The following is a 72,089-nucleotide window of genomic DNA, read 5'->3' as shown; positions in this document are numbered from 1 at the left end:
GTTTGTGTCTAGAAATCTGCTGTTATTGTAATGGATTTGCCTTTTTATGTGACTAGTCTTTTCTCTTTTGCAGCTATCAGTAATCTTTGTTTGTTCTCTTTATTAAGTGTTTTGGTTATGATATGTCTGGGGGTGTTCCTCTTTTGGTCCTGACAGTGTGATATTCTGTAAGCCTTCTGAACCTGGATGAGTCTTTCTTGCTTGAAGTTAGGGAATTTTTCAGCTATTATTATATTGAATAGGTTGCCTATGACTTTAGTTTGTATCTCTTTTTCTTCTTCTTCTATACCCATGATTCATAAGTTTGGTCTTTTCATGGTGTCCCAGATGTCTTGCCTGTTCCATTCATATTTGATTAGAGTTTTTTGTGATCTTTTACTATTTGATCTAATTCCTTTTAGTATTTGATCTAATTTTGTTCCTGAGGACTCTATGTTCAATTTGCTCCACTCTGTTCATCAAGCTTTTCATCGAGATTTTTATTTGGGATATTGAGTCATTTATGTCAGATTGATTATTTTTCAGGAATTCCATATCTTTATTGATTTCCTCTTTCATATTCTGTATAGTCTTCTTAATTTCATTCATTTGTTCATTTGTATTCTCTTTGAGCTCATTTAATTATTTATTCACATATTTTTTGAAATCAGACACTAACTTTTGTGTCTCTTCTTTGAGCTCTTTAATCACTCTTAATATTATTTTTTGGAGTCAATATTTGATGTTTCTTCCTTAACACTGGTATTTAAATAGTTAGTGTTGAATGGATTCCCATCAAAATCCCAATGACATTCTTCACAGAGATTTAAAAATCTACCCTGAAGCTCACTTGGAAACATAAAAGACTGTGAGTAGCCAAGGCAATGCTGCACAAAAAGATCAATGTTTGAGGTATCACAGTACCCAACTTCAAACTATACTACAGAGCCATAGCAATAAAAACAGAATGCTACAAACACAAAAACAGATATGAAGACCAGTGGAACAGAATAGAGGACCTGGATATGAATCCACACAACTATACTCCCCTAATATTCAACAAAGGTGCCAAAAATATACAATGGAGAAAAGACAACCTCTTTAACAAATGTTGCCGGGAAAACTGGTTATCAGCCTGCAGAAAACTGAAACTAGATAGATGCCTGTCACCCTGTACTAGTATCAACTCAAAGTGGATTAAAATCCTTAATCAGACCTGAAACCTTGAAACTAATACAAGAAAGAGCAGTGAATACACTGGAGGAAATAAGCATAGGCAAGGACTTCTACAGTGAACTCAAGTAGCTCAGAAACTGAGAGAAAGGATTGACAAATGAGACTACATGAAATTAAAGAGCTTCTGCAGAAAAAAATGGTCTTAAATTGAAGTGGCCACCCACAGAATGGGAGAAAATCTTTGCTAGCTATACATCAGACAAGGGACTGATAACCAGAATATACAGGGAGTTCAAAATACTCAACTCCCTAAAAAAATCAATAACCCAATAAAGAAATGGACAACTGAATTAAACAGAACTTTATTAAAGGATAAAGTCCAAGTGATTAAAAAACACATGAAAAAATGCTCAGCATCCCTGGCCATGAAGGAAATGCAAACCAAAACCACCCTAAATTACACCACACTCCTGTAAGAATAGCTACCATCAAGAACACCACCACCAACAAATGTTGACAATGATGTGGGGAAAATGGAACCTTCATACACTCTTGGTGAGAATGTAAGCTAGTACAACCATGATGGAAAACAATATGCAGTCTCCTTAAAAAACTATTAATAGATTTACTATGCAATCCAGAAATACCACTCCTAGGGATATACCTGAAGGAATGTGACACAGGTTACTACAAAGGCACCTGACCATCCATGTTTACCACAGCACTATTCACAATACCAAGCTATGGAAACAGACACTATTGAATGGATTAAGAAAATGTGGATTTATACACAGTAGAATTTTCGTCAGCCACAGAGAATAATGAAATTTTGTCATTTGCAGGTAGTTGGATGGAAGTGGAGAACATCTTAAGTGAAATTATTTGGGCTCAGAAGGCAAAAGATCAAATGTTCTCCCTCATATGTGGATTATAGACTTAAAACAAATACAATAATATTATTGGACATGTGTCACACTAAGGGGAGACCATGCACTGGAGGGATAGGTCAGGGAGGGAAACCAAAAACTTCAATGTAGTTAGTGTGATCATTGTATAGGAATGAATACAGTAGTCTTAAACTGGTCACTATGGGAAGGGCACTACGGAGTAGTTAAGAAGTCTGGTAGAGATGAATCCATTTGTAGTACATACATGCATTGAAACAATACAAGGAATCTCCCTATATAGTTATCTTTATCTCAAACTAGTAAAATCACCATGTTTTTATTCTTTTATATTTTTCTCCTACAAAATCTGAGAAGGGAGGGGGTAGGGGATGGTGGTGCAAATAATGTATATACATGTAAGTAAATGCAAAAATGTTACCTGTTGAAAACTGTTCCAGAAATCAGGGCAGGGGGGATGAAAGAGAGCAGTGGAGTGGGTAAATTCAAGTATGATACATTTGATGTTGTAGGAACTTTCACAAATACTCTAATGAACATCTCCCCCCCCAGCACAACAATAATAAAAATAATCCTTATGGGTGGAATTGGCTTTTGAGGGACAGCAATTGTCTTCTTGTTTCATATTTCTGCATTGAGTGATTTATGCATTTGGAGTTGTTTTTGGTTCAGGGTTTCAATCCTTTGTGCTCTGTGGTTTGGGTTTTGAGCTTTTTCTCCTGGGGTTTTAGCAGCTTTCCTCTGAGAGAGGCACTCTGGAAACCTTACACCACATGCAGGGACAAGTCTCTTGTTTTGGTGCAGTTTACTGATTTCCTCCCTTCAGTGGAGGAGAAGGGATTCCCCCTCTTTGAGGAAGGAATGGGGACTTTCCTCAGGTTGATGTGGTGGTTTGAGCTGGGTCTCTGTGAACCTTGGATATTTTCCCAGAACATAGCTTTTCATGTAGCTAGACATGAGATGTGATTGACATGACACCAATGAGATGGTTTCCTGTCAGTTTCCAAGGGCTAAATGGGATAGGACCTCTGTAATGGGCCAAAGTGTGTAAAGCACAGGGTTTCCAGGACTGAGGCAGGGTGCTTTTTATTGTTTGAGGGTACTATGGAAAAATTTGGCCCTAGAAATTACAGAAGGGGCTCTTGTCACTGTCTGAGGGCAGCATAGATGACTTAGCAAAGTGTGTATATTTTAAGTGAATTACTGAGCTGAACAGAGAGTAAAAAAGATAATCAGGAGTCAAATACAGAATATAAGCAGGAATCCAAAGTATTCAGTAAGCACAGAATATGTGGTATATTAGAATTATGAGTTGATTGTAACCCTGAAGATCCATTTTAAATATCTTATAGAGATTATAGAAAGTGTATAAAACCTAACCACCATAAATTACAATAGTTGCTGGTAGGAAACTAGGAATTGAAGGAACTTCCAAGTGAATTTGAGAAAAGAAAATAGTGCACATAGTAAGATATTAAAATCATTTCCTTTAAAATCAAGGCAAGGAATCATTCTTTCTTTGTAGTCTGCATTGTACTAGAATACTCAATAAAGAAGAAAATCAAGAGAAAGAAGTCCAGACTCTAATTATTAACAGAGAGAGAATGCTATACTTATAAATGCTATATTCGTTCATATGAAAACCACAAGAATGTTTATTAAATTGGAAGAATGGGTGACATTTTACCAAAATTTCCATGTACAGAAGAAATAGAAATTTAATTTCAGTTATTGTTTAAAATAGGAAGAAGAAATGTAAAGTATCTAAGAATAAGTCTAACAAAAGAAATACGAAGCCTTTATGTAGAAGGATAAAAATAGTTCTTTAAATGTAATAATTAATAACAAAATAAATAGTACTTCAATCTAAAATACTTATAGTACAGAATAGTAAGTAAAGTGTTAAGATTGTCTAAACACATTGATGCAGATAAAAATATAACATGGTAGAATTTGCATATCATGAAACAAAACTTATTAAAAACTGTAGTCAATTAATTAGACAGCCTTATACTCACTCACATAAAGTGAGTCATATAAGTGACTAGAAAAAAAGGAACTGGTATTGAAATGTATATATGTGGCTGGGGTTTTAAGGATATTTATAAGGTTTCATGTCTTATGTTGGGTGATAGGTATATCATATTCATTTGTATTGTTACTTTTAAAACATATACTTTCATTATATTAATTGTAAATATTTTTTTCTTTTTTATTTTACTAGTATATGTTAATTGGACAAAGAGGTGTTTCACTGTAGTATTTCATATATGCATGTATTTTATCAGATTACCTCTCTGTTGTTATTTCTTTTCCCCAAATCCCCCCCTCACTATTTTAACAGTTTTTAGTTGATTTCATTATGCCATCTTTATAAAAATATACAATGTACCTCAATATTATTCACCTCCAATAATTCTTCCCCTTTTCTTCATCCTAATTGTCTCTCTCCAAAATAGTCTCATGATATATTAGGTCTAGTTTCACCATCTGAGAGAATAGGGTGATATTTGTCTTTTTGAATCTGGCTTATTTCCCTTAACACATGATCTTCTGTTCCATCCATTTTCCTGCAAATGATATAAATTCTTAATTCTTTATGGCTGCATAATACTCCCTCATATGTACACATCACATTTTCTTATCCATTCATCAGTTGAAGTGAATCTACACTGATTCCATAACTTGGCTATTGTGAAGAGCATTGCAGTATACATAAGCATGCAAGTGTCTCTATTGTCTTCTGACTTACACCTTTGAGTATATCCCAAAGAGTGGTTTGTCAGATCATATGGCACTTCTGTTTTTAGTTCTTTTAGGAGTCTTCAGACTTTATTCCATAGCAGCTGCAGCAATTTACATTCCCACAAATGGTGTATAAGGACTCTTTTCTCCAGATCCTCATGAGCATTTGTTGTTGGTTAGGTCCTTGATGATAGCCATTTTAACTGTGATGAGATGAAATCTCAATGTCATTTTGATTTGCATTTCTTTGTGGCTAGGGATGTTGAACATTCTTCCATGTATTTACTGTCCATTTTTACTTTTTCTTTTGAGAATTGTATGTTCATATCATTTGCCCATTTATTAATTTGGTTTTTTGGAGTTTAGTTTTTTGTACCCTGTATGACCTGGTTATTAATTCCTTGATAGATGAATAGCTGGTGAATTTTTCCCATTCTGTGAGCTGCACCCTCATTCTATTGTTTACTTTGCTGTGAAGCTTTTTAATTTGATGCCATTTATTTGTCAATCCTTAGCTGAGCTGTTGGAGTCCTTTTAAGGAAGTTATTGCATATGCCTATGTCTTCTATTGTTTTGTCCATGTTATCCTGTAAAACTTTCAAATTTTAAGTTCCTTAATCCACTTTGAGTTTATTTTAGTACAGGGCAAGAGACGGGGATCTAATTTCAGTCTTCTACATGTGGATATCTAGTTTTCCCAACATCATTTATTGAAGAGGTTGTCTTTTCTCCAATGTATGTTTTTGGCACCTTTGTCAAAAAATCAGATGGTTTTAACTGTATAAGCTTACTTCTGGATCTTGTATTTAGTTCCATCATTCTTCATGTCTGTTTTGTGCTTGTATAAGTTGCTTTTGTTATTACTGTTCTGTGATAGAGCTTGAAGGCAGATACTGTTACCTCTAGGATTGCTCATTTTGCTCAAGATTGCTTTAACTGTTCAGAGCCTTTTTTGAACTTCCACATGATTTTAAATGTTGATCTATTTCTATGGAGAATAGCATTGGAATTTTGATAAGGATTACATTAAATTTATAGGTTCCTTTCAGTAGTGTGGCCATTTTCATAATAGTGATTCTGTTTAGCCATGAACACAGAAGATTTTTCTCACCTTTAGTGTCTTCTTTGCTTTTTTCATCAATGTTTCATAGTAGAGATCTTTTACTTCCTTAGTTAAATTTATTCCTAGGGTTAATTTTTTTAGGTTATTGTGAATGGGATTGTTTTCCAGATTTCTTTCCCAGCCTGTTTGTAGAATACCTACTGGTTTTTTGTCTAGATTCTGTATCCTGCTAACTTTGTTAAAGTATTTGTGAATTAAGAGTTTTTTAAAAGATTAATAAACCATGAAAACACCCATATTTAGAAAGGAAATGCAAATCTAATCATCATTGAGATTTCTATCTCTCCTGACTCAGAATGATAATCATTAGTAAAACAAATAACAAATGCTAGAAATGATACAAACAAAATTGGACCCCAATATGCTGATGGTGGGAATGTGAGTTAGTACAATTACTATGGAAATCAGTATGTAGTTTCCTCAGAAAACTAAAAATAGAACTACTGTATGATCCTACTACATCACTCTTGAGCATACATCTGAAGGAATATCAGTCAGCCTACAATGCTGATACCTGCTCACATATGATTACTATTCACAATAGCTAAACTATGGAGTCAGTCTAGGTGACCAACAACAGATAAATGAATAAAGAAAGTGAAATATGTAAACACAATAGATGCATACATACACAATACAATTTTAAAAATATGAAACTATATCAGTTATAAGAAGATGGATAGAATTAGTCTTACATTTAGACCTTTGATGTTTTTTGAATTTATTAAAAACCATTCACAGTATGAGAAAGAGGGATCTAGTGTAAGTCTTCTACTTGTGAAATGCAGCAGACTCAGGAAGTCCGATACCACAGGTTTTCTCTCATATTTTCAATCTATATGTAAGAAAAGGACTTGAATATTAAAGAGAGGCTGTGGGAGTTGGACCAGTGGAAATTTACCAGAAGGAAAATATAATCAAAACACATTGTATACACTTCTTAAAACATTATGAAACTAATTTATAAAAAGTTGCAAGAAAGTTAGTAAAGGGAGTGGGAGAAGAGGAATAAGAAAGCAATAGAGGGGTTGATTATGATAAAAGTACATTATACATATGTATAGAAATAACACAAAGATTCAGTTTGTAAAACTAATATAAGATAATAAAAATAGTTTTAAAAATTAAATAAAATCCAGAAAATGCATTATCAAAAAAGTTTTTTTTTTCCTGTGGAGTTTTAATGGTCTTTAAGCTTTAGGATCATATTATCTGCAAACATGGGTAACTTGACTTCTTCCTTACCTATATGATATATTTATATCTTTCTCTTGACTTCTTGCTCTGGCTAGGAATTCTAGTACTTCTTTCACAAGAGTGGGGAGAGTGAATACCATTGTCTCATTTTTGACTTTAGAGGAAGTGATTTTAGCTTATCCCCATGTAGTATGATGTTGGTCATACATTTGTCTGTATAGCCAACAAATATATTAAGTTAAGGTACATTCCTTCTATTCCTAGTTTCTTCAGGCTAAGAGGAAAGTTAATAGCCATCAGTGCATATATTAAAATCACAGAAAGAGCTCAATAATTAACCTAGTGTACATCTAAATTCCTAGAAAAACAAGAACAAGCTTAACCTAAAACAAGCAGAAGGAGAGAAATAATAAAGGCCAAAATCAATGAAATAGAGCCCCCCAAAAAGAAGCATACAAAGAATCAATGAAACAATAAGCTGTTCTTTGAAAAAACCAAAAAATTGACAAACCTCTGACAAATCTGACTAAAATGAGGAAGAAAAAGACCAAAATTAATAAAAACAGAAATGAAAAAAGGGAAATAGCAACAAATAGCAAGGAAATCCAAGGAATCATCAGGGACTGCTTTGAAAACATATATTAAAATGCATTGGAAAATATAGAAATGGACAAATTTCTAGATACTTACAATCATCCAATATTAAACTAATTGCATATTAATTATCCAAGCAGATCTATAACAAGCAATGAAATTAAAGCAGCAATAGTTACCCAAAAAAGAAAAGTCCAGGACCTGCTGAATTCTCTGCTGAATTCTATCAAACCTTTAAAGAAGAAATAATACTAACATTCCTTAACCTTTTCCATGAGATAGTAAGGGAAGGAGCACTGCATAACTCATTTTATGATGCCAGTATTACACTCATCCAAAAACCAGACAAGGACACATCAAAGAGAGAGAGAGAGAGAGAGAGAGAGAGAGAGAGAGAGAGAGAGAGAGAGAACAACAGGCCAACCTCTTAGTGAACATAGATGCAAAAATCCTTAGTAAAATGATGGCAAATGAATTTTAATAGCATATCAGAAAGATCATACACTATGACCGAGTCGGTTTCATCCCAGGGATGCAGGGATAGTCCTACATACTCAAATCATAATATAGCGTATTAACAGAAGCAAAGACAAAAACCACTTGATCATTTCAATAGATGCAGTAAAAGCCTTCTATATAGTTTAACACCATCTTATGGTAAAAGCTTATATGAAACTAGGAATAGAATGAATGTACCTCAACATAATGACTCATTTAGGAAATTGGTCTGTGTTTCATAGGATTTCCTTCTACCTCTCATCATTTTCATTTTAAAGCTATATTCATTTTTCTTATAAGGCACTATTATGCACTATAGGAAAGAAGCATATAACTTTGATTCTAAATTGTGCTCATTAGTATAATGCTTATGGTGTACAATGTTTAACACTAGGAAATAAGTCTCTGTTTCTTAGCACTTTTCTCTATTACAGCTTTCTTATTAAGGAAACATAGAACTTTTCTCATTATGTATTATAATGCTGTAAAGGAAATAAACCTATACATGCCATTATAAAACCTGCTCAGTTATAGCTGTTTATGGTGTCTAAGAGTTTTTGGGTAGAGTTTTTTGGGTCTTTCAGGTGTAGGATCATATCATCTGCAAATAAGGATATTTTGACAGTTTCTTTACCTGTTTGTATTCATTTTATTTCTTCTTCTTGCCTAATTGCTATGGCTAGAAATTCCAGTACTATGTTGAATAGGAGTGGGAATAGTAGGCACACTTGTCTTGTTCCTGATTTTAGGGGAAATGTTTTTAGTTTAGTCTGTATTTCTTAGGACTTCTTCCTATCTATCACCATTTTCTTTTTAAAGAAGCAGATCGTTGTTCATAATGCAACATGCTCTATGGGAAAAAAAAAACTGTAACTGCCATTCTAAAACCAGTTTAGTAGAAAGTTGTCAAGGCTGCAAAATGTTCCACTGTAGGGTTAATTCTGTACTTAGTAGGGTTTCCTACAATCTATTACTGTTTTAATTTTTTAAAAAATTAAACTTTGCTTGTAATGCATTCCTATGCTCTATAGGATATAATTTCCATCTAGTATATAATTACCATTTTTAAACCAGCTGAGATAGAAGGTTAACCTTGCTGCACTATGTTCCAATGTTTGAAATATTTTGTGATTGGTAGGATTTCCTTCTATCTATTGCCATTTTCATTTTAATGAAACATTCAACTTTCCTCATAATGCATTATTTCCAAAATTCAAACATGTGCAGCATGAAAAACATTCCAACTAAGCATGTTTTAGAATGGAAGCCATGTTTCTTTCTTATAAAGCATAATAATGCATTGCAAACAATTTTTATAGACCATAATAATGCCAAATATCAACTCACACATGCACAGTCTGATCCTGAGGACTTTGCCTCAGTTCCTTGGAGCTTTCTATAAGGCCAGATACTAACTCACACAGGCAAGGTCCCACTGCTGTCTCCGACAATGCTCTATAGGAAAGAATAATGAAACTGCCATTATAAAACATGCTTATTTAAGAAATTGACCATGTTGCACATGATCCATCATATGAACTATTTTTGATTCATAAGGTTTCCTTCTAACCATCTTCTTTTTCATTTTAAAGAAACATTCAAATTTACTCATGATGCATTATTAGGCTCCATATCAACAAATCGTGTACTGCCATTTCCATTCCTGCTTAGTTAGAAGTTTGACAAGGCTGCATAATGTTCTAGTCTTGGAAATACATCTGTACTTTTATAGGTTTCTTTCTATCTATCAATGTTTTCACTTGAAAGAAACATTAGCTATGCTTATAATGCATTATGAAGTTCTATTGGAAAGAAGCACAAAACTGCCATTCTAAAACCTGAGTAGTTAGAAGTTTGATCATGCTGCACAATATTCCAGTCTATGATATCCTGGGATTTACTTATATCACCATTTACATTTTAAAGAAATATTAAACATTGCACATAAAGCATTATTTTGTTCCATAGAAAAGAGCATGCAACTCACTTTCTAAAACCTGATTAGTTAGAAAATTGACTCTTCTGCACAATATTCCACTGTACGAAATAAATTTTTGTTTCATAAGATTTCTTTCCATCTACCACCATTATCATTTTAAAGAAACATAAAACTTGGCTTATAATACCTTTTAGTGTCCTTTGGGAAAGAAGCATGGAATTGCCATTCTAAAACCAACTAAGATAGAAGGTTGACTTTTCTGCAAAATATTCCTTCTTTATAACAGAACTTTCATTTCAAAGAAAAATTCATCATTGCTTATAATGAATTATTGTGCTTTGTAGGAAAGAAGCCTGCAGCTTCCATTTTAAAACTATGCTTGGTTAAGTGGTCTACTTTCTAATGAAGCTGGGTTTTAAATGACAATTACACTTCTCCTTCCTACAAGCAAAAATAATTCATTATTTTAAAGCTCCATATTTCCTTAAACTAAAAATTGTGAAATATAGAAGAAGTCCTATTAAACAAAAACTTATTTCTTAAAAGAGAAAGAATACAGCACAGACAACCTTCTAGCTTGTTTTAGAATGGCAGTTTCATTTTTTTCTGTACAGCATAATATTGCAATATAAGCCTTATTTCCTAGCATGAAGTATTTTGCATCAGGGAAAATCTTTTTTTTTTCATTTTTCTTTTATTATTCATATGTGCATACAAGGCTTGGTTCATTAGGGAAAATCTTCTAATTATGCAAATTGTAGAACACAAGTGACATGTTTGTTTCCTTTAGAGCATAATGTCTCAGTATGTGAAGAGGTAAATGTTCTTTAGGATGAAAATAGTGATAGGTACAAGGAAATCTCATGAAACACTAACTTATTTCCTACAGTAGAACAATGTGCAGGAAGGGTAACCTTCTAGTCTATTATCGTCTTCTTATTGTGATTTCCATAGGTTTAAAAAATATATATTCATTATTGTATAGAAAGTACATCTATCATATTCACTTTCTTTATTTTCTTCTTTTATTCTCCCCCTTATGTTAGTACTTTTCCCTTAGTGTGACCTGTTTATCTTTCTTTTCCTTTGTTGTTTCAGTGTCTGTTCCTTTGTCAGTGGAATTTTTGCCTTAGTATCATATATATAAATATAAATATAGATATAGATATAGATATTTACGAAATGATTAAGTTTATCCTGTGTTAACAGCTTTCAGTGTGTTTCTTTGTGTCTTTTTCCTATACAGATGTGATGTGTTTCATTTTTATTTGCTATTTTTCTTTCCTTCTGTTCCTAAACTCTTTGTCTCCTCCATGAGTTCCAATTTTGGATACATGCTGTGTGAGTATTTCTACGTATATGTAATATTGCTTGTATTTGTCTTGGGTCTGTACTCTGAATATGATATAAAAGATGTGACTTTTGGCTTTCTGAATCTTGCTAACTTCGCTTAAGATGATGTTCTCCAATTCCACCCACTTACCTGCAAATGATAAAATTTTGTTCTTCTTTGTGGCCGAATAAAATTCCATTTTATATAAACACTACATTTTCTCAATCGATTCATCAGTTGTGGGGCATTGTGGCTGTATCCACAGCTTGGCTATTGTGAATAATGCTGCAATAAACATGGGTGCACCATTATTATGATGTATAGGAAAGAAGGATGAAACTGTACTCTAAAGCCTGCCTAGTGAGGAAGTTGCCAATGTTGCATAATGTTCCACTGTAAGAAATTAGATTGCATTTCACAGGTTTCCTTCAGTATATTACTATTTTGATTTTAAAGATATATTCAACCTTGCTCATAATGCATTTATATGCTCTGTAGGAAAGAAGCATGCAGCTTCCAGTCTAAAATATGCTCAATTGGAAGGGTGATCATTCTGCACAATGTTCCACTCTAGGAAATGAGAATGTGTTTCTCAGGATGTCTATCACTGTTGTCTCTTAAAGAAACATACAATCTTTCTCATAATGCACCATTATGCCCTATGAAAAAAAAGGATGTAGCTGCTATTCTAAAGAAAATTTGAAAAGAAGCCTGTCCATGCTACAAAATGTTCCACTCAAGGACATATGTCTGTGATTAGTAGAATTTCCATCTATCTAAAACTGTTTTCATTTTAAATGCCTATTTAATTTTCCTCATAATTCTTTATTATGTTCTGAAGGAAAGAAGCATGTAATTGCAATTCTAAGACATGCTTAGTTAGAAGATTGACCATGCTATTCAATATATCACTCTTGGAAATAAGGTTCTCTTCCATTGGCTACCCTTCTAGCTATCACTATTTACATTTTAAAGAAGTATTCATCTTTTCTTTCAATGTGTTGATATGTTGTATAGGAAAACAGCCTTTAACTGCCATTGTAAGCCAGCTAACTTAAAAGGTTGACCATGTTGTACCACGTAATTTATGAAATATGTCCGTGTCATAGGACTTCCTTCTGTTTATCATCTTTTTCATTTTCAAGAAACATTCATCTTGCTCATATTTTCTAAAGGCAAGAAGCATATAACTTCCACTGTAAATCATGCTCAGTTGGAATATTGCTCTGATACATAATATTCCACACTAGGAAAAAAGTCTGTGTTTCTTAGGACTTCTCTATGTTTATCATTTTCTTTTTAAAGAAATATAGAACTGTGCTCATATTTCAATATAATTCCCTTTCTGAAAAAGTCTCTAGTTGCCGTCCTAAAACATGCTGAGTTAGAAGGTTGCAGTTCCTGCACAATATTTCACTCTAGGAAAAAGCATGTAATTGCCATTCTAAAGCCAACCTCTTTAGAAGTTTGATCACTCTGGAAAATTTTCTACTTTCAAAATTGAGTCTGTGTTTCATTGGTTTACTCTCCATCTATCACTTTTGTCAATTTGAAACCATATTCATTTTGTCTCATAGTACATGATTTTGGTCCATGGGAAAGAAATATGTTGATTTTAAACCAACTTAGTTAGAATGTTCACTCTCCTGCACTATGTTCCACTTTAGGAATTTAGCCTCTCCATCTTTCACCATTTCCAATTTGAAGGCACATTCACTTTAGCTCAATACACTTTTATGCTCTATCTTTAAAAAGAGCATTTAACTGCCATTGCAAAACCAATTTATCTAGTTTTACCATACTGAACAGTGTTCTACTGTAGGAATTGAGGCAGTGTTTCAACAGTTTTCTCTCTGTCTGTCATGATTTTAAATTTGAAGACACATTCATTTTGACTTTTAATATACTGTTATGCTGTAAGACAAAGAAATATTTAACTTCCATTTTAAAACAAACTTAGCTAGAAGATTGACCATCCTGCCCACAGTTCCACTCTTGGAATTAAGTCTGTGTTTCTTAGGATTTCTTTCCATCTATTACTGTTGTTTTGTAATTGAAGCCATTATAATCTTTGCTTAATATACCCTACTATGTTCTATGACAAAAATGCATGTAGATGCTATTGCAGAAAAACGTATTTAGAAGGTTGATAATCCAGCACAATGTTGCACTCTATGAAGGAAGATTTTTCATAAGTTTTTTTCTATTTATCACTGTTTCTCTTTTAAACCTCATTTATTTTGTCTCATTGTGCTCTGTGGCAAAAAATACAAATCCAAAATAGTTAGAAACTTGACCATTTTGTACAATGTTTTACTCTAGGAATTTTCTGTGTTTCATAGGATTTCTCTCTATCTACTACTGTTTTCAATTTGAAGCAACATTCATTTTGGCTCATAATATATTTTTATGCTTAATGGCAAAAAAGCAGGTAATTGACATTGAGGAACTCACATAGTAGTCTAATACTTCTCAAAATGTTTATCTCTAGGAATGGATCTGTGTTTCATAGGATATCTCTCCATCTATCACCATTTTGAATTATAGCCAATTCACTTTTCTCATCATGAACTATTTTGCCTATGGCAAAATAGTTAAAAGGTTGACCATCCTGAAAATTGTTCCACTTAGGTTGCAATTCTGTGTTTCATAGGATTTGTCTCCATCTATTGATGACTACAATTTAAATACACATACATTTTTGGTCATAATGCATAAAATTGATCTGGGGCAAGAAGCGTGTAATTGCCATTATAAAACTATCTTAGTTAGAATGTTGACTTGCTTCACAATGTTCCTTCTTGGAAATAATTCTATGTTTCATAGGACTTCTCTCTATCTATCATTTTGCCATAGAGCATTATAGTAAATTATGAGCCAAAATGAATGTGGCTTCAAATTGAAATCAGTGATTATGGAGTGAAATCCTGTCAAACATTGACTCAATTGTTAGAGTAGAATATTGTGCAGGATGACCAACTTTCTAACACAGTTGGTTTTGTAGTGGCAATTACATACTTCTTTGCCATAGAGCACTGTAGTGTATTATGAGCCAATATGAATATAGCTTCAAATTGAGAATGGTGTAGATGAAGAGAAATCCTATGAAACCCAGACACAAAACTAGAGTAAGACATTTTGTGTGGTAGTCATTCTTCCAATTAAGTTGGTTTTACTACCAGTAACATGTTTGTTTCTCTTAGTGCACAATAGTATATTATGAGCTAAAATGGACTTGGCTTCAAAATGAAATCTGATAGATGAACAGACATCTTATGAAAGACAGACTGACTTCTTAGACTGCAGTATTGTGCAGAATGGTCAACTATCAAGGAAGGTTTGTTTTACAACATCAGTTACATCCTTATTTCCCATAGAAAATAAAACTGTACTATGAGCCTAAATGAATGTGAGTTCATATTGAAAACGGTGATAGATGGAGAGAAATACTATGAAACACAGACTTAAATCCTTAAGGGGAAAATTGTACAGGATGGACACCATATGTGTAAGCTGATTTTACAATGCAATTACATGTTTCTTGACCATAGAGCTTAATAGTGTATTATGAGGAAAAATGAAAATGGAGTCAAATTAAAATGGTGATGGAAAGAAATCCAATGCAACACAGATTCAATTCCTAGAGAGAAACTATGTGAAAGCTTGTCAATATTCTTACAAAGTCACTTTTAGACTAGCAATAACATGCTTCTTGTACATAGAGCTTAATAGTGTATTATGAGGTAAAACTAATGTGCCATCAAATACAAAACTGTTGTGGAGAGAAATCCCATGAAAAACAGACTCAATTCCTAGAGTAGTAGAACTCTCACCCTTCTAAGTTGTGTTTATGGAAGTTATAATCTTCTTTTCCCTAGAGCATAATAGTATATTATGTGCCAAAATGAATATGGTTTTAAATTGGAAATGGTGATAGATGGAGAGAAATCCTGAGAAACACAGACTCAATTTCTAGGACAGAATATTCTGTAGGACATTCAACCTTCTAACTAAGTTGGTTTTACAATAGCTGATATATGATTATTTGCTATAAAGCAAAATAGTGTATTATGAAACATAATGGGTGTGACTTCAAATTGAAAATGGTGGTAGATGGAGAGATATAGTATGAAACACAGATTCAATTCCTAGTGTGGAAAACTGTACTATATGGTCAACATTATAACTAAGTTGGTTTTACAGTGTCAGTTATATGCATCCTTGCCATAAATCATAATAGCATATTACAAGGAAAATTAATGTGGTTTCAAATTGAAAACTGATAAGTGGAGAGAAATCCTATGAAAAGCACATTCAATACTAGTTTGGAAGATCCAGCATGTCAATTAAGCTTCTAACTAAGTTGATTTTACAATGGCAATTACATTCTCATTTTTCATAGACCATATAGTGTATAATGAGCCAAAATGAATGTGGCTTCAAATTGGAAGCAAGGATAGATGGAGAGAAATCCTATGAAACAAAGATTCAATTCATCATATGAGCACTGTGAAGGACACTCAACCTTCTGACGATGTTTGTTTTATAGTTGCAGTTACATGCTTCTTTGATGTAGAGCATAATAGTGTAATATGAGCCAAAATGAATGTTCCTGCAAATTGAAAATGTTGATATATGTACAGACATCTAATGAAACATGGACATAATGGAGAGATTGGAAAAGTTTGTCAGATGGACAACCTTCTAAATTAATTTTAAAATTACAGGATATGCTTCTTTGCCAAAGACATGATAGTGTTAAAATGAATATGCCTTCAAATTTAAAGTGGTGATAGATGGAGGTAAATCCTATGAAACTCAGATTCAATTCCTATAGTTGAACATTGTGTAGGATGGTCAGCATTGTAACAAAGATACTTTTATAATGGCAGTTATGTGATTTGCTATAGAGCATGATAGAGCATTGTGAGCCAAAATGAATGTGGCTTCAAATTAAAAGCAGTGATAGATGGAGAGAAATCATGGGAAGCAACTATTCAATACCTAAAATGGAACATTAACAGTGAGATCCAACTTCAAACTCAATTGCTTTTAGCATAGTTCAATGCTTTGCCATAGAGCACAGCATGAACTATGAGCAAAAATGAATGTAGCTTCAAATGGGAAATGTTGACAGATGCTGTGAAACCAGACACAACTCCATGAGAGAGTAGCATTGTGCAGGATGGTCAACTTTCTAACTAAGTTGTTTTTATAACAGAGATTACATGCTTCTTTGGCATACAGCATAATAGTGTATTAAGAGACAAAAATGAATGTGATTGATAATGAATATGGTCATGTGTACAACAAATTCCTATGGAACAGAGAACGAACTCCTAGACTGGAATTTTTCAGGTGGTCAACCTTTTAATTTGGTTGATTCCACAATGGCAGTTACATGCTTCTTTGCCATAGAGCAGAATAGTGTCTTATAGACCAAATATAATGTAGTCTGAAATTGAAAAAGATGAGTAATGCTATGAAACACAATTCAATTCCATAGTGGATTGACAGTTAAATGCTTCTTTTCCATAGACTACAATTGTGTATTATAAGCCCAAATGTATGTGATTTAAAATTGAATATGCTGATAGATGAAGATAAATACTGTGAAAGAAGAATACTTCCTAGACTGGAACATTGTGCAGGACTGTTAACCTTCTGACAAAGCAGTTGCAGTTTCTTTGCTAAAGAGAAAAATAGTGTATTATGAGCCAAAATGAACGTTGATTCAAATAGAAAACATTGATACATGCAGAAATTCTGTGAAAAGAGACCAATTCCCTGAGTGGAACACTGTGCACGGTGGTCAACATTCTAAGTTGCCTTTACAATGGCAGTTACATGCTTCTTTGTGTAGCACATAATTGGACATTTAGAGCCAATGTGTGGGTTCAAATTGAAAATGGCAATTGATGAAGAGAAATGCTATCAAACACAGACACAATACCCAAGGCAGAATATGGTGCAAAACACACTACTTTTCTAGTTGTTTTACAATATCAGCTACATGAATCTTTGCCATAGTGCATAATAGTACAATATTAGCCAAAATACATGTGGCTTCCATTGAAAACTGTGATAGTGGAAGAGAACTCCTATTAAACACAGTATCAATTACTACATTGGGTCGTTGAGGAAGACAGGCAATATCCTAAGTTGGTTTTACAATGGCAATTGCAGGCATCTTTGACATAGGACATAATAGTATATTATGAGCCAAAATAAACATTTATTCAAATAAAAAATGTTGATAGACAGAATGAATCCTGTGAAATGAGACTAAATTCCTAAGGTGGAACACTGTGCAGTATGGTCAACCTTCCATTTAAGTTGCTATTACAAGGGCAGTTACATGCTACTTGGATATACAAAATTATTTAGAGTCAAAGTGAATGTGGCTGCAAATTAGGAATAGTAATAGATGGAGAGAAATCTCATGAAATGTAGACTATATTTCTATAGCTGAATACTGTGCAAGATAATCAATCTTCTAACTAAGTTGGTTTTAAAATTGCAATTACATACTTCTTACTCATAGGCATAATAGAGCATTAAGAACCAATATGAATATGGCTACAAATCAAAACAGTGATAGAGATCCTATGAAATACAGACTTGATAGTTGGAGTTGAACCTTGTGCAGGATGGTCAACCTTCTAAATGAAGTGGGTTTTGAATGGCAGTTTTATCATTTGTAGCCATGGAGCATTAGGCATCAAACTGAATGTAGCTGTGAGGTATACATGGTGATAGATGGAGAGATATCATATGAAACACCATCTTTATTACTAGAATTGAACCTGGGAAGGATGGAGAACCTCCTAAGTTAGTTTTAGAATGGCAATGATATGCTTCTTAGCCCTAGAGCTTAAAAGAATATTATGACCCAATATGAATGTGGCTGGAAATTGAAAATGGTGACAAATGGAGAGAAATCCTATGAAACACCAACTTTTTTCCTACAGTTTAACCTTTTGCAGGATGGTCACTTTCTAAATATGTTGGTTTTAAAATTGGAGTTACATGCTTTTTTGCCATAGAGCATAATAAATATTATGAACCAAAATGAATGAAAATTGAAAATGGTTATGTACAGAGGGAAATCCAATGAAACACAAACTTAATTCCTAGACTTGAACAATGTGCAGGATCATGAATCTTCAATGTAAGTTGGTTTTAGAATGGCAGTTACATGCTTCTTAGAAAAACAGCATAACAGGGCATTAGAAATGAAAGTTATTGTGGCTCTAAATTGAAAATAGTGATAGATAGAAAGAAACCCTATCACACACAGACCTAACTCCTAGAGATGAATTTTATGACAGTCAACTTCTAAATTGCTTTCAGAATGACACTTATATATATGATTCCTATCTGTAGAGAATAATAGAGCATTATGAGCCAAAATGAATGTGGCAGCAAAATGAAAATGGTGAAAGATAGAGCAAAATTATATGAAACACAGACCTAATTCCTAATTTGAAAACATGTTCAAGATGGTAAACTTTCTAACTTAGTTGGCTTTACAAAGGCAGTTATATGTTTCTTAGCCATAGAGCATGATGACCCAAAATGAATATGCCTACAAATAGAAAGTGGTTATAGATGGAGAAAAATCCTATGTATCACAGATTGAATCCTAGAGTTCAACCTAGGATAATATTCAAAAAATTTGGTTTTAGAATGGTACTGACAAGTTTCTTAGCCATGGAGCATCATGAGCCAAACGAATGTGGCTGCATATTGAAAATGATGATAGGTAGAGAGAAATCTTATGAAAAATAGACCTAGTTCCCAGAGTTGAATCATGTGCAGGATGGTCAATTTTCTGAGTTGGTTTTAGAATGACAATTACATTCTTATAAGACATAAAGCATAACAGAGCAGTATGAGCCAAAATGAATGTGGATGCAAATTGAAAACAGTGACAGATTGAGAGAAATCCTAAGAAACAGAATCATAATTACTAGAGTTGAATCTTGTGCAATAGCACATACATCTAACAATTTGGCTTTAGGATGGAGGTACATGTGTCTTAGTTATAGAGCATAGTAGACCATTATGAGCCAAAACAATGTGGCAGAAAAGTTGAAGGTGGTTATAGATAGAAAGAAATCCTATGAAACACAGATCTAATCCCTAAAGTTTAATGTGTAGCAGTACTGTCAACCTCTCATCTGTTGGTTTTAGAATGACTGTTACTTGCTTCTTAATAGAGCATAAAAAAGCATTATGATCAAATGAATTTGGCTACAAATTTAAAATGTTGATAGATGAAGAAAAATCCTATGAAAAACAGAACTTATTCTTACAATTGAAATTTGTGCAAAACTGTCAAACTTCTGACTATGTTGGTTTTTGGATGGCAATACATGCTTCTTAGACACAGAGAAAAATAAATCATTATGAGCTAAATTGAAAACCTTCACAGATGGAGAGAACTCTTACCACACACAGACTTAATTCCTATAACTGAGCCTTGTGCAGGATGATCAACCTTTAACTAAGTTGGTTTTATTTTTTTTTATTATTCATATGTGCATACAAGGCTTGGTTCATTTCTCCCACCTGCCCCCACCCCCTCCCTTACCACCCACTCTGCCCCCTCCCTCTCCCCCCCTCAATACACAATGCCCTATTTCTAATTTTGTTGTAGAGAGAGTATAAGCAATAATAGGAAGAAACAAGGGTTTTTGCTGGTTGAGGTAAGGATAGCTATACAGGGCATTGACTCACATTGATTTCCTGTGTGTGGGTTTTACCTTCTAGGTTAATTCTTTTTGATCTAACCTTTTCTCTAATACTTGTTCCCCTTTTCCTATTGGCCTCAGTTGCTTTAAGGTATCTGCTTTAGTTTCTCTGCGTTAAGGGCAACAAATGCTAGCTAGTTTTTTAGGTGTCTTACCTATCCTCACCCCTCCCTTGTGTGCTCTTGCTTTTATCATGTGCTCATAGTCCAATCCCCTTGTTGTGTTTGCCCTTGATCTAATGTCCACATATGAGGGAGAACATACGATTTTAGAATGGTAGTTAAATGGGTGTTAGTCATAAAGAATAATTGAGCATTATAGCCAGCAGACCAAATTCCTAGAATTTACCATTGTGCAGGACAAACTTATAACTAAATTTGTTTTAAGATGGCAATTTCATGTTTCTGAAGCATAGAGAATAATTGAGCATTATGAATCATAAGGATTGTTGGTTGGAATAAAAACAATGATAGATGGAGAGAAAACAGAAATAAAAGACAGACATAATTCCAAGAATTGAAACTTGCACAAGAATGTCAAAGTTCTAACTAAGTTGTTTTTAAGATGGCGGTACATGCTTTTTAGCCATAGATGATAAAACTATTTCTTACCCAAAACGAATGTGGCTGCTAATTGAAAACTTTGATAAATGGATAGAAATCCTATCACACACCAATGTACTTCCTACAGTTAACCTGATGAAGGATGATCAACATCCCATCAAAGTTGATTTTAGAATGGTAGTTTCATGTTTCTTAGACATAAGCATAATATATTATTATGAGCAAAAATCATGTTACTGCAAATTGAAAATGGGTACAAAAGGAGAGAAATTGTATGAAACACAGATTTAAGCCTAATTTTAAATGTGTGCAGGACATTCAACCTTCTAACATACTTGTTTTTAGAATTGCCAATGCATGCTTTTTAGCCATAGAGCATAAGGACATTAAGAGCCAAAATGAATGTGGCTACATATTTAAAATGGTGTTATATGGAGAGATTGCCTATAAAATACATACTTAATTCCTAGGTTGGAAACTTATGCAGGACTGCAAACCTTCTAAGTTGGTTTTAGAATGGCAGTTTCATGCTTCTGCAGCATAGAGTGTAATAGAGCATTATGAGCCATACAAATGTGGGTGCAAATTAAAACCGGTGACAGATGGAGAGAAAACCTATGAAACAGACATATTTCCTAGAATTCAATCTTGTGTACCACTAACAAAGTTCTAACTAAGTTGGTTTTATAATGGCAAAACATGGTTCTTAGCCATAGAACATAAAGACCTTTATGATCCAAATGAATGTGGCTGCTAATTGAAACTATGACAATTAGAGAGAAAAGAATAGTCAACCGTCTATTGAAATTGGTTTTAGGATGGCAGTTACATGCTTCTTAGACATACAGCATAGTAGACTATCATTACAGTAAATGTAGGTGACAGTAAATTGAAAAGAGTGCTTGATGGAGAGAAATCTTATCACACATAGCCTCAGTTCATAGAGTATGGTCAATCTTCTAACTAAGTTGGTTTTAGACTCACGGATACAGCAAAATATAATAGAGCACTATGAGCTAAAATCAGTGTGGCTGCAAAATGAAAATGGTGACAGATGAAAGAAATCCCAAGAAACATTGAATTAATTCCTAGAGTTGAGTATGTGAAAGATGGTCAACATTCTAAGTAACTTGATTTTTAGAATGACACAATGAACTTCTTTGCCATCAAACATTAGAGATCACTATGAGCCAAATGTAGGTTAATGCAGATTGAAAACAGTGACAGATAGATAGAAATCCTATGTATCACAGACTAAAGTCCTAGAGTTTAACTTGCCATAGGAGAGTCAACTTTTATCTACATTGGTTTTAGGATGCCAGTTACATGTTTCTTAGGCATAGAGCATAATATAGCATTATGAGCCAAAATCAATGTGGTTACATATTGAAAACTGGGAAAGATGGAGAGCAATCCTATGCAGACAGAATTAATTACTAATGTTGAAACTTGTGCAAGACAGTAAGCTTTCTAACTTAGTCAGTTTTAGAGTGGTAGTTACATATTTCTTAGCCATAAAGCATTATGATCTAAAATGAATGTGGCTACAAAAGAAAACACTGATAGATGGATAGGAATCACAAACTATGTTCCTACAGTTTAACCTGTGGCTGGATGTTCAATCTTCAATCTACATTGGTTTCAGAATGACAGCTACATGCATCTTAGCCTTAGAGGATAATGGAGCATTATGATAAAAAATGAATGTGGCTGCAAATTGAAAATGATGTTAGATGGAGAGAAATCCTATGAAACACAGATTTACTGCTGTGAGTTGACATTGTGCAGGAAAGTCAGTCTTATAAGTAATTTGGTTTTACAATGGCAGTTATGAACATCTTAGCCATAGAGCATAATGGAGGTATATGAGCCTAAATAAATGTGGCTGAAAACAGTGATACATGGATAAAATCCTATGAAACACAAACTTACTTCTTAGCGTTGAATCTTGGTCAACCTTTCAACTATGTTTGTTTAGGAATGGCAATTACCTATATCTTAGCTATAAAGCACAATTGAGAATTATGAGCCAAAATGAATGATGCTGTTAATTGAAATGGTGCAAGATTGAGAGAAATTCTGTGAAACACAGCTTGAAGTCCTAGATTTGAATCTTGTGCAGAATTGTCATCTTTCAATCTATGTTGATTTAAAGTTACATGCTTCTTAGGCATAGAGAATAATAGAGCAATAAACCCATACAAATGTAGCAGCAAAATTCGCAATGGTGATGGATGGACACAAACTCTATGAAGCGCAGAGTTAATTGAGTTAATTCCTAAAGATGTTCTTTGTGCAGGCCTATCAACCTTCTAACTAGAATGGAACTTAAATGTGTTTGAACTTCAGAGCATAGAAGAGCATTATCAGCCAAAATGCGTGTGGTTTCAAGTTGTAAGTGATGCTAGATGGAGAGATATCAAAAGAAACACATAAGGAATAACTCCAGTTGAATCTTGTGGAAGACTTCTAACTAATTTTGTTTTAGGATGGCAGTACATGCTTCTTAGCCATACAGCCTTATGAGCCAAAATGAATGTGGCAAAAGTTGAAAACAGTGATCATGAAGATAAATCCTATCACACAGAGAATTATTTCCTAGATCCTATCACACACAGATTTATTTCCTAGAGTTAATCCTTGTACAGGATGTTCACCATACAAGTAAGTTGATTTTAGAATGTCAGTTACATTGTACTTAGCAGTAGAACAAAATGTATATTTAAGAATGAGTTACATGCTCTTTGCCATAAGGTATAATGGAACATTAAGAGACACAAGTCAGTGGCAGCATATTGATATTGGCTATAAATGAAGACAAATAATATCACACACAGATTTGATTCCTGGATTTGAAATTTTTGCAGGAAATTCAACCTTCCAACTAAGTTGGTTTTAGAATGATAGTCACATGCTTTTTATCCATAGGATATTATTAACCATTATCAGCCAAAAAGAGATGACTACAAATTAAAAAAGTCATAGAAAGAAATTCTATGACTCAAAGACTAAATTCCTAGAGTTTAAATTAGTCAGGAGATTCAGCTTTCTAAGTTGATTTTAGAAGGCAGTTATGTGCTTCTCAGCCATAAAGCATTAAAAGCCAAAATGTCTGTAGTTGCAAATTGAGAACAGTGATAGATGGAGAGAAATCTTATAAATCACAGTCTACATTTATAGAGCTTGCCTAGTGCAGGACAATCTACATTCTAATAAACTTGGTTTTAGAAAGGCAGTTACATGCTTTTTAGCCATATTGCATAACAGAGCATTTTGAGCCAAAAATGAATATGGCACGAAAATTGAAAATTGTGATAGATGAAAGAAATCCTATGAAATACAGACTTAACTCCTAAAGTTGAACCTCATGTGGTACTGTTAACCTGGTACCCATCTTGGTTTTAGTATGGCCCTTTCATGTCTCTTAAACATAGGGAAAAACAAAGCATTATGACCCAAAATGAAAATGGCTGCACATTCAAATGGTGATTATTGGAGAGAAAACCTGGGAAACACAGACTTAATTCTTAAGGTTGAAATATCCTGGGACAGTGAACATTCTATTTAGGTTAGTTGTAGACTAGCAGTTACATGCTTCTTAGCCACAGAGCTTATGCCCAAAATGAATGTGCCTGCAAGAGAAAATGGTGATAGATGGAGAGAAATTCTATGTAACAAAGACTTGTTTCTTAATATTGAAATTGTGCAAGACTGTCAACCCCATAACCTAACTGATTTTAGAATGGCCTCTTAGCCATTAAGCATTATGAGCCAAAATAATTTCTGCTAAAAATTGAAAATGGTGATTGATGAAGAGAAATGCTATGAAACATCAATTAAATTCCTAATTTTGAAACTTGTGTAGGATATTCAATCTCCTATGTTAATTTGTTTTAATATGGCATTTACATACTTCTTAGCCATAGAGTACTATGAGCCAAAATGAATGTTGCTACACATTGAAAATGGTGGTTGATGGAAAGCTAGCCAATGAAGCACAGACTTAATTCCTGATGAATATTGTACTGGTTTGTCAACTTTATAACTAAATTGGTTTTATAATAGCAGTTACATGCTTCTTAAACATAAGGCACAACACAGCATCATGACACAGAATGTAGGTGGCTGAAAATTGGAAACAGTGATATAGGAAGAGAAAGCCTTTCAATCACAGACTGAAAGTCTATGGATTAACCAAGTGCATGACAGTCAACCTTCTATCTAAGTTAGTTTCAGAATGGTAGTTAAGTGCTTCTTAGCCATAGAGAATAATATAGAATCAATCATGAGTCAAAATGAATGTGCCAGCAAATAGAAAACAGTGATAGATGGACAGAAATCCTATGAACACAGGACTAATTCCTAATTTTGAAACATATGCAAGATCATAAACCTAACTTAGTTGGTTTTAGAATGGCAGTTACATGTTTCTTCGCCATGGAGCATAATAGAGCCATATAAAGTTAAGTGAATGTGGCTTCAAATTGAAAATGATTGTATATGAAACACAGACTTAAATCCCAAAGTTGAATTTTGTGCAGGATGGTCAGCCTTCTACTATGGTGATTTAGGGGCAGTTATTGGATTCTTAGCAGTAGAACATAACTTTGAGACAAAATTGATGGGGCTGCTTAAAATGGTGATAGATGGAGAGAAATGCTATGAAACACAAATTTAATTCCTGCAGTTGAACTTTATGTGGCACTGTCAATCTAACAAAGTTGGTTTTGAATGTCAATTAAATGTATCTGAAGAGTATAATTGAGCACTATGAGATTAAATGAACATAGCTGCAAATAGAAAATGGTGATAGATTGAGAGAAGTCCTCGAGTTAATTCCTAGAATTGTATTATGTGTAGGATGCTCAACTTTCTAAGTAACTTGGTTTTTAAATGACGGTACATATCCTTACATAAGCATAACAGATCCTTATGAGCCAAAATGTAGTTGGCTGCAAATTGAAAAAAGTGATAGGTGGAGGAAAATCCTATGAGTCACAAACTAAATTCCTAGAATTTAACTTATCTAGGATGGTCAATCTTCTTTGTAAGTTTGTTGCAGAATGGCAATTACATTCTTCTTAGTCATAGAAATTAAAGAACATTATGAGCCAGTAAGAATGTGGCTCCAAAGAGAAAATGGTGATAGATGAGAGAAATTTAAGGAAACACAGAAATACAGCCTAGAGTTGAATCTTATGCAACACTGTCAACTTCTAGCTAGAATGATTTTAAAATCGTGGTACATGCTTCTTAGCTTAAAGCATAATGGACCATTAGGAACCAAAAAGAATGTGACTTTAGTGAAAACTTTGATACATGGAGAGAATCCTAACACAGAGAGACTTAATTCTTAGAATTGAACATTGTACAGGATGATCAACTTAGAATGGCAGTTACATGCCTCTTTGCCATAGGGCAAAATTGAGCATTATGAGTCAAAATGAATGTGACAGAACATTGAAAATGGTGAGAAAAAGAGAGAAATCTTACAAATAACAGACAGAATTCCTTGAGTGGAAACTTTTGATGTACTGTCAACCTACTAACTATATTGATTTAAGAGTGGCAGTTACATGCTTCTTAGCCAGAGAACATAACAGAATTATGATCCAAAATGAATTTGGAAGCAAATTGAAAATAGTGACAGATGGAGGGAAGCACTATTACACACAGATTCAATTCATAGAGTTGAACTATTAGCATGAATTCAACCTTACAATTAAGTTAGTGTTGTAATGGTAGTTACATGCTTCCTAGGTATACAGCATAATAGAATATTATTTGCCAAAATGAATGTGATTTCATAGTGAAAATGGTTACATGTGGAGATAAATTTTATTAAATACAGACTTAATTGCTACAGTTGAACTTCCCACAGGACTCTCAACCATATAAATAAGGTATTTTTAAATGGCCATTATACACTTCTTAGCAATAATGAATAGAGTGTTATGTGTCAAAAGGAATGTGACTGCATATTGAAAGTGGTAGTAGATGGACAGAAATCTCATGAAACACAGAGCTAATTTATGAGTTGAACTTTGTGCAGGATGGTCAACCTTCTTACTATGATTGTTTTATAATGGCATTTACATGCTCCTTAGCCATAGGCATAATAGTGCATTATGTGAAAAAATGAATGTTTCTGTAAATCAAAACTGGTTATAGATGGAGAGAAATAATATCACACAGATAAGTCCTGGAAGTGAACTTTTGCACAATGCGAAACATTCCTACTGAGTTTGTTTTAGAATGGCAGTTACATGCTTTTAGCCATAGAACACAATGGAGTGGTTTGAGCCAAGATGAATGTGGCTGCTAATTGAAAAACGTTACATTGGAGAGAAATCCTATGAAACACAGATTTATTTCCTAGTATTGAATCTTGTGCCAGACAGTCAATCATAAACTAAGTCAGTTTTAGAAATTTACTTTCTTCATAGTCACAGAGCATAAAGGAGCATTAAAAGCCAAAATGAATGTGCCTGCATATTAAGAATAGTGATATATGGAGAGAGATCACAGACTATAGTTCTTGAGTTTAGCTTAGTAAAGGGTGATCTATCTTTTATGTAGTTGATTTTCAAATGGCAGTTACATGCTTCTTAACCACAGAGCATATGGTGAATTATGAGCCAAAATGAATACTGCTGAAAATTTAAAGTGGTTTTTAGGAGAGAAATTCTATGAAACACAGACTTAATTCCTAGAGTTGAATCTTGTGCTGGATTGTCAATCATCTAAACAAGTTGGTTTAAGAAAGGCAGTTACATAATTCTTAACCAAAGAGCATAATAGATCATTCTGAGTCAAAATAAATCTGGCACCAAATTTGAAAATGGTGATAAATAGAGAGAAAGCCTAAGAAACACAGACCTAATTCCTAGCTTTGAGTTATATTCAGGACATTTAACCTTCTAAATAACTTGGGTTTATAATGACAGTACATCTGTCTTAGACATGGAGCATAATAGATCATTATGAGGGAAAATGTGGGTGCCTGCAAATTGAAAATCCTGATAGTTGGAATGAAATTCTGTGAATCACAGGCTAAATTTCAAGAGTAAAATGTGGTATAGTACTGCCAACCTTCTAAGTTGGTTTTAGCACACCTGTTACTTGCTTCTTAGCTGCAGACCATAATAGAGCATTATGACCCATAATGAATTTAGTTCCAATTTGAAAATGATGATTATGGTCTATGAAATGCATGCTTAATTCCTAATGTTGAAACTTGTGCAGTACTGTCAATGTCTTAAATTTGTTGGTTTTCATATGGAAATTACATGCTTCTTAGCCATAGAGCATTATGAGCCAAAATGAGTGTGGCTAAAAATTAAGAATGGAATGAAACACAGACCTAATTCCTGAGTTGAACATTGTGAAGGTTGGTCATCATTATATCTAACTTGTTTTTATAACAACAGTTACATGAAATTTAGAACATAATAGATCATTATGATCCAAGATGAATGTGGCTGCAAATTGTAAATTGTGCCAGATAGAGAGAAGTAATGTGAAACACAGAGTAATTGCTAAAGTTGGATCTTGTGTGGAATGGTCACCCATATAAATAAGTTTGTTTTAGGATGGCATTACTTGCAATTTAGACATAGAGCATAATGGATCATTACAAAAAAAAATGAATGAAGCTGCAAAATGAAATGAAAATAAATGGAGAGAAATCCTATGAAAAACAGAATTAAGTACTAATTTTGAAACTTGTGCAGGACCATTGACCTTCTAACACAGTGGGTTTCAGAAGACACAATAGAGCATAATAATACATTATGAGTGAAAATGAATGAGGCTGCAAATACAAATGGTAATATATGGAGAGAAATCCTGTGAAACACACACTTAATTCATAGATTGGAATTTTGTGCAGGACTTTCAACCTTCTAACTAGATTAATTTTTGAATGTAAGTTGCATGCTTCTTAGCCATACAGCACTATGTGCCAAAGAGAATGAGGCTACAGATTGAAAACTGTGACAGATGGGAAGCAATCCTATAAATCACAGAATAAATTCATAGAGTTGAACCATGTTCATAATGGTCAACTTTCTATGTTACTTTTAGAATGGCAGATCATACTAAACTATAGGAAAACATTTTAGAATGGTTTCCTAGCCATAGAGCATAATTAAGAATTCTGAGCAAAATGAATGTGGGTGTGAAATGAAAAAGATGAAAGATGGAGAGAAATCCTCTGAATCACAGACTAAACTCCAAGATTTTGATTTATTGCAGGAGAGTCAACCTTGTATCTAAGATAGTTTTAGAGTGACAGTTACATGGTTCTAAGCCTTAGAACATACAGGAGCCTAGTAAGCCAAAATGAATGTGACTGTAAATTGAAAGCAATGATAGATGGAGAGTATCATATAAAACACCAACTTAATTCTTCAGTTGAAGGTTGATATGTCAGTCATCCTTCTAACTTAGTTGGTTTTAGAATGGCAGGTAAATGTTTCTTAGCTATAGAGCATAATGAGTCATAATGAATGTGACTGCTGATTGAAAACAGTGATAGATGAAGAGAAATCCTATGAGTAACAGACTAAATTCCTAGAGTTTAACGTAGTACTAGGTGATTAACATTCTAAGTTGGTTTTAGAATGGTGGTTAAATGCTTCTTAACCAAAGAGCATTATGAGCTTAAATGAATATGACTACTATTGAAAATGGTGAAGATTGAGAGAATACTTAATTAGTAGAATTGAACATTTTGCATGACTATCAACCTTCTAACTTGGTCTAGTTGATTTTAGAATGGAAGTTACATGACTTTGAGGAATATAGCATAAAAGTGCATTATGAGCCAAAATAAATGTGGCAGCAAATTGAAAACAGAGATCAATGGAGAGAAATATCATGAATCATGAAATAAATTCCTAGAGTTGTTACTTGTGTAGGATTGTCAACATTCTAATTAAGTTGGTTTTATATGGCAATTGCATGCTTTTTAGCCATAGTGCATAGTAGATAACAATGAACCAAAATGAATATGGATGAAAATTGAAAAAGGTGATAGATGGAGAGAAATCCTATGAAACAGAAGGATTTCTTACACTTGAATCTTGTAAAGGATGCTCAATATTCTAAAAATTTTGATTTTAAGATGGTAGTACATGCTTTTTAGCCATAGAGCATAATACAGCAATATGGGTAAAAATGAATGTCACTGCAAATTGATTTTAGAATGGCATTTACATGCTTCTTTGCCAGAGAGCATATTAGGGCCCTTTGAAGCAAAATGAATGTGACTTCAGATTGAAAATGCTGATAGATGGAGAGAAATCTTATAAAACAGGACTTAGACCTTGTGCTGGATAGCAACTATCTATGTAAGTTGATTTCAGAATGGCTGTGTATGATTCTTACATATAGAGCATAATAGACCATTTTGAGCCAAAATGAATATGACAGGAAATTGAAAATGAAGAGAGATGGAGAGAAATCACATGAAACTTAGATGTAATTCCTAGAGTCAAACCTTGTGCCAATTGGTCAACATTCCAATGAAGTTGGTTTTGGAATGACACTTACATGCTTCTTAGTCATGAGGCATAATGACCTAATTGATCCAAAATGAATGTGGCTACAAATTGAAAAAGGTGGCATATGGAGAGAAATCCTCTGAAACAGACTTAATCTCTAGAATTGAACCTTGTGCTACACAATGTTCTAACTAAATTGGTTTCATAATGGCAGTTATGTTCTTTTCAGACATAGGACATAAGTCAGCATTGTGAGCCTTATGAATGTGGCCACACATTGAAAACGGTGTTAGAGGGAGAGAAATCCTATGAAACACAAAACTAATTCCTAAATTTGAACATTTTCTGGATAGTCAATCTTCTACCTTGCTGGTTTAAGAATAGAAATTACCTGTTTCTTAGACATCAAGCATAACTGAGCACTATGAGCTCAAAAAAGAGGTTGCTAATGATAAGTTTGATAGATGGATAGAATTTCATGTAACTTAGTCTTAATTCCTAGAGTTGAACCTTATTTAGGAAGTTCTACCTGCAACTAAGTTGGTTTAGAATGGCAGTTTATGACTTTTGCCATGGAGCATAATTGAGCATTATGAGCCAAAATTAATGTGTCTGTCATCATTTGAAATTGATGACAGATGGACAGAAATCCTACAAAACACAGAATTAATTCCTAGACTTGAACCATGTGCTGAACATTCAGCTTTCTAACTGAGTTGGTTTTAGAATGGTGGCTACATGCTCATTAGCCATAGGGCATAATAGAACATTCTTAACCTCAATGAATAAAGCTGCATTTTGAAAATGGTGATAGATGGAGAGATCCTCTGAAACACAAATCTAATTCCTGGAATTGAAACTTGCTATGGGTGGTGAAATTTTAACTATGTTCATTTTTATAAAGGCAGTTATATTTTTCTTAGAAATGCTGCATAGTTCAGCATTATGAGGAAAAAGGAATGTAGAGGCAATTCAAAATAGTGATAGATGGAGAGATATCTGAAGAAACAGAGATTTAATCCACTATTTTGAACCTTGTACAAAATGGTCAACCTTTTACCCTAGTTGATCCTAGAATGTCAATTACATTATTCCTAGACACTGAGCATAAATGATCAGTTTGAGCCAAAATGAATTGGTAGCAAATTGAAAATAGTGATAGTTGGAGAGAAACCCTATGAAACACAGAACAAACAACCAGAGTTACCTGTATGTTAGATGGTCAACTTTCTAACTAAGTGTGTTTAAAAGTGGCAATTACATTCAACTTAGCCACAGAGTATAATAGAGAATAATATCCAAAATGAAAGTGGATGCAAAATGAAAGTGGCAGCAGGTAGAGAGAAATATTAAGAAATGCAGACATAATTCCTAGAGTTCAACTTAGTGGAGGATGGTCAATCTTCTAAGTTTATCTTTCAATGGCAGTTATATACTTCTTAATCATAGAGTCTAATTGAACATTATGAGATAAAATGAATGGGGCTGCTAATTGAAAACTGTGATAAATGGAAAGAAATTCTATCACTACAGTAGTAATTCCTAAAGTTGAACCTTGTGCAGGATGATCAACCTTCAAATTGTGTTGGTTTTGCAATGGCACTTACATGCTTCTTAGCTACAGAGCATAATAGAAATTAAAAGCCAAAATGAAGGTGAATATAAATTGAAAATGATAGTAAATGGAGAGAAATTCTGAGAATTACAGCCTAAATTTCTAGAGTTTAACCTACTGGAGGAGAGCCAACCATCTATCTAAGTTGGTTTTACAATGGCAGTTACATGTTTCTTCATAACAGAGTCCACTGGAGCATTATGGGCCAAAGTGAATGTGGCTGCAAATTGAAAATGGTGATAGATGGACAAAAATCCAATGAAATACAAAATCAACTGCTATAGCTGAACCTGATGCAAGAAATTCAATGTGCTATCTAAGTTGGTTTTGGAATGGTCCTTATGTGCTTCTTAACTACAGAGCATAGTAGAGCACTATAAGCCAAAATGAATGTAGCTGCAAATTGAAACTCATGAATGATGGGCAATAATTCCATGAAACACACAGATGTTGCCTGTAAATGAATATCATACAGGATGGTCCACCTTCTAAATATGTTGTTTTTGGAATGGCAGAACATGCTTCTGACTCACAGTCTAATAGGCCATTAGGAGCCAATATGAATGTTGCTGCAAATTGGAAACAGAAAGAGATGGAGAGAATTTGGATCACACAAAGATTTCATTCCTAGAATTGAAGCTTGAGTAGGATGGTCACTTTTCTATATAAGTTGGTTGTAGAATGGTGGTTACATGCTTCTTAACTAGAGAGCATTATAAGCCAAAAGGAATGTAAATACAAATTGAAAATGGTGACAAAAGAGAAAAATCCTATAAATCACAGACTAAATTTCCAGAGTTTAACCTAGTGTGGGTTGGTGAACAGTCTACCTAAATTGGCTTTAGAATTGCAGTCACAGCCTCTTAGCCATTGACCATAATGGATCATTGTGAGCCAAACTTTTTGTGCTTGCAAATTGAACCATAACACAAAACCTAATCTTAAACCTAAGCCAAACCTTAACCTAACTATAAATGTAACCATAAATCATAAATGTTAACCTTAACCCTAACCCTGATTCTAAACTTGAACACTGACCCTAGTCTTATCCCTTCCACTAATCCTAGCCTAATCCTAACCTGGACCCTAATCATAACCATAACCCTAAGTAACACTACCTTACCCTATACCCAAAACTATCCATAACTCAAACATTTACCTGAACCTGACCCCAATTCTAACACTATCCCTAATCCCAAAAGTTGATACTTATGCAGGGCAGTCAACTTTCTAACTAAGTTGGTGTAATTTACTTTTTAAAAAACTAATCCTAAATCTAACCATAAATCTACAATAACCACAACCCCTAAACCCTATCACGAATCCTAACCCACACCAAAACTCTGATCCTGTTCCTATTCCTAACAATATACCTCACCCTAATCAAAAACAGCAAACCTACCAGAAACACAAACCATAACACTAACACTACCCCTACTCCTAATAACACCCCTATTCTTAACCCTAATGCTAACACTAACACTAACCCTAAACCTAATTCTCAATTGAATCTGAACGCTAGCCCTAGCACTAATCCTAACCATAACATCAGACTACCTATAACCCTTCCTAAATTGATTCCTAACACTAACCCTAAGAGTAAGGAAAGTAAACCCTAACAATAATTTGAATCTGAACCCTAACAAGATCACCAACTTAAATCCAACAGTAACCCTAAACCAAAACCTAACTGAAATTAAACTGAAACCTAACCCTATACCATAAAAAAAACCAAACACTAACCCTAAGCTTAAACCTAGGTTTACCTTAGATCTAAGGATGCCTAATGCTAACTCTAGGCTTAGGAACCCAAACAATACCCTAACCATAAGCCTAACCCTAATGTTATTGCTAGACCTAGACCTAACTCTAAACATCATCCTACCCCTAATCTCAAACCTAACCATAACCATACAACTACCCTTACTCCTAACCATAACTCTAGCCCTAGCTTGAATCCAAACCCTAAAACAGCCCAGAAACCTAATACTGTACCTCATCTGAGCCCTAATCCTAACACCAATATTAACCCTCAGCCTAATCCAACCCCAAATTTTAAGGAACCCTAAACTTATCCCTAAACCTAGTCCTAAGGAAGTCTAACACTAACTAATTCTAACCCTAAACTTAAGGCTACCCAAAACTCTAATCCTAACCCTAACCCCAACCCTAACTTATCTTTGACCCTACTCTAATCCTAAACCTAACCACAGCCTTAGCCCAAACTCAAGTCCTAAACCTAACTGTAAACTTAGCCATCAAATTGTTCCTAACTCTAGCCCTAGTTGTTACATTAACATTTACCCTAATGTTAAGGATCCCTAACTCTAAGGAACCCTATACCTATACCTAACCACAACCATAGGGAATACTAATTCAAACCATAACCATAAACATAAACATAACCATAATCATAAGCACAACCATAGCCATAACTCTAACACTAACTCTAGACCTAGCACTAAACAAAAAACTAACCTTAGTCCTAAACAAAACCATAAACTACCTCTAACCCTACTCCTAACCCTAACCCTAACCCTAATGGGAAACCTAAACCAAACCAGTACCCTAACACTACCTAAACCCATACAATTACCCAAACCCTAACTTGAAAACTAACCATAGCCCTAAACCTAACCCAAACCCTAATGGCAATTCAAAGTCTCACCAATATCTAACCCTAATCCTAGAAATACAATAAACCTAGTCATAGCCCAAGCCCAAAACCTTGCCTTACTATGACCCTATCTCTAAAATTAGCCCTGTCTTTAACCATAAACCTAATGAAACACAACCTTATCACTGTGACTAACCCTAATCCTATACCTATTCTTTCAACTACCCCAACTCTATCACTACCCTAACTCTAGGCCTAGCACAAACTTACTGCTAGCTTCGGTCCTAAAAGTCAACTAAATCTAACCATAAAACTAACTTAACCCTAACCCAAACCCTAACTGGTTCTGAATCTTAATACTAACTCTAAACCTAACACAATCAGAACCCTAACACTAACCCTAATCATAATTCTAGCCCTAAACCTAAACATAGCCATAGCACTAAGCCTAAGGAAACCTAACCCTATTCCTAACCCTAACTCTAAGGAACCCTTACTCTAACCCTAACTATAACCCTAAGGAGCCCTAACCCTAATCCTAACTCTAATTCTAACACTAACCCTAACCCTAGCCATAACCCAAAAATGAACCTTAACATGAACCAGACCCTAACAATAACCCTACTCTAATCATAAGCATAACCCTAACACTAATATTATACCCAAACCTGACCCTACCTTTAACTATAAAACTAACCTTCACTATAAGTAACTTTAACACTAACTCTAATCTTAACATGAACAATATCTATAACCTTAAATATAGTCCAAGTCCTAAACCTACCCCTACACCTGAACTTACACTTATCCTGAACACCAACCCTACCATTAACCCTAAATTTAACACCAACCCTAAACCTCTCCCTAACCTTAACCCTATCCAGACCACTATCCCTAATCTTAAACCTAAACCTAATCTTAACCACTATTCTCAATAACGTTTGCCATAAACCTAGCCCTATCCCGACTTTAATCCTAACTTTAACCCTAAACCTTACCTGCAGGAACATTAGTGCTATCCTAGCCCTAACCATAAAACTAACTGTAGACCTAACTCTAAGCATAACATTGCCCTTAATCCTAATCTAAACCCTATCAAGAAACCCTAACTCGAACTTTAACCTGAACCTAAACCCTAACCCAAACCAAAACCCTAACTGTAACCCTAAATGAGACACTAAACCAAATCCTAAATCCAATCCTAACCAAAATGCTTATCCAAAAACTCTAACCCAAAACCAAATCTTAACTCTAAACCTAACCATATGCTACACCTAAGGCTGCCCAACACTAACACCAACCAAAAATTTACCCTAATCTTAACCCTAACCCTAGCCATAACCTAACCTAATCATAGCTCTAGACCTAACTCTAACACTAAACCTAAACATAACCTTAGAGAATCCTAACCATATGCCAGAACCTAACCCTAAGGAAACCTAACCATAACCTTAACTCTAACTCCAACTTTAATACCAACCCTAGCCATAGCCCTAAACATAAACTGACCACTGCCCCCTAGCTTTGAACCCTAATACAAACCCTAACCCAAAAATGCACCCTAATGTGAACTGGACCCTAAACCAAACATAACCATAACCCGAATCATAATTCTTAAACTATACATAAATCTAACCATACTTCAAGCCTTAATGTGAATCCAAATCCTAACACTCACATTAACACTAATCACAACCCTACCACTAACACTAACACTAACCCAAACCCAAACCCTAGCCCTAATCTTAAATATAATCCTAACTCTAATGAAATCACTAACCCTAACCTTAAGTAACCCTAACTCTTACTCTAAGGAACCCTAACCTTATTCATAACCCTAACCCTAAGAACCCAAACCATACCTCTAACACTAACCCAAGCCCTAGCCATAATCTTAACTTAACCATACCCCTATGCAAACCCTAACCTGAACTCAACCCTAACATGAATCTAAACATGAACCACACCCTCATCCTAACCATATTACTAAAACTACACCTAAACCTGATGCTAACACTAACCATACACCCAACCCTAACCCTAACTTCAAAACTACCTTTAAACATAGTCCTAATCCAAAAACTAATCATGATCAATCCCTAATCATGATCTACTTTAACCCTAGCCCTAACTCTAAACTAATGACAACCCTAACCCAGGAACATTAACCCTATCACTCACACTAACCTTAAGGAACCAGAACCTTAAGCCTAATCCCAAACCTGAACTAACCCTAACCCTAGACCTAGTCATAACCATAACTTTTTCCGTATCTCTAATGGTAACTCTGAATTTAACACTGATCTTAACCCCAAATAATAACCCTACCAATAAACCTAACCATAGGGTGACAAAACACTATCCATAACCTAAAATGAGTCATACCCCTAACTTTAAACATAGTCCTAGACTTTAAGATAATCATAACTCCATGCTTACCTTAAACTGATCCTAAATGTAACACTACTCCAAACCCTAACCCTAATTTTAACCCTCTCCAAAATCATAACCCCAAACATATTGTGACCATGACCCTTAAGTCTTACATTAAACTTAATCCTAACCTTACTACTTACACTAAACTCAAATATACCCCTACTTTCAACCCTAAATAAAATCTAACCCGAATCCTAACCTGCAGAAACACTAACCCTAGGTTTAACCACAACCATAGCACTAACTCTAGACCTATCCCTAAGCCTAACACTACCCCGATTCCTAATCCTAAGAATAACCCTATCAAGAAACCCTAACTTGAACCCTAACCCAAACCCTAACCCAACCAGAACCCTAACTCTAACCCTAAATAGAACCCTAACTCAAATTTAAATCCTAAATCTAACCCTAACCATAGCCCTAACACTAAACTACCCCAAATCTTCACTCTAACATTAAACCTCACCCTATCTTTAAACTAACCCTAACCTAACACAAATTTTAACCCTCTTCATAAAGGTAACCCTTCTGCTAAATGAAACTCTAATCCTAACTATATCCCTAAGACTAGCCTTAAATGTAAGCATAATGCTAACTGAAACATAAACCATAACTCATACCCAAACCTGAGCCCTAAACATAAACCTTACTCATATCCTCACCCTAACCCTAATGATATCCCTAACAAGAACTCTAACACTAACCTTAGACCTAGAACCAGCTAGCTCTAGCCATAAACAAGCCCTAACCCCACCCTTAAACATAATGGAAAACCAAATCCTAACCATAATGTCAACCATAATGCTAACACTAACCCCAACACTAATCCAAAAACTAACCTTAATCCTAACCCTAACACAAGCCCTCATCCTAACCCTAAACATAGCTCTGTACCTAAACTTAACCCTAACTCTGACAATAACTCTAGCCCTAGGCCTAACTTTAAGCATAATCTATGTGATCCCTAATCTGAGCCCTAATCCTAACATAAACCATAAAGTGAACAGGTCCCTAACCCTAAACATAACCCAACCCCTAACCACAACTCTAAACCTACTCCTAAACTTAACCATAACCCTAAAGTGAATCAGAATCCTAACACTACCCTAACCCTAATCAGAACCTAACACTAAACTAATGCTGACCAATGCACTAGCTGTAAATCTAAACATAGTCTTAAACCTAACTCTAACACCAACCTTAACACTAAGCCAAAGGAACCCTAATCCTAATCTTAAGGAACTTTGCCAGCATCTCTAACCATAACCATAAAAAACTTAACCCTAGCTCTAATACTGACCAAAGCCCTATCCATAAACTTAAATGTCAACTCACCCCTACAAGAAACCTAATCCAAACCCTAACCTTAACATGAATCCTAGTGTGAACCTGACCCTAACCCTGACAATAACCCTAACCATAATACTAAAATGACCCCTAACCCAACCCTAATTATACACCCTACCCAAACCTTACCTTTTAACCATAAACTAAACCCTAATGCGAATCATAACACTAGCACTAGCACTAACCCTAATCCATGACCTACCCCAACTGTAGTCATAAGATCTCCTAACCCTAACAATTGAACAATAACTCTATGCCTGACCCTAACCCTAAGGAACCAGAACTCTAACTCTAATCCTAACAATAATCCTAACACAGAACAAACCAAACCCCTAGCCTTAGCCCTAACCACAACCTTACCCATATCTCTAACCCTAACCCTAAACCAAACACCAGACCCTAACACTGCCCAAAATATAAGGTATCTGAACACAATCCATAAATCTAACATGAACTGTTCCCCTAACCCTATTGGTAGTCCATGCCTTAAAATTAACCATAACCCTATGGTTAACCCTAAACCAAACCCTAAGTCTAACCCTAACCCTAAACATTACTCTAACCCCTAATCCTAGCCTTGTCATTAGTCTTAATCTTAACCCTAACACTAGCCTAAACATCATCCTAACACTAACCCTAAACCTAGCCTAGCACTAGCCCAAGCCAGAGCCTTAACCATAAGCCTAAATCTAGCATTAGCCCTACCAATAGCCCTAGCCCTAACCCTACCCAACATAAACCTTAACCCTAACACTAGCCCTAGCCCTAGCCCACACCCTAGCCTTAGGCTTAGGCTGAACCTTAATCTTAACCAAAAACCTAGCATTAAGCCTAACTCTAAACCTAACCTAACTCTAACTAGCCCTACACTAGCCCAAGCCAGCCCTAGTCCTAGACCTACACTAACCCCAACCCTAGTTGTAACTTTAATCTTCACACTATCTCTAATCTTTGCCCTAGCCTTCGTCCTAGACTTAAGCCTAAACATGGCCTGAGTCCTAGCCCTAGATCTAACCCTAAGCCTAACTTTAGACCTAACATTAACCCGTAAGAGGAAGTCAAACAGTACCACTACCTAACCCTAGTCCTAAACCTAGCCAAGCCCTAGCCATAACACTAGCACTAATCCCACACCCTAACCCTTACCTAAACCTAATCCATTCCTTAACCCTGACAGTAACACTAAACCTAATCCTGATCCTAAACCTACACCTAATATGAATATACTAGTCATAGCCCTAGCCCTAAACCTAGCACTATCCCTAACCAGAGCTGTATCCCTAAAACCAGCCATAAATCCTAGACCTGACACTAAACTTAACCTTGATCTTTGACCTCCATGAGCCCTAATGATAACCTTAACCCTAAGCCTAGCCCTTCCCTAACCAAAAACATACCTCTACTCCAGCCCTGGCACTAGCCCAGGACAAAGGCCTAGTCATAACACAAACCCTCACCTAGGACTAGACCTAGGTCTAGCCATAACCCTAGCCATAGCCCTAACCTAACCCTTAAATAACCCTAATACTAAACCTAACCTGAAATCTAACTGTAATCATAAACCTAACAACCCCTAGCCCTAACCTTAGCCCTAATTTAGCCATAGAGCCAGCCCTAGTACTAACCTTTGCCTAACTCTTACCCTAATCTAATAGTAATGATAACCCTAACAGTACCACTAACCATATCCTTGCCCTAACTCTAGCTCTAGACTAAGCCTTAGACTTAACCCCAACCCTAACTCAAATCCTAACTCAAAAACTAAATTTAACCCTAAAACTAAACTTACTCCTAAACCTAACCTTTAACCCTAAACCTAAATCTAACCCTAGCTATAGCCCTAAACCTAACGCTAACCCAAAACCAAAATTATAAACCTAAACCTAAACAATACCCTAACACTTACAGTAACTCTAAACCTAACCCTAACACTAACCACAGCCTTAGTCCTAAATGTAGCACAAATCCTAGTCCTAACCCTAACATTAATACTGGTCCTTACTCTAACCCTAACCTACACTAGGCTTAGCCATAGCCATAGTCACAAGCCTAAACCTAGCCCTAGTATTATTCCTAGACTGATCCCTAAACCTAACCTTACCTCTAACACTAAACCTAACAGTAACACTACCTTAACAGTAACACAAACAATAACCCCAACCCTAATCCTAGCCAGGGCTTAGCACTAACCCTAAACATTACCCATAACACAAGCACTTGTCAAACCACTAGCCCTGTTCCAAGGCTTACCTTAGCCCCAAACTTAACCACATCCCTAGACCTAACCCTAACCTAACTTTAACCTTTGCCTAAGCCCTAAACCTAGACCTAGCCACTTCCCAAATCCTATCCCTAAAGGAAATCTTAACCCTAATCCTAACCCTGTACCAAGCCCTAGCCATAGCCATACCCAAATGCTAGTCCTAATGCTAACCCTAGCACTAACACAAACCATAACACTAAACCTAACCCAAACCATAGCCCTAAACATAAGACTAACAATAACCCCTAATCTTAACCCTAACCCTAACCCTAACCCTAACCCTAACCCTAACCCTAACACTAACACTAACACTAACACTAACACTAACACTAACACTAACACTAACACTAACACTAACAAACACTAACACTAGCATAACTCTAGGCCTAGCCCTAATTCTAACCCTAAATCTAACCCTAGCCCAAGTCTTAGGGCTAGCCGTAACCTTAACTCTAATACAAAACCTAAATCTAAACTTAACCCTAACACTAAATTTAATTCTAAACCTAACCCCTAACCCTATCCCTAAACGTCAGCCTAACCTATACCTAACTTTTACACTAACAATTTTCCTAGTCAAAGCCCTAATCCTAGCCCTAGTCCTAGCTCTAAATCTACCACTAGCAATAGCCTTAACCTTATATCTAGCCATAGACCCAGCTGTAGTCCAAGCCATACATCTAGCCCTACCCTAAACTTAGGTCTAGCATTAGCACTAAATCATAACCCCAAACCAAACCCTAACCATAGACCTTGCCCTATCCCTACACCTACCCTAGTCTCTAACCCTTAGTTATTTTTACTATAATCCTAATACTAACCCACACATAACCCTAACCCTAACCCAAACCAATTACTAAACCAAACCAAAAAGTAACACTAATCTAATCCTAACACTATCCCAAACAATACCCTAGAAACAGCCTTAGATTACAACCCTAATCTTAGCACTATCCTTATCCCTAATTGTAACCCTACCATAACCCTCCACCTAAATCTAAAAGTAGCCTTAACCCTAACCCTACCATCAGCCATAGGCTTAGCCCTAAACGTTACCCTTACCTTTTCCCTAACCTTAATACTAAACCTAGCCCAGCACAAACAGTAACACAAACACTAACCATAACCCAAACAGTAACATTCACCCCAACCCTAACTATAGCCTTAATCATAATCCTTGACTAAGCCCTAGCATTAAACCAAACCCTAAGTCCATCACTAGCCCTAGACCTAGTCTAACCTTAACCTTAAGCCTAACCCTAACCCAAGCCCAAGCCCAATACCTAGCCCTAACCCTAACTCTAATCATATACCAACCATATAATTAATCTCACCACTAAACGTAATCTTCTACCTAACCCTAATGTTGTCCCAAACAATAAAATTAACCCCAAGCTGAACAACTAATCCTATCCCTATCCCTAACCATAGCCATAACCCTGAACTTAACACTAGACCTAGCCCTAGATCTAGGCCTAACCATAAAGCTAATTTACATTCACACTAAAACCTAAGCATAAATCAACTTCAATCTGAACCCTGGGCCTAACCCTAGGCTAGCACTAGCTCTAGCCCTAGTGCTAACACTAAACCTAGCCCAGGCCATAACCACAACTGTAACACTAAAAATTACTGTAGAACTAGCCCTATACATAGCCCTAGCCATACCCTTAAGCCTAACTCCAGCTTTAATCTTAGCCCAAAGACTAACCCTAACTCTAGTCCTATCCCTTCCCCTAAAACTAACCCTAATCCTAGTCCTAAAACTAATAGTAACCCTAAACATACTCCTATCACTAGTTACACCCAGCATAAACCCGAAACCCTAGTGCATACACTAACACTAACCCAAACCCTAACATTAATGCTAACCCTAACCAGAACCAGAACCATAATTCTAACCCTAATCCTTACCCTAGCTCTATCATAAGCCAAGTCCTAGACCTAAATCTAGCCCTAACCCTAACCCTAACCCCTACCTTAACCAACCTTACCCAAATTTAGACCTAGACCAAGACCTTAACCCTAGTCCTAATCTTAGCCCATAGCCAAAGCCCTGGGCATATTCCTAGCCCTATCCATATCCCTGATAAAAACCATTACCCTAAACCTGACACTAAAACTTTACTGAACCCTAACCTTAACCCTAAACATAGCACCAAACCAAAACCTTTGAAAGACACTAACTCTAAACCTAAACCTACACCTAAATGTAGTCCTTGCCCTCACCCTAGCACTAACCCTAACCTAGCACTGGCCTTAGCCCTAACATTAGCCCTAGCCCTAGCCCTGCCCTAAAACTTACCCTAAACTTAACCCTGGTCCTAATCCAAGCCCTATCCCTAACCCTCACTCTAGCCCTAACAATAAAACTAAACCCTAACTCTAATCTGAATCCTAATTGTAAACTAGTCAAGTATAGGCCTAGCCCTATCCTTATACCTAGCCCTAATCAAAATGCTTATTCTAAACATAAAACTATCCCTAAACTTAGTCCTAAGTCTAGTCCAAGCCCTAAACCTAAATCTATCCTTGGACCTAAACCTAACCCTAACCTTAAACCTAGCCCTAACCCTAGCCCTAGTCCTAGTCTTAATTAGGCCAAGCCCAAACCTAGCCATAGCCCTAACCTTAACCCTAACCCTTGCCAAAGCTCAGATCATATACCTAACACTAACCCTTACCCTATTCCTAATGCTGATTCTAACCATAACATTAAACCATAACATTAACCATAACATTAAACAAGAGATAGCCATAGCACAAGTTCAAGGCTTATCCCTAACCCTAAACCTAATCAAATCCTAACATCAATCACTAACCCTAACATTAACACTAACCATACCCTTAGTCCCAATCCTGGTCTTAGTCCTATCCCTATCCCTAGCACTAACACCAAATCCTAATCCTAGCCCAAACCCTAACCCTAACAATAAGCCTAATCCTCAAAATAACAGCAATACTAACTCTAACACTACACCTAAACCTATACCTTGTCCTTGCCCTCACACTAGCATTAATCCTAAGCCTAACCCTACAACTAGCTCTAGCCCTAGACTTAGCCATAGCACTAACCCCAGCCCTAGCCTTAGGCCTAACCCTTATCCTCAACTTAAACCTAACACTAACATTAACCCTAACCCCAACACTAAAACTAAACAAACCTACCTTACCATAATCCTAACATTACTTTTAGACCTAGTCTTAAACCCAAGCCCCAAACCTAAACCACACCCAAACTGCAAATCCTAACTCTAACCTAAACACTATTCCTAAAGCAAATACTAACCCTAACTCTAACAGTATTGCTAAACCAATATTAACCTAGCCCTAACGCTATCACTAAATCTAGCCTTACACTAGCTCCAATTCTAACCATAGCCCTAGTCCTACTGCTAACATTAACCATAACCTTAGCCCTAACTGTAACCCTATAATTGAATCTAAATCTAACACAAACAGCACCCTAGCAACAGGAGTACATTATAGGCCTAACACTAATATTAGCCCTAGACCTAACTGTAGCCATAATGCTAAGCATTAAAAATAAATACCCTAACAGCAAACCAAGCCTTAGCCTTTGGTCTATTCTTTGCCAAGCCCTAGCTGTAACACTAAACTTAATCCTAACCCTATGTGTAGGCCTAACCCTAGCACTAGCCATTGCTCTAAGCCTAACCCTTACAATAACTTTAACACTAAAACTAAGGTGAACCCAAACCATAAACCTAATCATACCATAAACCCTAATGTTAAAACTAGCAGTAACACTAATCTTAACTATAATCATAGCCATAACCATAGACCAAGAATCAGCCCTTACACTAGCCCTAACCCTACCCTAACCCTACCCTAACCCTAGACCAAGCCTAGACCTGGCCCTAACCATAACCCTAATCCTAACTCTATCATAAACTTAAGCCTAAAACTAAACTTAACTCTAAATCTAATCCTAACCGTATCCATACCCACAACCCTAACCCTAGCCCTAGTCTGAGTTCTAACCTAGTCTTACACCAGTACTATCACTATCACTAGACCTAGACTTTATTGTAATACTAACTCTAACCCTATCCTAAACTTAATCCTAACACTAAACTTAACCCTAACTCTAACCATGACTGTATCAATATCCACAACCCTAATCCTAGCCCTAGGCTGAGCTCTAACTAAACTAGTCCTACACTAGTACTATCATTAGACCTATCCTTTATTATAACACTAACCCTAACCCTAACTCTAAGCCTAGATCTAGTCCTACTGCTGGCCCTAAAAACAACCTTAACCTTGGCCATAACCATAACCTTAACTCTAACTCTAGCACAAGTACTAGTCCTAGCCCTAGCCTTACTCTTAAACCTATCCCTATTGCTGACCCTAACACTTGCTCTAGCACTACTTTTTGTGCTAAACCTTACTTTAGCACAAAACTTACTTTAGCACAAAACTTAATCCTATCCCTAGACCTAAACCTACCCAATCTTAAACCTTGCCTAATCCAAGCTCTAGACCTAACCCAAACCATACCCATAACACTTGCCTTAGCCCAAACACTAACTCTTTCCTAGCCCTAACCCTGACACTAACCCTAACCCTAACCCTAACTCTTGTCCTAACCTAAACCTAAACATAGCCCTAATGCTAACTCTAACACACACCATAGTCATAATCCCAGCCCAAAGCTCTAGCTCAACCTTAACCAATCCCGGCCAAGTCTTAGCCCTAAACTAAAACCTAATCCCAACCCTAGACCTATGTCTAACCTAACCTTAACACTTGCCCTAACTTTAGCTCTAGTCCTAGTCCTAGCACTAGCCCTAGCCCTATACCTAATCCTAGCCCTAATCATTGAACTAGCTATAGACATAACCCTAACAAATCCCCTAACTCCACCCCAACACTACACCTAATGTTAACCATATCCTTAACTCTATCCATAACCCTAACCCTAAAACTAAGCATAGCTACAGACCTAGCCCTATGCTAGAACTAACACTATCCCTAAACTTAATTCTAATCCTAACCCCCATCCTAGCCCCATCCCTATCCATATTCCTAGTCATAAATCTAACCCAAGCCCTTGCATTAACTCTAAACCTAACCCTATCCCAAACGTGAGCACTAGCTGAATCCTAGTCCTAGCCTTAGCCCAAGCCATAGCTTTAACACTAACCTTACTCTCATTTAACACTACCACTGATCCAAGTCCCAACACTAACACTAACCCTGACCCTAGCCCAAGACCTACACCTAGCCATAGACCAAACTCTAACCCAAGCCCTAGTCCTAGCCTTAAACATAGCCCTAACCCTAACCCTAAACCTTACTGTAACCCTAACCCTATCTATAGCCTTATCCTAGACCCAGCCCTAACCCTAGCACTAGTCCTATTGCTAGCCCTAGCCTTAACCCTAACTCTAACACTAAATGTAACCAAAACTCTCACCCTAATTTGAGCCTCAAACTTAGCCCTAGTCTGAGGCCTAATCCTAGCTCTAACCCTATTCCTAATATTCATCCTAATCCTAGCCATAGCCCTAACATTAAGGTAAAATTTATATCTAGTTTAAGACCTAGTCTAGCCCTAAATGCAACTCTAACACTTACCATACTTCCCAACACTAGCTCAAACAACATTAACACTAACCCTAAAACTAACTATAGCCCTAGCCTTTAGCAATAATCCTAAACACAAAACCTTACTCTAATCTTTACCAATTCAAAATCTAGGCCCTAGGCCTAATCCTAGCCCTAGCTATAATCCTAACCCTTACCCTAACCATAACATTAAACCTCAATCTAACACTAACCTCAATGCTCAAATCCTAATAATCAATATAAGCCTAAACCTAAACCTCAGCCTCAGCCTAACCCAAGTCCTAAACGTAACTCCAGCCTTAACCCTATCTACAGCCCTAATCTATTATTAACCTTAACCCTATAACTAGACCTAACAATATCCAACCCTATCCCTGACCCTATCCCTAGTCTCAGCCCTTACCCTATTCCTAGCACTAACTCCAAACCTTGACCAAGCCCTAGCCCTACATTTACCATAGCTCTAGCATGCCCCTAAACCTAACACTAAACCCAAATCTATTTCTAGCCCTAGCCTTAGCCCTAGACCCAGCCATAGACCTTGTCCTAGCAGTAACCATAAACTTAGCCCGAGTTCTAGCACTAGCCTTAATGCTTACCCTAACATTAACCCTAAACTGCAGCCCTAAATATAACCTAATCCTAATTCTGGTCTTAGTCCTAGGCATTTCCCTACAACTACTCTTTTACCTAAGGTTTACCCTAATCTAACCTAAAAACATATCTCTAACCTTAACTCCTAACACTAACCCTCATGGTGTCTATAAACCTAACAGTAACCCTGGTCTTAATCCTAGCCTAAACCTAACTCTAGCCCAAGCCCTAAACATAACCCTAACCCTAACATGAACCCTCAACCTAGCCCTAGACTTAACCCTAACCCTAGGCATAATTGTAACCTTAACCTTAACCCTAATCCTTGCCTTAGTCCAAGCTCTAGACATAGCCTTATACCTTGTCCTAACCCAAACCCTAAATATACCACTAGCTCTAACCCTAATACTAACTGTAACCCTAGCCTTAGTCCTAGACCTAACCCTAGACTTACCCAAGACATAACCATAACCCATATCCTAATACTAAGACTAAATCTAATCTGAACCCAATAACTAACCCTAACTATAACAACCAATACACTAACAGAAACATTAACCCTAAAAATAATACTGTTACCCAACTGTAGCCCAAGACACAGACCTACCTGAAACCTGCAATTAATCCTAACACTAGCCTTAGCCCTAGTCCTAACACTAATCCTAACCTTAATTCCAGCAGAAACCCTAGACCTTTACCTAAACTTAAGTAAACCATTCCTAATAATAACCTTAACACTAACCCTAAGCTTATCCCTAAACCTAACCCTAACTTTAACCCTACCCTCAGCCCTAAACAAACCTAACCCTAATACCAAACCCTAACCTTAACCATAGCCCTAAACTTAACCCTCGACATAGCCCCAGCCCTAGCCCTAACCCTAAACCTCAGCCTAGTACTAGTCATAGCCCTAAACCTAACGTTAACCCTAGCCCTAACACTTGTCTTAGCACTATCCATAAACTTAGACCTACCAAGAGCCCTAAACCTAACCCTAACCATAAACCTAGCCATAATCTTAGTCCTAGCATTAGAGCTAGCTATAGCCTTACCCTATCTCTTACAGTAACTGAAACACTAAATTTAACCCACTCACTCACACTATTCCTAACCTTAATAACTCCTAATTCTAACCAAAACAGTAAAAATAACCATAAAACCAAACACTAACCCCACCCCTAACCATAGCATTGGCCCTTATCCCTAGACATAGATTTAGCCCTAACACTAAAACTAGACTTCACTCCAACCCCAGCCCAAGCCTTAGCTCAAAACCCTATCCTAAACTGACTCTTATCTAGGCTCAACACTAGCATAAGCCAAACCTAGCCCTAACATAAGTCCTAGAAATAGCCCTACCCTAACACTAACAATAACAGTAACCCCTAAAACTAAACCTAACAGTAACACTAACCCTAAATGTAGCCTTAATCCCTATCTCTAGACTTTAGCACTAACACTAAACAATAAAAATTGCCCTAACTTTAACTCACTCATATTCCTAGCCCTAATCTAAGGCCTGGCCAAAACACTAACTACACTTCCCTAGCTGTAAATATAACCTAAAACCTAAAACTAACACTAATGCTAACCCGAACACTAACCTAACCCCAATCTGAGTCTTAAATCTAGCCTTATCCCTAGATAGGGCTAAATCTAGCCCTGACCCTAACTGTAACCCTACTCCTAGCCCTAAAGTAATCTTAAACCTAAACCTAACACTAAACCTAGCCCTAAATCTAGCATTAGCTCTAGAACTAGCCCAAGGATTAGACCTAGCCATAACCATAATACTAGTCCTAGCCTTTTCCATAACCACAGCCCTAACCCTAATACTAAGCCTAAATCCTAACACTAACCATAACAACACAAATACTAACCATAGCCTTAGCCCTAACCATAGCCATAGCCCAAGCCCTAACCTAGCACTAATTTAAATCCAAAGGCTTACCCTAACCCTAAACCACTCCTCACCCTAGGCCTAGCCCCAACAAAATCCTACCCTAAGATGTAGCCCTAAGCCTAATACTTACCCTCACCTTAACCTAACAGTAACCCTATTGTGAATCCTATCTCTACCCCTAACCCTAATACCTAACCCTAACACTAACAGTAGTTCTAAAACTAACCCTAAACCTAACCTTGAACTTAGCAATAGGTTTAACCTTCACCCTAATGCTACCCTTACCCTAAGCCTATCACTAGCCCTCATCTGATACCTAGCCTTAGCCTAACACTATCCCAAGTCCAAACCCAAGCCATTACCCCAATCCTAACCTTAACCCTAACCCTAAGATTAACACTAAACCTAATTCTACCAGTAATCCTAACCAACCCTTAACCCTAAATCTAATCCTAAACCTAACTCTAGCCTTAGTTCTAGCCCTAGCCCTTAATACTAACATTGTTCCTAACACTAACACTAACACTAACCATATCCCTAAACCTAGCTGAAGCCCTAGTCCTAACTAAAACCTATCAAAAAACTAGCTGAAGATGAAGGCCTACCCATATCCCTAATAGTAACCCTAAACATGATCAAACCCTAAATCTAGCACTAGTCCAAGCCTGACCTAACTGTAATACTTACATAAACCCTAACCCTAAAAACCTATTCCTAGTCCCAACCCTAGTTCTAGCACTAGATATAAACCTAACCCTAACCCTAACCCTAGCACAACACTATTCCTAACTTAAACCTAGCCCTACCCTAAGCCTAGTACTTGCCCTTGCCCAATACCTAGCTTTAGCCAAACACTAACACAAGTACTAACCCTAACCCTTACTCCAACCCTTCCCTCAATCCTAATCCTAACTCTTGCATGTCACCTCATTCTCATGTTTCTGTTCAGAGAAAAGCTCTTTTGTTCTGGGTGAATTTGTCCTAGAAACCTAACTGACGGCACCGGGAGATGCAGAAAAGACAACAGACAGAAGACCAAACACGCATAAAGCTGGGGCCAGGTAGGCTGGGTGCTCGGATGGAGACACAACAACCACCCCCCCACCTCTAGTGAGTTTATTATATACAGTAGCAACATGAGGTGGAGAGGCATTTCTCAGGGGAGGGGGCATGACACTGTAACCCTTGGGAACAGGAGAAACCTGTGACAGCTTCTGTCTGAATGTAAACACCTTAGGAAAAAACAGCTATACTGCATCTTGCCCACTTCTACAGCTGAGGCTGTGCCAACTCAAGTGTGCAATTTATTGGGCATAACTATGCTTGCTCCCTTCTACAGTTTGGGGCTGTGCCAAACTCAAACACACAGCTTATTTGATACACTTGTCTGCTCCCCACATCTACTCGTTTTTAAATTTCTTAAGTGTTTGTGATGAAGCCTGTCTTCTTAATCCAAGGAGTTGTCTTTGCACCATGCAACATTCAACTAAAAAAATAAAACAGGTGAAAATACTAGAAAGAATACTTCGGCAACTTAAATGGATTGAAACCCTTGAATTCATCCAGTATAGTGTTTGAAATATTAGCTGGAGAAACATTATAATAAGCTTTTTGCATGGCCAATATTTGTTGTCTTAATATTCATAAGTCTACAATATTGTTTGCTTCATTCTCATGCACCCATAAGATAAGCTTTACCTGTAAAGTTATAGTCACTATATTGAGGCACCAAATGTCCTGAGGTATGACCTCTCATGTGCACTGTATCATTGGTAAAGATAGATACAGGGTGGCTGTACCAAGTGATAGGATGCACCACTGGTGGGTTGGGCATGAAAGTCCAGTATGCATGGCCCTGGACAACACCCACCTATATTGTAATTATGACCAATGCCACCAGCAATGTGGCTGTAGGATTCCCAGCTATCCCCAGGCTGCCAGTTACTGTCATCACTATGTCCATTAGTTTTTTAATTTGATCCCAAGTGGGTGGCTCACTGTTTTGGGTCTGTCTTGCCAGCAGCCGTTTCCTTGGCTGCCATCCAATTGGTTGAGGAGTCAGCTTCAGCAGCTCCCTGCCCAGGGGAGAGTCTTCCAGTTTCAGCCTTCTCATCTTCAGAACCAGGGGCTCTATGAGGCTTGAGAAACTGAATGGTACCCACACTGAGTGTTCTGCATCTTCAGGAAAAGCACAAACATGCCCTTGACCCCACATAGCCAATGAGCAATGACATGCTTAGTGGCTTCACCAGTGTGTGCAGAGGCATAGAAATAAATTACCTACACAAGGCTGAAGCATTTTGATGGTACACAGCATGACTTAGTCCAGCAGCTTCTTTAGGTACCACAGTTTGCATGGGCAAGCCCAAAGAAAGCCCAGAGACTAGGTTATCTGCCCAGGCATTACCATCAGTGAGTGGGTCGGAGAAATTAGAATGTGAGTACAAATGTCTCACAAAACAGGGATAGAGGCAGGTTCACACTAGCAATTGCCAGAGTGTTTCTGCTGCAGCAGTGGCATAGGAATGGGGCTGGGCCCAGTCAGAGCTGAGCTCTTTTAAGAGGCCAGTCTGACACTACAACTCTGCTGGCACCCTCCGTGACTCAATCCCTCTCATGACCATCTGTTCCCGGCAGTGTTGCCACACTCTGCAAATCCCATTCCTCCCCTCCAACACCGATTGAGGAGTCAAGCCCTGGGCCCATTGGCACCAGTTGGTGGCCTTGTCATGAAATCTGTTGCATGCCAGGGTTGTTAGGGTCCAATCTCTCAAGCACAGAGTAAAATTTAAAACCAGCTGTATTCTCTTCTTGATTACCAGCTGCCTGCAAGGCAGCCTGCAGGGGACTTTTAGCAAGATTGGGAAATTTGGGGCCCATGGAGGGATCCCCAAATGCATGGTTTCCGGTGCTTGATGAACCAGAGTGTCCTTCTGACCCTCCTCATTTGACACTGAGTCAGAATCTCCGGACTGACCTTTACTTTTAAGGTGGGGTTGATAGTTTAGCACTTCCACCACCCATGGCATCTTGTTACTGTCTCTCACACTCCTATACGAGTACTTTAAGGGGTGATTCCCACATGCTGGCTCCTCTACCAAGGAGAAAAATCCTTTACTTCTTATTTCTACCATAAGTCTTCTACTGTATTCTATCATAAAATTTCTACCTTATAATTAATTCTTAATTATTCTACCATATAAAAGCTTAAATTCTTCTACCAAATAACACTTAATTCTTCTCCCATATAATGCTTAATTCTTCTACCTTATAACCTTATAATTTTTCTACCATTTTCTACCATATAATCCTACCTTACAATTCTTCTACCTTACAATTCTTAATTCTTCTGTCTTATAATTCTTAACATAGCTTTTTTAAAGCCTAGAGTTCTTGGTCCTTAGACTCATCCTGTCCCATGTTTTTACACCTGGCTGTATTTAATTCACTCTCCCCCCAAACCTTACTTGTTTCTTATTATCTCTTATGCACTTCTTGGAGAGTTTCTGATCATCTCAAGCTTCAAGTTCCCTTGTAGTTAGAGTCCTGTCCAGGTGTCACTTTACTTAACATTAACACTAATCTTAACCCTAACCAAACCCTATCCCTAACTCTAATCCTAAACCAAATGCTAGCCATAAGGCTAGCCATAGCACTTAACACTAACACTGGCCCAATACCTAACACTAAAACTAAACATATTCCTAAACCTAGCCAAAGCCCTAGCACTAACCTAAGCCTATACCCAAATATAACCCTGGCCCTATCCTAAGCTGTAAACTGTAGGCTAATCCTTAACTGTAACTGTAGTCCCCGACCTAGTCTTAGAGTTAAACCTAACCATAGCTCTAGGTCTAATCCTAACCCTAGCTTTAGACCTAACTGTAACACTAACCTTAAACCTAAACCTAGCCCTAGACATAGTCCTAATATGACAAAGGCCCCAGCCTTAACCCTAACCCTAACTCAGCCCTAGACCTAGGTCTAGCCCTAGGCCTTGCCCTAACCTTAACACTTCCCCTTGTCTTAACCCAACATTAAACTTAAAATGACACCTAACTCTAAACCGTATCCTAACCACTTCTTAACATGAAGAATAACATTAAGCTAACCCTAACAAAATCCCTAGACTCAGCCCAAGCCTTAGCCATGTACATAAACCTAAGCCTAGGACTATTCCTATGCCAAAACCTAATCCAACAATAACACTGTCATTGACTCTAACCTTAAACTTAACACTAATCCTAGCTGTATCCCTAAAGCTAGTTAAGACCCTAGCACTAGCCCTAACACTATCACTAACCCTAATATTATGTCATTCATAGCCCTAAATAACTATAACCCTAACCTTAACCATTAGAAAAGCCTTAGCCTTAGCCCAAACCCTAACTCTAACCTAAACTTAGCACTTGCCTTAGCTCTAGCCCTAACCCCACAATAAACCTAACCTTAATCTTATCCCTAACTATAGCCCTAGCCCAAGCTCTAGACATAGTCCTAACCCCACCCTAGCAGCAACCCTAACAATAATACTAAACCTAACAACAGCACTAGCCCTAGCCCTAGCCTTGAACGTAAACCTAAACCTAGCTGTAGCCCTAACCCTAACCACCAACACTAACCTTAACAGCAACACTAAACCTAACATGAGCCCTATCCCAAAATATAGTCTTAGCACAAGTCTTATCCTACCACTAATCCAGAATCCAAAACATTACCCTAAACCTAACACATTCCTTGCCCAATCCCTAACCCTAGCCTTAAACCTGACCCTAATGCTAACTCCACTGGTAACCCAATTCCTAGACATAGTCCTAACACCAACCTTAGCCTTAACCCTCATAGTAAGCATAGTCACAAACCTAGCCCTAGCCATCTCCAAAATCTAATCCCAGCCCTATCTCAAAATCTAGCCCTAATCTTAACCTTAAACTTAACGCCAGTGTTTGCCCTAACCTAGCTCTATCTGTAAACCTAAACCTATCCCTAGACCTAGTCTTAGCTCAAGACCAAGCCCTCATGTAACCCTAACCCTAAACAGCCCTAGTACTAGCCATAGGCCTAGTCTTTACCTTAACTCTAACACTAACCCTAATGCAAAACCTAATCTCAAACCTAATATTAATCACTAACCCAAGTACTATCAGTAAGACTAATCCAACCATAGCTCTAGATCCAGCCTGGGCACAACCCTAAATTTAACTTTAACCCTGGTACTAACAGTATGCCTACCTGTAGCCCTCACCACAACCATAAACCAAGCCCTAACTCTAGCTCCATGACTAAGCTTAGCATTAGACTAAGCCCTAGCTCTAAGCCAAGACCTAACCCTAGCAGTAACCCTAAACCTAACCCTAACCCTAATTCTATTCCTAAACTTACTCTAACACTAACCCTAACTCTAAAACTAGCCCTAGCCCCAACCATAACCAGAACTTTAGACCTCGACTTAGCAATAATCCCAGTCCTAACCCTAGTCCTAACCAAAACCCTTGCATTAGTAATAGCCCTGGGACAAGACTTAGCCTACAAACGAAACTCAACCCTAGAGCTAACCCTAACATAAACTTAACTCTAGCTTTAGCCCTAGCCATAATCCTAGCACTAGAATTAACCCTAATGCTAAACCTAGTCCAAACCTCACCCCAAAAGTAATTACAATGATAAACTTCACACTAACCCTGATCCTAATCCTAAATCTAGTTTTAACTCTATTCCCAGTCCTAGTTCTAATACTAAAACTAACCCATGTCCTAACCCTAAACTAAACCTAACAAACCCTAGCCCTAACCTAACAATAACACTAAACACTAGCCCTAGACTTAAGATAATACTAGGTTTTGGCTGAAGTCCTCACGCTAACTCTGACCCTTACCCCTGATACTAACTTTAGGAGCAACACAGCCCTGATCCTAGCTGTAGACTTACCCCAAGCTGTAGCCAAAGCCCTAACCATAACACAAGTCCTAAATATAAACCTTACTGTTACCCTAACAAACTCCTACCCATAGCCCCAGGCTATCCCTGGCCCTAGCATTAATCTTAGCCCTAAATCTAACTTAACAGTAACTCTAAGCCTATACCTAACCCAAGTCCTAATCCTAACCCTCTCCCTAAATTGAACCCTGACACTATCTCTAACCCTAACCCAAATCTTCACTCTAACACTAAAGTTAACCCTTACACTAACCCTGACAGAACTCTAAACTTAATCCTAATCTGAGACCTAACTCTACCCATAACCCTAGCCCTCACCTTACCCCTAACCTTAGAACTAGTCATAGCCCTAACCCTAACAGTGAACTAACCTTAATCATAAGCCTAATGTTAACTCTATCCCTACCCCTAAACCTTACACCTAACAGTAACTCTAACCCTAAGCCTTACCTTAGGCCCAGTTCTAATCCTACCCTTAACCTAATCCTAACCTTAGCACTAACACACTACCTAAACCTAACCCTAACCATATTCCTAAACTGAGCAAAAGTCCTAGACCTAAATCTATCCATGGTCCTTGCCCTAGCTTCAGTTCTATTCCTAGCCCAAACTCTAGCACAAGCCATAGTCCTAGCCCTAGCCCTAACTATAACTCTAGAACTAGTAAAATCATAAGCCTAACCCTAATCCTATACCAAATTTAGCCTTCATCAAGCTCTTGAATTACTCCGTGGTCTAACTGTAGCCCTAGTCCTAACCCTAATAGTTATCTAATCCTCACACTAAACCTAACCCAAATCCTAACCTTAACTCAGACCCTAAAACAAACCCTATTCTTATCCCAAATATAGCCCTTACCCTAGCCCTAACTTTAACATTAGCTTTAGCCCATAATCTAGCATTAATCCTAACCCTAGTTGTATTTCTAACCCTACCCATGGGCCTAAATTTCACCCTAGCCCTAACCCTAGTGCTAACCCTAACCCAAACCTGCCTAGTCTTAAATTAAACCTAGCATTAGGTATAGCCCTAGTAGTACCCTTAAACCTAATACTGCTCTATCCTTAGCAATAACCATGACCCTAAACCTAACACTAAGATTTACCCTAAACAATAAACTAACCCCAAATCTAACCTTAACTCAATCCCTAACCCTAGGTCTAGCCCTAACCCTAGCCCATACCTAACTTAACTAACACTAGCACTAACCCCAACCCGAACCTAACTCTAGCCTTAACCACTAATCCTAAACCTAGGTGTAATACTAATCTTAACCATTATACCAACTCTAACCCTACCAGTACCACTAATCCTAAAACTAACTTCAGACCTATCCTAACCCCTAGACTGAGTGCTAGCCATAGCTCTAACAAAACCCTAACCCTAATTCTATCAATAACCCAAGCCCTAGCCTTAGCCCTAGCCCTAACCCTAATCCTAACCAGAAACCTAACTCTAACCTGAACCCTAAATCTACCATTAGCTCTAGCTCTAGAGCTAGTGTGAGCCCTAAGCCTAAACATTACACTATACCCAACACTAAACATAAACAGAACCCTAGCCACAACACTGGCCTTAACACTAACCATAATCTTATGCCTGAAACTAGCCCTAGCCTTATCCCAAATCTAGGCCTCGCCCTGCCCCAATCCTAACTATTTCCCTACCTCTAGAATTATCCTCAAAGCAAAGCCTAGCCCCAGCTCCAAACAAAACCAAAACCATTTTCCCACATCCTCACCAACACATGTTGTTGGTGGTGTTTTTGATGATGGCTATTCTAACAAGGGTGAGTTGCCCATTTCTTAACTGGTTCATTGATTTTAGGAGAGTTTAGTTTCTTAAGTTCCCTGAATATTCTGGTTATCAGTCCCTTGTCTGATGTATAGCTGGCAAACATTTTCTCCCACTCTGTGGGTGGTTTCTTCAGTTTAGAGACCATTTCTTTTGTTGTGCAGAAGCATTTTAATTTTATGAGGTCCCATTTGTCCATCCTTTCTCTTAGTTGCTGGGCTCCTGGGGCTCTATTGAGGAAGTCCTTGCCTATACCTATTAGTTCCAGAGTGTTTCCTGCTCCTTCCTGTAGTAACGTCTGAGTTTCAGGTCTGATATTAAGGTCCTTGATCCATTTTGAGTTGATATTAGTACAGGGTAATAGACATGGACCTAGTTTCAGTTTCTTTCAGATAGGTAACCACATTTCCCAGCAACATTTGTTGAAGAGGCTGTCTTTATTCCATTGTATATTTTTGGCACCTTTGTCAAAAATGAGGAGGGTATAGTTGTGTGGCTGGTGGGAATACAAGCTGGTGCAATCACTCTGGAAAAAATTTTGAGGCTTCTTAAAAATCTAAACATAGACTTGACATATGAAACAGCAATATCCCACTCCTGGGGATATATCCAAAGGAATGCAACACAGGTTACTCCAGAGGCACCTGCACATCCATGTTTATTGCAGCTCTATTCACAATAGCCAAGTTATGGAAACAACCAAGATGCCCCACTACTGATGAACAGATCAAGAAAATGTGGAACTTGTACACACGGGAATTTTACTCAGCCATAAAGAAGAATGAAATCTTATCATTTGCAGGTAAATGGATGGATCTGGAGAACATGATTCTGAGTGAAGTTAGCCAGGCTCAGAAGACCAAAAATCATAAGTTCTCCCTCATATGCAGACTTTATATCTAGGACAAATGCAGCAATGTGGTTGGACTTGGATCACATGACAAGGGGAGAGCACATACGGGAGATATAAGAATATGTAGAAAACCCAAAACATGAAAGCATTTGATGTCCCCACTCCAGAGGAACTAATACAGAAACCTTAAAGTGACAGAGGTTAACATGAGATCAGATCAGGAACCAATGTAAAGATCAGTTAGAAAGAATCAACATGTGTTGTTATACATTTGTAAAAGAAAGCAATGCTAGGGACCTTTCTGTATAGCTATCCTTAACTCAACTAGCAAAAATGTTTTGTCTTCCTTATTATGTTTACATATTTTCTTCAACAAAATTAGAGATAATGGCAGAACAGGTTCTGCCTGGAAATAAGAGGGGGAGGGGGACAGGGGAGGTGGGAGACAGTGGGGAGAAATGACCCAAACAATGTATGCACATGTGAATAAATGAATAATAATAATATAAAAAAACCCAAAACCTAGCCATAGACCAGTCCTAACACTAGCTCTATCCCTAGCCCAATCTCTAACCCTAATACAAATTGAAACCCTAGGATGAAACCCAGCCCTAACCCTAGCCTTAGGCCTAGCCCTAACCCTATTCTCAGGCTTAATGTTAGCCCTAGAACTTGCCCTTGCCTAGCCATAACCATAACTCTAATCTAAACTTAACCCTAGCCCTTATCTAGACTTAACCCTAGCTAAAACCATAACCCTAGCACTAAACCTTGCTCTAGCCCTAGCCCAACTCCTACCCCTAACCGTAATCCTAAACCTAGCCCTGACAGTAGGTTAAGCCTAGCAATACACAAAACCCTAGCCCTAAGAGTAATATTAACCCTAACCATAACCATAATCCTGCCTCACCCTTGCCCAAGCTCTAGCCCTAGCCATAGTATTAACACTAACACTAACCCTAGCCCTAACACCTAGTCCCAGCCCTAGCCATAGTCCTAGCCCTAAACCTAACTATCCCTAGCCCTAGCCCTAGCTCTAAACCTAACAATATCATTAGGTCTATTTCTAACACTAACAATAAGCCTAAGGCTTACTGTCCTAAACCTAAACATAAACCCAGGCCTAGGGCCAGCTGAGGGCTAGCCCTAAACCTAACCCTAATCTTAGACCTATCACTAGACCTAACCTTAACCATGGCTCAAATTCTAACTGTAACCCTTACTATAGCCTTTGCCCTAACCCTACCCTAATACTAACTCTAGCCCTAAACTTAACCCTAGTCTTAGGTCTACAACCAACCCAAGTCTTAGACTTAGCTATATCCCCAACCTTAACACTACCAAAGGCTTAACCATAACCCTTGCCCTAACCCAACCCTAGACCTAATACTACCCTAACACTAGCCCTAACCCTAACAGTCCTAACTCTAGCCAGAGTACTGACCTTAACCTTACACCTAACTGTAACTCCAAAAACTAACCCTAATTGTAAAACTATCTGTAACCCTACCTCTAGCCTTAGTCTTAACCTTAACCTTAGTCCTAGACCTACAACTAACCCTTGCCCTAGATCTAACTATAAACCTAACTGACCCTAATCTTATCCCTATCCTTAGCCACAGACCTAACGTAACTGTAGCCCAAAATCTAAAACTCACTCTCACTCTTTCAATAGCCCTAGACCTAATCCAAACCTAACCATAACCTTAGACACAGCCCTAGGCCTACCACTAACGCTAAACTTAATCATAAACATAACCTGTACATTAATAATAACACAGACCATAACCTGAAATCTAAACCTAACCCTAAACTTTACCACTAAACATAACAGTAAGACAAATCTAAATTTTACCCCAGACCTATCCTTATCTGTATCCCTAGGCCTATCCCTAATCCTAACACTAATCCTAGTACTAACTTTAACCCAACCCTAACAATAGCCCTAGTTCCAACCCTAGTCTTAGCCCTAAATCTAACACTAGCCTAGCCCTAGCGTTAGTGCTAACCCTAAACTTAACCATAACCCTAAACCTAACACTACCTCTAGGCTTAGCCCTAGCCCTAATCCTAAAACTTAGCCTTAGTTCTAATCCTAAAAATAACCCTTACATTTATCCTAAACCATAAACTAACCTGACCTATCCCTTACTCTAAGCCCTAGCCTTAACTCTAACATTTACACTAACACTAACTGAAATGGAGCCAAAGCCCAAACCACTAGCACTTACCCTAAAAGTAAACTAGGCATAACCTTCACAATCACCAGTAACCCTAATAGTACTAATAATCCTCACCTTAATCATAGACCTATCCTGTGCCATAGCACTAGTGCTAGCCATAAACATAATGCTCAACCTAATTCTAACCACATCCTTAGTTACAGACCTAGCCCTAGCCCTAACATTAAGCCTAACCAGAAATCTAATGCTAACCCTAACCCAAATCCTTAACTAATTCTAGTTCTAGCCTAGTATAAGTGCTAGCATTGACCCTCACCTATCCCTTACCTTAAACCTAACACTAAAGCTAACCTGAACCCTAATTCTAACACAAGCCCTTTCACTAACCTTAACCTTATCTAAACCTAGCCCTAGCCCAAACACTATCCAAAATCTACCTTTTACACTAGCCCTAGCCCTAACTCTAAACCTTACATTAAACCTAATCTGAAACTTAACCCTAATCTTTACACTTACCCTAACCATATCCATAAAGCAGCCCTAGCCATAGTCATAACCCTATACCTAATCTAGCCTCCACCTTAGCCCTAACCCTATGCCAATCTAGATTTTAGCATAGACTTCACCCTACCCCATCCCTAACCCTAGTCTTAGCTGTAAGCTTAATAATTACCTAACCATAACACTAAACCTAAGCTGAACTGTATTCTAACATTAGCCCTAAAACTAACCCTATCCTTTCCCTTAGTCTAGCACTTGCTCTAGCCCTAGCCCTAGCACTAACACTAATGATAGCCATAGCTCTAGCCCTAAATCTAGCCCTAATCATACCTGAACCTAGCTATAACTATAGCCCTAGGCCTAACTCTTACCACAACCTTGGCCTTAGAACTCCCCCTCAAGATAGCTTTAACCCTAACACTAACCATAGCCCCAACTCTAAACTAACACTAACACTAACCTTATCCCCATCCATAGCTATAGCCAAAGCCCTAAATATAACAATAGTGGTAGCCCTAGACCTAGCTTAACCCTAACCCAAACCCTAAACCTAACACTTTCTCTACTCATAGCCCTAACCTTAACCCTAAACCTAATCCTAACATTTACTCTGAACAATAACCTACCATAACATTAACTCTATTCCTAGCCCTAGACCTAGCCCTAACCCTATCCCACCCTTAACTATAACACTTACAACTGTAACACTTACAATAACCATAACACTAAATCTAACCCAAAACCTAATTATAACCCTAACCACTAGCCCTCACCCTAAGGTTAAGTGGTAACCTTAACCATTATCATGAATCCTAATCTTAATAGTACCACTAATCCTAACCCTAACCTTACACATACCCAAGCCCCTATACCTAGTGCTAGCCCTAAAAGGCTAATCCTAATCCTAATCATATTTCAACACCAACCCTTGTTCTAACCCTAGCCCTAAACCTAAACCTTACCAGAAACCTTACTCTAACCCTAACCCTACAAGTAGCTCAAGTTCTAGGCTTAGCATGAGCCCTAGCCCAAGCCCTAACCCTACCCCTTCCTAAACCTAATAGAAAGCATAACCCAAGATCAGTTGGTTGTAGATGTCTAGGGTTTACTACAGGGTCTTCTATTCAGATCCATTTTACTTCCTGTCTGTTTTTGTGCCAATACCATGCTGTTTTTATTGTTATTGTAGCATAGTTTGAAATCGGATATTGTGATACCTCTAACATTAGAGTTTTTTCTCATAATGATTTTGACTATTCGAGTTCTTTTGTGTTTCCATATGTATTTCAAGATTGATTTTTCTATTTCTGTGCAGAATGTCAATGAAATTTTTATAGGGATTGTGTTGAACATGTACATTGCTTTTGGTAGTATGGCTATTTTCACAATGTTGATTCTACCCATCTGCAAGCATGGAAGGTCTTTCCATCTTCTGATGTCTTCTTTGATTTCTCTCTTCAGTAGTTTATAGTTTTCATTAAAAACTTCTTTGGTTTCCAGACATAAACCCACTCATCTACAGCCAACTGACCTTCAACAAAGGAACACAAATGCATAAATGAGAAAAGACGGCTTCTTCAATAAATGTTACTGGGAAAACTAGATCTCCACATGTAGAAAATTGAAACTAGATTCCTCTCTTTCATACTGCACCAAAATCAATTTCAAGTAGATCAAACAATTTAATAAAAGGCTTGAAACTTTGAAACAACTCCAGAAAGCAGTATGAAATACACAGGAACAGATAGGTATAGGAAATAACTTCCTAAATTAAAAAAAAGGCTTAGCATCTAAGAGAAAGAATGAACAAATAAGACTGCATCAAACTAATGCGCTTCTGCAGAGCAAAGGAAAGAGCCATAAGACTCAAGAGACAGCCCACAGAATGGGAGAAAATCCTTTCCAGCTACTCATCCAATAAGAGCTAATTTCCAGAATATACAGGGAACTAAAAAAACTCAACCCTGAAAGAATCAACATCATAATGAAGAAATGGGCACATGAATTAAATGGGGACTTCTCAAAGGAAGAATTACAAATGGCCAGTAAATACATGGAAGTATTCCATTTCACTGATTAAAAGAGATGGAAATCAAAATAACACTTAGATTTCATCTCACCCCAGTTATTATGGCCATAATCAAGGGCAATAACAACAAATGTTTGTGAGGATGGAGCAAAACAGGAACACTTATACACTATTGGTAGGAATGCAAATTGGTGCAACCACTATGGAAAGTGGTATTAAGATTCCTCAAAAAGCTAAAGATAGAACTGCCATGTGATCCAGTGATACCACTCCTAGGCATCTACCCAAAGGAATGTAAGACAGGATACAATAGAGACACCTCTACACTGATGTTCATTGCAGCACTATTCCAAGCTTTGGAAACAAACCAGCTGCCTTAAAACTGATGAATGGATCAAGAAAAATGTGGTATATATACACAATAGAGTCTTACTCAGCTGTAAGGAATAATGACATGTGGTTTGAAGATAAATGGATGCAATTGGAGGACATCATGTTAAGTGAAATAAGCCAGTCTCAGAAACACAAAAGCTGCATATTTTCTCTAATACATGGAAGATAGATTCAAAAGATAAACATATATACAAAAACAAGCATGATCATATACAAACTAAGATGTAGAACAAGTTTGTAATAGTGCAACTACTTTATGGAACTTGGGGAAAGAGGGAAAGTAAAGTTAATGATATCAGTAATATCATAAAACTTAACAAGTGAAGGTAGAGGATATAAGGATGTGTATTAAAAGCTGTTGGAAATGGGATGGGAGGTAAAAGAGTAAGGGAGAGTAATGGAAAAGTTCGAGCAGACCAAAGTAAAGTATACTCACAGTGGACATACATTGAAAAACCCCCTTGAACATCAACTTAAATATTAACAATGAAAAAAAATCCCATTTTACAGTCCTGTAAAATAGGTACAGTTTGTGTGTGGGGGAGGGTACTAGTGGTGGGAGGATTGTGAATGAAGGGAATTAAGGTGATGGTATATTGTTGATGGACTTCATATACCAGTAAGAAATGGAACTAAGAAACCTCTTGCAATTGCTTTAAGTGGGGCTAGAAGAGGGGTAAGGAAGAGGGATGATGGGGGCAATGCAACTAATGTACAATTTAAGTCTAATTGGCATTGTTACTATGAATCCCACACTGTATAATGAATATATCATAATAACAATTTATAAAAAAGGGAAAAATAACCCAAACGCTAACAATAACCTTTACCTTATCCCTAACCCTAGCCCTATCCATAACACTATCCCAAATCTAGGCCTCACTCTAGTCCTACCTGAGCCCTATTCCCTAAATGTGCATTACCCTAACCCATACACTAAATTTAACCAGAACACTAATTCTAACCCAGACATAACAAAAAAGCTAACCTTATCTCTAGGACTAGCCCTAAACATAGCAGTAGTCCTAGACCTAAAAATAACCCTAGCCCTAAACTTAACCATAAATCTAATCCTAGTCCTAGTCCTACCCTAAACAAACACTAACACTGGCCCTACCCTTAGCCTTAGCCTAGCCCTAATGCTAACCTTAAACTTAAGCCTATCACTAGACATAACCTTAACCTTTACACTAATCCTAACATGAAATCTAACCTTAAACATTAACCTAGCCACTAAACCTAACCCAGTGATTAATGTTAACTTAACCTTAACCATTACCACTAACCATAAAAGTAAGACTAAACCTAAATCTTACTGTAGAGCTAATTCCAGTCCTAGCTCTAGCCCAACTGTAGCCATACTCCTGCCCCTGGATCTAGCACCAGCCCTAACCAGAAACCAAACCCTAAACAAATCCATAGTACTAGAACTAGCTCTATCCCTAAATCTTACCCTAAACACTAACTGTAACCCAAACCCAAACATGACTCTTAACATCAGCCATAGCCCTAATCTCAGCCCTAACCCTAATCCTAGCCTAACCCAGCCATAGAACTAGCCCTAGTTCTACCCCAAGACCCACAACTAACCCTAGCACTAGTCCTAACTTTAACCATAACCCTAGCCCTAGCACTAATAATAACTATACCCTAAAAATAACCCTAACTCTAACACTGCCTAGAACTACCCCAGCCCTAACCCTAATAACAATAGACCTAGTGCTAGCCATAACCTTAACACTAACCCTAACCTGAAATGTAACCCTAAAAACAAACCTAACCACTAACCATAACCTTAAGAGTAATGTAAACCCTAACTATAACTGTTACAGTAAGAAAGTGCTAAACTTCACTCTTATCCCTATGCTAAACTCATTTTAGCCTAGACCTAGCCTTAATCCCAATTCTAATCCTAATCCTAAACAAGATTTAACACCAGCCCTGACCATAGCCTTAGTCCTAATCCTAAACCTAAACCAAAACCTATATCTAACCCTAACCCTATCCCTAAATCTAGTCCCAGTTCTAGGCTGAGCCCTAGGCCATAACCTAAACTTAACCCTAGCCATAACACCAACACTAACCTATACCAAAACCTAACCCTAGCCATAACACCAACCCTAACTTATCCCTAAACCTAACCCTACAACAAATCTAGTCTTTGCACTAGTACCAGTCCTAGCCTTAATGCTAGCCCTAGTATTATCCCTATTTCTCTATTTAAACCTAGTAGTAGATCTAAAAGTAACCCCAACCACAAACCTAACCCTAAATCTAGCCCTAGACTTAGGCCTAGCTCTAGGCCTAACCCCAAGCCTAACACTAACTCTAAGCCAAACCCTAGCCTTATCCCAAGCCCTAGACCTAGTCTTAGCCTTAAACCTTTTGGTAACCCTTGCAATAGCCCTACACCTACATAGGCCTAACTCTAGTCCTAGCCCTAACCCCAATCCTTGTGCTAGCACTAGCCCTAAACCTAGCCCTAAACAAAAACCTATCCATAGCCCCAATTGTAACCTTAATTCTAACACTAACCATAACTCTGGCCCTTGCCCTTGCCCTAGCCCTAGCCCTAGCCTTAACACTAACCACAGCAGTAGCTATAACACTAAACCTAACCCTAAACCTAACCCTTGCCCCAGCCCCTGACATAACCCTAGCCTTAGCCCTAACTGTAACCATATCCCTAGGCTAGCTCTAAATCTACCCCTAATCCTAGCTCTAAGTCAAACACTAACAAAAAGCCTAGCCTTAGCCCTATCCCTACACATAGGGCTAACCATGATCCTAGTCCTAGCCCTCACCATACCATTGAAGCTAATCCTAACTACAACCCTGGCTCTAGCCCTTGCCTTAGTCTTAGAATGTGCCCTTGACTTAACTAACCCTAGCCCTAAGCCTAATCCTAAACCCAACCCTAGCCCCAATCATAGCCTTAGAATAAGCTATTATAACCAGAGTCCTAGCCCTAACTGTGACCATAACAATACCCCTAACCTTAACATTATCCAAGACTCAGCCCTAGGCCTAGACATAACCCTACCATAATGCTAGTACTACTGTTATCACTTTCCAACCCCTATCGTGAACTGTAACCCTAAACCCAACCATAGTTAGTAGCAGTACTAGCCCATGATCTAGAACAAACCCTAAACCTGTCCCTAACACTAAAACTATCTCTAACTCTAACCCTAACCCTAGTCCTAGCCTTAGACCTTGACCTAGCCCTAGAAGTAGCCTTAGCTGTAACCCAAAACCTAGACCCACCCATAGCCCTAGACTTAACCCTAACACCAAATTTAGCTATAACATGAGCCCTAAACCTGAACCCTACTCTACGCATAGTCATAACCCTAGCCCTACCCCAAATACTAAACCTAGCCTTAGCCCTAATTTTAACCAAAACCTCAAACCTAGTCCTAAATGTAGCCCTAGTCCTTGTGCTAGCCTTAACAATGACCCCAGCCTTAATCCTAACTTTAAACTAAACCCTAACCCTAATCCAACCCTAGTCCTAGCTTTAACCCTAACCCTAACACTAATACTGGACCTAGTCAAAAGCCTAGACTTAACCCTAGCCCTAGCACTAACCCTAACCTTACCCAAAACTTATCCTTACATCTGACCCATACCCTAACCCTAATTCTAGCCCTAAAACTAAGATTATCCCTAAATTTAGCCCAAGCCCTAGTTCTTGCCAAAATTTAGCCCTTGCCCTTGTCCTAAACTTAACAATTATCCTAACCCTATTATCCTAACCCTAACATTAAACATAACCCAAGCACTAACTTTAACCCCAGCCATAAAACTAACCCTATCCTTATACAAATCTAGATCTCACCCTAGCCCTATGCCTAACCCTAACATAAACCCTAAGCATAAGCCTAGTCTTAGCCCTAACTGAAACCCTAACTCTAACCCCAACTGAACACTGGCCCTAGCCCTTGCCCTATACTAGCCTGGCACTAACATGGACTGTAGTCCAAACCACCCACAGCATAACACTAAAATAAACCTATCTGTAGCCCTAGCCCTAGTCATAGTCCTAGCCCTAGGCATAGACATAACCCTACCCTTAAATATAATCATAACCAAACACTAACCCTACTTTATCTCTAACACTAACCATAACTAAATGGAGCCCTAATCCTAACCCAAGCCCTAGTCCTAAACTTAACCTTAACCCTAGACTAACCTTAGCCCTAGCATTAACCATAAATCTAGCCCTAGCCTTAACCCCAACCCTTAGCATAGCTCAAATTCAAACACCAACACTATCCCAAGCCCTAGCCCTAACTCTAATCATAATCCTAATCCCTATGATAACCCTAATTCCTTATCTAACCCTAGTCTTGGGTTAGACCTAACTCTAGCCCTCATTCTAGACCTATTGCTAATATTAACCCTAGCACTTTTGACGACCTTAGCCCTCCACAAGGCCTAAAACTAATTATTGCCCTAGTTCTAGCCCTAACTCCAACCCTAGACTTGCTTTAACTATAAATTTAACTTTCAGCTGAGTACTGACCCTACCCTAAATGAAATCTAACTGATAAAACTAACCCTAATAGCCCTAGCCTTAGACCTGTACCTAACCCTAAACTTAAACCTAACCCCAGCCCTAGTCATAGCATTACCATAACTCCAAACATGAAATAACTCTAACTGCACCCTAACCCTAATACTAGCCCTAGCTCCTGTGCTGGCACTAACATTTACTCTAACCCTATGCCAAAAATTAAACCTAGACTTTACTCTAATCCTAGTCCTAACCCTAGCCATAACCCAACCCTAACAATAATCCTAACTCTAATCCTAGCCCTAGTCCTAGCCCTAGTGCTAACCCTATTTACAAACCTAACCCTACCACTAGCTTTACCCTAATCTTCCCTATACCTTGTTTTAGCCATAATCCTAAACCTAGCCCTAGCCATAGCCCTAACCCTAACTCTAACCCTAACTTAACCCTAACATTTGCCCTAAACCATAACCTATCCCTAACCCTAACTAGCCCTAGCCATAGGCCTAGCCCTGACCCTAGGTCTACCAGTACCATAAAACTTACACTAATCCTATCCTGAAAACTAATCTATACCCTAACCACTAAACCTAATCCTAAGAGTAACCTTAATCCTAAACTTAACAATTATCACAAACCCTAATTCTTCCAATACCACTAATACTAACCCTAACAGTAAACATAACCCAATCCCTAGTCTTAGCTCTAACCCTAACCCTATTCTAACTCTATCCCTAACCATACCCCTAGCCCTAGCTTTAACCTTAAGCCTAAGCAGAAACCTAACACTAACCCTAATCCAAACCTTACTACTCTCCCTTGTTCTAGGCCTAACATGAGCCCTAGCCCTACCCTAACTATACTCTTACCCTAAACATAATACTAAACCTACACGATCCCTAACATTAACCCTAACTTTGTTCCTAAACCTAGCTCTAACCTTATCCCAAATGTAGCACTTGAACTAGCCTCAGCTGTGCTCCAGACCAAACACTAACCCTTATCCTACCCCTAAAACTAAACCTAACCTGAACTATAACTCTAACCTTAGCCAAAACACTAACCCTACCCTAATCCCTAAAATTAGCCCTATCTCTAGTGCTAATCCTATACCAAATCTAGACCATTCTGTAGCCTTGCCGAAGCCATAGCCTTAACCCTACTCATGGCCCTATGCCTTGACCTACCCCTCAACTAGCCCCAGCCTTAATGACATCCCAAACCCTAAAGCCATAGCCATAGACCCAGCAGTAGACCTAGCCCTAGCCCTAGCCATAACCCTAGACCTAACTCAAACCCTCAGCAAAACCCAAATCTTACTCCTAGCACCAGCCTAGCCCTACTCTCAGTCCTAACATTAATCCTAGACCTAGTCCTCACCCTAGCCCTTGCCATAACCCAAGCCACAGACCTTGCCTATAACATAACCTAGGCCTTAGGCCTAGCTATAGACATAATCCCAGACCTAATGTTAACCCTAAGCCAAAACCTAGCCCTAAATCTAACATAATCTGTACCCTATTCCTAGTCCTAGGTCTAGTCAGAGGCCTAGCACTGACTGTAGCTCTAGACCTAACCCTGACCATTAATCATAATTTGAAATCTAACACATACCCTAGCCATAACCCTGGCCCTCCCCCTTGTCCTAGCTCTAGCTCTAACATTAACCATAGTCATAGCCCTAATACTTACACTAACCCTAAACCTTACCCTAGCACCAGACCCAGCCATAGCCCTCACCCTGGCCCTATCTGTAAACTTAGCCTTAGCACTAGTCTTAGCTGTAAATCTAACACTCATGCTAGCTGTAATTCAAACCCTAAAACTAATCGTAAAACTTGCCCTAGCCCTAGCCCTTACCCTAGCCTTAAACCTAACAGAAAAACTAGGCCAAGCCCCAGACCAGGCCCAATCCTGATCTCTACCCTAACTCTAGCTTTATTCTAAGCCCTAATTTAGTTCTAGAGCTAATTGTAAATGTAACCATAAACATAGCCATTTCCTAAACCTAATTCTAATCCTAATCCCTATCACAAACCTAAAGTTAACCTTAGTCTTAGGCATAGACTTAGCTCTACCCCAAGCCCCAGATCTAGCCCTAACCCTAACCCTACCCCTGTCCTCCACCTTACCCTTACACCTAGGTATAATGCTAACCCTTGCCCTAGCACAAACCCTAGTCCAAATACTAACCCTAACCTTACCTTAACTTTAAGAACTTTATACTTACCCAGAGCACTGACTCTAACCCTAAAACTAACCCTAATCACTGACACTAACTCTAACAGTAACCCTAGCTTGAGTCCTAGTCCAAACCCTTGCCCTAGAGCTAGTCCTAACACTAACCCTAACCCAAAACCTAGCCCTAATCTAAATTGTAGCCCTAAACCTAGCCTAACCTCAATCCTATACCAAAACTTAACTCTAACCCTAAACTTATCCTAACATTAGCACTAACTCCTGCCCTAAATTTAGCTTTTATGCTTGCCCTAATACTAACTCTAGCTCTAATTCTAACTCACATTAACCATAGCTCTAGTCCCACCACAGCCTTAGCTCTAACTCTAACTCTAAACTTAGCCAAAGTCCTAGTGCTAACCTTAATCTTAACCCTAAGCCTAAACCTAACTTTATTTTCAGCATTAGATCTAGACCTAGCCCCAGCTGTAACTCTAAACCTAGCCCTAGCATGAACTCTAACCCTAAATCTAATCCTAGCATTTACCCTAAATGATAACCTAAACCTAACACTAAACCTAACTTTAGACCCAGCCCTAGGCCTAGCCTTAAACCTAGCCCTAAATCTAATATAACATGTACACTAACCATTAAACTAACTCTAAACAAAAACTCTTAAAACTCACACTATTAACTAAACATAACGCTAAAAGTAACCCTAACCAAAACCTTAACCATTACCACTTCCCTTAACCCTAACACTACCACTAATCCTAACACTAACTGTAGAAGTATCCCAAGACTTAGCCTTAGTACTGGCCTTAACCCTAAAGCTAACCCTAAGTCTAACCCTTTCCCTAATCCCAGCCCTAGCCCTAGCACTAGCCCTAAGCCTACCAGCAAACTAATTCTAACCCTAAAATTAGCCATTCCTCTAGGCCTAGGATGACCCTTAACCTAGCCCAAATGTTAGCACTTACCCTAAAACTAACACTGAACCTAATCCAAACCATAAAACTAACCTAACACTAGCACTAACACTAACCGTGAACTTTTCACTAAACCTAGTCCTAACCATAACCCTATCCAAAATCAGCCGTATCCCTAGCCATAGGAAAAGCCCAGGCCTTACCATTCACCCTAAACCTAACACTACATATAACGCAAACCAGACCCTAACCACAGCCCTGACACTGACCCTAAACTTAGCCCTAAAACTTGCCTTAGCCTGAACACTGTCACAAATCTAGCCCACAAACTACCTATTGTCCTATCCCTAACACTAGCCATAGACCTACCAATAGACATATCCCTACCCCTAAGCTTAGCCCTAGCCCAAACAATAACCCACCCCTAAACCTACTCATAGCACTAGATCAAGCACTTGCCATAACCCTAGTTCGAACCCTAAGCCTAAGCAAAAGCCTAACTCTAATGCTAACCCAAAAACTATCCCTAGCACTAGGCCTACCTGAGCCCAATCCCTCACCCTAAAATTAACCCTTACCCTAAACCTTACACTAAACTTAACCTGAATCCAAATCCTACCCCTAAAATAACCCTTACCTTGTCCCTAAACCTAGCTCTAGCCCTAACCCCATGCCAAATCTAACTTTCAACATAGTCCTAGTACTAACCTTAACCAGACCTAAACCTAACCCTACCTATAACCTTAACCCTAAATCTAGCCTTAGCCCTAGCTATAACTCTAATGCTAATGCAAGCCCTAACCCAAAGCCTAGTCCTAACACTAGGTCTAGCCTGAAACCTAAACTTTACCATAACACTAACACTAAACCTAACCTGAAACCAAGCCTTAACTCTAACTTTAACCATACACCAAACACTGAGCCTAAGCCTACAACTAAAGCCTACACCATGCCCTAACCATAACTCCAATCTTAACCCAACACTAAACATAAGGCAACACCTAAACCTAACCTTAATCCTAACCTTAACACCTAACCTTAATCCTATCCTTATCCCTAAACCTAACTCATTATTAAACCTTGCACCATCCCTACCCCTAGAACTAACTTCAAACCTAGCCATAACCCTAACCATAACACTATCCCTAGTTGTAACCCTAAACAAAATCATAGCCATAACTCTAAACCTAGCCACAGCCCAAGCCTTAACCTGAGTCCTAATTCTAGCCCAAGCCCTAGTCCTAAACCTACCCTAATAGTAATACAAGGTCTAATCTGAATCCAAACGCCCTTGCCCTAGACCTAACACAAATGTTAGACCTAACCCTAACTATAACACTAACCTTAGCCATAATTAAAACCCTAGAACTAGCCCAAACTCTAACCCAAGACTTAGACCTAAGCCTAGACCTAACCCTAGACTTAGACCTAACCCTAACCCTAACCCTAGACTTAGTGCTAGCCTTATCCTTAGCCCTAGCCCTAGCCAGAGCCCTAGCTGTAAGCCTGCACCTAACATTTACCCTAAATCATAACAGAACCTTAACTATGAACCTAAATCTAATCATAGCTCTAGTTTTAGCTCTACCACTAACCCTAGTCCCATTTACCCTAATACAGATTTTAGCACTGACCCTAACCCTAAAAACTAGCCCTAGCACTCACCCAGACCCTAGCAAAGCCATAAATCTAACTCTTACACTAACTCTAACAAAACCCTAACCTGAAATCTCACCCTAAACTTAACTTTAAACTCTAACCCTGAACATAATAGTAACCCTAAGCCTAATCCCAATCATTAACACAAACCTAACTCTAACACTAACAAAACATTACCCTAAACCTAAACCTAAACCCCAACCCTAGCCCTAGCCCTAATCCTAACTCTAACTCTAGTCCTAATTATAGCCCTGACACCAATCCTAGCCCTCTCCCTAGACATAGCCCCAAACTAAACCTAACCCAAAACCTAACTCTAACTCTAACCCTCACCTTTAAACTGGCCACAGTTTTAGACCAGATCCTAGTTCCATCTTTACCCTAACCCCAAACCTATTCATAACACTAACCCTAACATTATCCTTAA

This window comes from Castor canadensis, chromosome 6 (assembly GCF_047511655.1).
Source record: "Castor canadensis chromosome 6, mCasCan1.hap1v2, whole genome shotgun sequence".
Lineage (NCBI taxonomy): Eukaryota > Metazoa > Chordata > Mammalia > Rodentia > Castoridae > Castor > Castor canadensis.
This window is presented reverse-complemented; position numbering follows the sequence as displayed.